Here is a 72,089-nt window from a genome sequence, read left to right on the forward strand (position 1 = left end):
CGGCCGAAATTTCTCCCCAATCATTCTATCCACTAACCCCACTGCATTCCATATCTTACCCCAGGACTTCCCATACAACCTCACCTCCACTATAAATAATATAATGATCATTAATGTTAAAGTATTAAAATAAAAAGAAATAACTTAAAATATAATAAGAACCTAACAGCCACATCCATGTCAATTAAGACAAATAATTTAATAACCATAAATATAAGGTATTGGAAGCTTGTATCCTGATCCTGAAGGGTAAGGGTCTGAGTCAGCTTCCTCAGGAAGAGGGCCCCGGGTTCTTTTGTGGTCCCGGGATTGGGTGCTCTCCTGGTAGTCCAGTAGTCTTGTTGTCCCCAAGTTCTTATTATTATTTGATATTCTTAACTTTAATAAATCAATGTAATATTAGTAGTTATTTTCATAAAACAAAACTTCCTTATATTATTACAAAGCTATAAATAATAAAATGATGATCATTAACGTTAAAGTATTTAAATCAAATAAAAAGAAATAATCATAAAATGTAAGAACCTGAGAGCCACATCCATGTCAATTAAGACAAATAATTCAATAATCATCAATATAAGGTATTGAAAGCTTGTATCCTGATCCTGAAGGGAATTCCCCGGGGGTACAGGCGGAGTTCTGGGCTGATCTCTCTAGGTTCCGAGTCAGCTTCCTCCGGAAGAGAGCCACGGGTTCTTTTGTGGTCCCCGGGTTCTTTTGTGGTGCCGGGATGGGGTGCTCTCCTGGAAGTCCAGTAGTCTCGTTGTCCCCAAGTTGTTTTTATTATTTGATATTCATAACTTTAATAAATCAATGTAATGTTAGTAGTTTTTAAAAAAAAATCCTTATATTATTACAAAGCTATCAATAATATAATGATGATTATTAATGTTAAAGTATTAAAATAAAATAAAAAGAAATAATTTAAAATATAATAAGAACCTGAGAGGCACATCTATGTAAATTAAGACAAATAATTTAATAACCATAAATATAAGGTATTGGAACCTTGTATCCTGATCATGAAGGGAATTCCCCGGGGGTACAGGCGTTTGGTTTGGTTTATTTTGTTTAACGCCTTGTTAACAGCTAAGGTCAATTAAGGACGGCCTCCTGTGCGTGCGACATGCATGCGTGAGGTGAGTGCGTATGTGTGTTTTGGGAGGCTGCGATATGTTCGTTTTAAGTCTTCTTGTGATAGGCCGGAACTTTTGCCGATTTATAGTGCAAATGCCATACAGTGAAGTGATTTTGCCATATTTCAGATCTCAAACTCCCATCCCAAAGACCCTGACAGAGGGGTGTCAGTAAGAATTCGAAAAAGCGAAAAACATTATCAGACATGGTTATAAGTTTTCCTAAGTTAAGAAAATTGACAAATTCTGCGCAAAAATGAAATCAAGCTAGAATAAATTTAGCCCCTTTCTAGGGGAAAATGCAAGACCCTGGAGCCATGAAATTCACAATTTTGGTAGAGCTATATTATGAAAATTCCAGTCATTAAAAGAGAACTTCTTTTGGTCAACCAATCGGACCATGAGGTCAGCAGGGACTTACATCAATCTGCCATTTGAACTTTTTCTACTATTGTTCCTATATAACACCATAGTAGACTTAACCCCTTCCCAGGTGTCATGTGATTGCCAGTTTCCATTAAGTATCTGAAAACCCTTCCTATTATGAACATTATTTGAATCTACCATATCTTGGTCTTGAAATTAAAGAAATCAATTTAACTTTTTTTTTTAATTAGTATGACCACTTTTAGCAACACCCTCAAGCCCCTGGGAATGCACAATGTCGGACAAAGCAATTAGAATAGGTCACTCAAAACAAAATATAGTGAACTTGAGGTTTTATGCTTTTCTCTACATTGAATTATTCATTTCGGTTAAAGACTAAACATGCATAATGTACCTGCAAATCAAAACAAATTCATGAACCCTCATGATTGATAACGTCAACATTCACTTTTATATGCACAAGGTCTGTTTTATTGAAAATGTGTTTTGAAAAACACAATGTCTTCTAATTGGAAGATTTCTTTTGCAATATTTTGAGCATATTCGCAACTTATTTTCCAGTGTTTCCAAGTGTCTGGTCTTGAGTGCTCCATTCCTTTCTCTCTTTTTTGCTGTCTGCTATTGCCTGTTGCCAATGTTCCCTGCTTGGACATGTTTGTTTTTTTTATATTTTTCCTTCAAGGTACACTGCGAAATGTTTCTTTATCTACTGTTCTTCTTCTTTGGTCCATCTCGCCCTCACAACTGAAATTAAGAAGACCATCAATTAATAATCCGTTTTCTATGTGGAGTTACCTGCTCAATTGAAACGGGAACATACTTAAATGAAAATATCTACTAAATTGCAACTCTCATGAAAAGGGTCAAAATTTTATGATGAATGAGGTAGAAAGCTATTCACAATGCATAACCTAGTATCTATACAAAACACTAGGCTTTCTGGTGAGACACCTTAATTTGGTTTGGTTTATTTTGTTTAACGTCCTATTAACAGCTAAGATCAGTTAAGGACGGCCTCCCGTGCGTGCGACATGCATGCTTGAGGTGAGCGCGTATGTGTGTTTTGGGAGGCTGCGGTATGTTCATGTTATGTCTCCTTGTGATAGACCGATAAGTGCGGAAACTTCCTGCAGTGTCCCTCACCTAATCGATATCACGGCCCGGAAAGTGACAAGATATGTGGGGTGGCATAGATCTAAGAACTGATGCAGAAATGTACTGGAATTCTATATATGTTTATGGGATCTGATCTGTTCTTTCTGAACAACTTTCTTCTTCCTAATGTCTCCCTTGACAATGCCTCACTTTTGGCCTTTATTCAGCGCTCGCCCCTGTGAGGAAGGCTTTGGGTTCTGTCCCCCGGCCGAGACTTACCAGAGTCTTTAAAAATGGTAGTTTCTACTCTTGCTTAGCGCTCAGCATATTAGGAGTGGGATGACTGTGACGTATATTGTGACCGGGTGGGGTGTGCTGCTGGGTGTCTTCGGCAGTATGCTTCAGTGAGGTAGCACGATAAATCGGCAAAAGTTCCGGCCTATCACAAGGAGACTTAACACGAACATACCGCAGCCTACCAAAACACACATTTGCACTCACCACACGCATGCATGTCGTACGCACGAGAGGCCGTCCTTAAATGACCTAAGCTGTTAATAGGACGTTAAACAAAATAAACCAAACCAAACAAAAACCTTCGTATTCTGTCCAGATGGAAATGGCTATCGAAGGCGCTCATCACAGGTTTGGATTATTCCATTCGCTCAGTCTCTGGTACCGATAGATCCTCCGATAAGTCTCTCCATCAGGATTCTGATGGTCCGACCACGGGTCCTCTGCCGATACCCGAAGTCCTGATGACGTCTTCATGGCCTCTTTTCTGCCCTGCAGGTGTAAGAATTGTACCTGCTGCCCCCATTGCATGATCGTAAGAGGCGACTAAACTTAGGATATTATTTTTTCTCTTTCTTAACAACTTTCTTCAGTGAGGTAGCACTACAAATCGGCAAAAGTTCCGGCCTATCACAAGGAGACTTAACACGAACATACCGCAGCCTCCCAAGACACACATACGCACTCACCACACGCATGCATGTCGCACGCACGGGAGGCCGTCCTTAAATAACTTTAGGTGTTAATAGGACGTTAAACAAAATAAACCAAACCAAACCAAAATGTACACAAACACTCTAACTTCAGTAGCGGCTATCTCCCCTTATGCATATAATGTCAAGAAACAACAAAGACCTGGTTAGTTTAAAGACAATTTATTACGTAGAATATTGATTATATAACAAGCAATTCGTGAAGTCGATGTATAAAAATAGTACGAAATAATTCTTAGACAAAAGTCTTCTTTAATTCTAAGCAAAGCCTACATGTAAATATAAACGTCTGTTAAATGTTAAAAAATCCAGTTGTTACATACACATATAATTTTTTACATACATTCTTAAAATTACTATGTATTTAATCGGTACATTTCAATAATTTCGAATATTTTTATGAACAATACAGTCGTATCCAATGTGACATCTCATAAGCATCTTGGTGTATACTTGTCCTCTAGTTTTGACTTGGTTGACCACATTGAAACTTTCATACGTTTAGGTACACTGAGGAAACTGAAATATGTTCTTGATAGAAACTCTCTACAGACTCTATATATATCTTTCATTAGAATATGCTGATATTGTTTTGGATGCACTACCACAATAGCTTATAGACAAAATAGAGCAAGTTCAAATTGAAGATGGCAGGATAGCGACAGGTGCTACAAAAATTGTTAACATAGAACTTTTATATAAAGACTTATGTTGGGAAAAATTATCAGATCGAAGAAAAAAGAAAAAAAAATCTCAAAATCGTTCACAATAAAACACCCTTGTACCTTCCTTACACTCAGATCTTCATGATTATAGAACCAGACAAACTGATCAGCTCATCAGTTCAGACAAAAGCAAACTATTATAAAGCATCTTTTTTGTTTGCCGTCAGCTGTAAAATTATGGAACTCGGTACCTCCAGAATTTAGAAGTATTGACAAACTTAAAAAAAGTCCTTAATAGAAATCTTACACGTCCTCATTCATACAAAAACTATGGAAAGCGTAAATTGTAAATTTCACACATGAGGCTTCGCTTACATTGCAGTGTATTAAAAAAAAGACTTATTCAAATTCAATCGAAACTTAATTGACAGCTGTATTGAGTGATATAAACTTTAAGCTTGTTTCCAGATCCTTTTGCAAATTATGTGTTATTTTGTATATTTGTCTCCGAGTTAATTAAAATACTGTTTAAACTAATTTCGAATATTGTTAAAATATGTCGAACAACAATATACGTATACAAAGTAAATCTCATAATCTATTCCACATCTATAAAAACCATGTTAGATACAAATACAATGTATATATATATAAAAAAAAAACATACACGCTCTAAAATGTGCAAATACAATACTGTCATTGACTAGTACAGTAGACATATTTCAGTTCTCACTTTACGCAAAGTGCACCTGACGAGATGACGAGTCTGAAATTGACTACTGTAACGAGGTGTATTTACCACTAAAATGAATAAATGCAAAATTTATAAATAATTAAAATGTGTATCAAATGTCAATGTCAAGTCAATATACTGAACTAGCCCATGAAGAAAACGGTCTGGTTTCAACAGTTTTTCTATGTCCTGGTTTTTGATGATTTCACGCGTTTGCGTTGACATGGCTTTTTGCCGCAAGATTGTTTTGGCCTCGGACACTCAAACTCAACATTTGAGGCCATAACCAAGCTGCTGATTTGGGAACCTTTCTTGTTTGCCAAAAATTTATGGAAATGAATTGACTTTTCTTCAGATGTTTTATCTTGCCAAATATGTGGGGCGACGTGAAAAGATTTTGTTTGATGTGTGAGTCTATGTTATATGTATAATTGTATTACGGAGAGGACATTGATAAGAAATATGTATTACGGAGAGGACATTGATAAGTTTGGTATATAATTGTATTACGGAGAGGACATTGATAAGTTATATGTATAGTTGTATTACGGAGAGGACATTGATAAGTTATATGTATAATTGTATTATGGAGAGGACATTGATAAGTTATATGTATAATTGTATTACGGAGAGGACATTGATAAGTTATATGTATAATTGTATTATGGAGAGGACATTGATAAGTTATATGTATGATTGTATTACGGAGAGGACATTGATAAGTTATATGTATAATTGTATTACGGAGAGGACATTAAAAAGTTGTGAATTTGAATTTGCGCCCAGTCCCTTTGGGTATTGTTAGCAAATAAAATTGTTTTAAATTCAATATTTATCTATTGTTTTAAATTCGAAATAAATCTATTCTCAATTGTTCTTTTCTTTATCAGAAACTAATATTATTTGACATAATAAACTTTACAAAATCAAAAAAATGCAATTGTACGTTCACGAATTACGGAATAATAAATAAAAATCTTTAAAAAACTGATAAACGTGGGCGGGACACCTACAAAATGTCTTGGGCTACGCAGACGCACCGCGATTGCCACGCCCATCTAATTAGAGGGCGGAGCTTCGTAAGATCATAGACCAGTATATATCAGAAGCCACTATTTACCGCTGTATCCATTGCTAGTTAATAATTCAACATGACATCACTTCTTTTCGGCAGCAGATACATCGAGCGATTGAGACGATACGGCAACAACGACATAGAGACACCAGGAGGTACACACTTTTTCGGGAAAGGAGGTCTACGAAGCGATAAAATGGACAGCGCATTACTCCAGAGAGCATTAGATTGCAATGTCGACACGGCATTCATCCACATCGGAGGAAATGAAATAGCGGCAGATTCATCCCCCAAAGAGATCTTCAACAACATAGCTCAATTAATTGACCAGTTCATCGCGTCTGGCATACGAAATGTATACATTGCAGAAATACTGACAGGGAGCCCAGTGCCAAGAAATGTCCAGGCCTCACAAAGATGTCATTTGACCGGCAACGAAAAAGAATAAACCAACTTTTACAGAAGAAATATGGTAACAACTTCGTCACATTCAAAGACATAAAATACCCACAAGATTACCACACAGATAAAGTCCATCTCGCCACAACAGATACACCAAACACCAATACGGGAATGAAGAAGTACGCATCTAGAATAAGAAGATTACTGGCCAGCTGCTAAAGATACCAAACGGCCCTTTTCAGGGCCATCCCAAACGGTCCTTTTCAGGACCAACACAAACGGCCCTTATTAGGGCCAACAACATTTTTAAAAAAAGTGCCAAGCACGCCTCGAATTTACGCAAAATCTAGTGATGTATATATTAACACAACACCTTTAACCAATTATTGAAAATTCCATTGAATGTCCTTTAGAAAAAATTATAAATTTATTTCCGAAAATGACTGCCATCACATCGAATCGACCCGCGATGCTTTTCTGTTAAACCTTTAAGTTATATTATTTATTTATTTATTCATTCATTCATTTACTTTTAGCATCTGTACACCACCAAAGATGTTTCCTTATTAATCATAATAGGCCCTCGGCGAATTAAGTATCGGCCGAGGGGGATCATTTTTACAACATTACGATATTTTTTGTTGTTTATACCTACTATATTTGTGTAATTGTTCCATGTTCTATGTCTATATGTGATCGTATGTAATTTACCTGTGTCTTGATAAAGGGGCAGATTGCCTCGAAAATTCGACAATTTACTTGTCTGTACTGTCGTTATTACTACTTGACATATATATATATATACTTGGTAAACATAAATGGTATGATTATTAGTTTAAGTTTGAAAATGAGCAAAATTATAGATTATTTTGAAGAACTAGATTTGAATATGATGATCATCGTACAGGTCAAGCATATACTTTATATGATATATTGTATTGAACTGTTCTAGTATATCTGTTTCCAATGGATAAGCCATAGGGCCTCCCAGTAAAATGTGAACTAATATATATTCTGACAATGAATGCAAATATGAAATAAATTCAATATCAGAAATAGATACGATTGCACATAAACATTTTTTTTCCAATATTCTTGGTTAGGAAATGTACCATCATCTAGTAACAGTTTTAAGAACACAAATAATTCATACTTTGTAAGTATTCTAACCATATTTGGTATATAACCATTTTGAACACATTCATTTGTTTCATACAAAAAACATCTTAAAATAAAAATGTTACTCGTTAAATTACTTCTTTTCATTCTACACCACCTACCTAGAAACATTAGTTTTTTTTAGCTCACCTGCCCGAAGGGCAAGTGAGCTTATGCCGTGGTGCGGCGTCCGTCGTCCGGCCGTCCGTCCGGCCGTCTGTCCGGCCGTCCGGCGTCAACTTTTTCATTCAAATAACTTCTTCTCAATAACCAAAAGGCCCAGGGACTTGATATTGGGCCTGTAGCATGCTGGGGTGAAGGGCTACATAGTTTGTTCAAATAAATGACCTTGGCCTTCATTCAAGGTCACATGGGTTAAATAGGCTATAATCTTCAAACGACTTCTTCTCAATAACAATCTTCAAACGACTTCTCAATAACCAAGAGGCCCAGTGACTTGATATTGGGCCTATAGCATGCTGGGGTGAAGGGCTACAAAGTTTGTTCAAATAAATGACCTTGGCCTTCATTCAAGGTCTTGCCCTGCAGGTAGGGCGTAAGAATTGTACCTGCTGCCCCATTGCATGATCGTAAGAGGCGACTAAATTTGGGATCTTATCTATTCTCTTCTTTCTGAACAACTTTCTTTTTCCTAATGTCTCCCTTGACAATGCCTCACTTTTGGCCTTTAGTTGAGCGTTCGCCCCTGTGAGGAAGGCTTTGGGTTCTGTCCCCTAGCCGAGACATACCAGAGTCTTTAACAAGAGATCCCAGAGGGATCTTGGCGCCCACCATTGAATGATCTTTATAGGTTCCATATCAGATTGATCTTTTCCCTACTTTTCCCTTCCTCTAAGTCTTACTTATCTGTGTAAATTCAGAAACAGCCCTCTAGTACTTTTCAAACAAGGGGAACCTATATACAGAATTTAAGATTTAGCTATAATGGCTGTCTGTCGGCCATGTTTTCGTATTGGTCCCAATATGCAAAACTAGGCACTGAGGGGAACCTACATATGAAATTTGAAAAAGATCCCTTCAGTACTTTCACAGAAATAGCGATAACAAACTTCAATTGTCAAAATCCGAAATGGCTGCCTGTCGGCCATGTTGTTTTCTGATTAGTCTCAAAATGCAATATGCATAACTAGGCACCGACGGGAACATGCATATGAAATTTTAGAAAGATCCCTTCATTACTTTCTGAGAAATAGCGATAACAAACTTCAATTGTCAAAATCCAAGATGGCTGCCTGTCAGCCATGTTGTTTTCTGATTGGTCTCAAAATGCAATATGCATAACTAGGCACTGAGGGGGAACCTGCATATGAAATTTGAAAAAGATCCCTTCAGTACTTTCACAGAAATAGCGATAACAAACTTCAATTGTCAAAATCCGAAATGGCTGCCTGTCGGCCATGTTGTTTTCTGATTAGTCTCAAAATGCAATATGCATAACTAGGCACCGACGGGAACATGCATATGAAATTTTAGAAAGATCCCTTCATTACTTTCTGAGAAATAGCGATAACAAACTTCAATTGTCAAAATCCAAGATGGCTGCCTGTCAGCCATGTTGTTTTCTGATTGGTCTCAAAATGCAATATGCATAACTAGGCACTGAGGGGGAACCTGCATATGAAATTTCAGAAAGATCCCTTCATTACTTTCTGAGAAATGGCGATAACAAATTTTAATTGTCAAAATCCAAGATGGCTGCCTGTCAGCAATGTTGTTTTCCAATTGGTCTCAAAATGCAATATGCATAACTAGGCACTGAGGGGAACCTGCATATGAAATTTCAGAAAGATCCCTTCATTACTTTCACAGAAATAGCGATAACAAACTTTAATTGTCAGAATCCAAGATGGCTGCCTGTCAGCCATGTTGTTTTCTGATTAGTCTCAAAATGCAATATGCATAACTAGGCACAAAGAGGAACCTGCATATGAAATTTGAGAAAGATCCCTTCAGTACTTTCACAGAAATAGGGATAACAAACTTCAATTGTCAAAATCCAAGATGGCTGCCTGTCGGCCATTTTGTTTTCCGATTGGTCCCAAAATGCAATATGCATAACTAGGCACCAAAGGGAACCTACATATGAAATTTGAGAAAGATCCCTTCAGTGCTTCCTCAGAAATAGCGTTAACAAACTCCAATTGTCAAAATCCAAGATGGCTGCCTATCGGCCATGTTGTTTTCCGATTGGTCCCAAAATAAAATATGCATAACTAGGCACCAAAGGGAACCTACATATGAAATTTGAGAAAGATCCCTTCAGTACTTCCTCAGAAATAGCGTTAACAAACTCCAATTGTCAAAATCCAAGATGGCTGCCTATCGGCCATGTTGTTTTCCGATTGGTCCCAAAATAAAATATGCATAACTAGGCACCAAAGGGAACCTACATATGAAATTTGAGAAAGATCCCTTCAGTACTTCCTCAGAAATAGCGATAACAAGAATTGTTTACGGACGGACGGACGGACGGAGGGACGACGGACCACGGACGCAGGGCGATTTGAATAGCCCACCATCTGATGATGGTGGGCTAAAAATGGTAGTTGCTACTCCTGCTTAGCGCTCAGCATATTTGGAGTGGGACGACTGGTTCGCCCGTTGTCAGTATAATGTGACCGGGTGGGGTGTGCTGCTGGGTGTCTTCGGCAGTATGCTTCAGTGAGGTAGCACTATAAATCGGCAAAAGTTCCGGCCTATCACAAGGAGACTTAACACGAACATACCGCAGCCTCCCAAAACACACATACGCACTCACCACACGCATACATGTCGCACGCACGGGAGGCCGTCCTTAAATGACCTTAGCTGTTAATAGGACGTTAAACAAAATAAACCAAACCAAACCAAACCAAACATTCAAGGTCACATGGGTCAAATAGGCTATAATCTTCAAACGACTTCTTCTCAATAACCAAGAGTCCCAGGGACTTGATATTGGGCCTGTAGCATGCTGGGGTGAAGGGCTACAAAGTTTGTTCAAATAAATGACCTTGACCTTCATTCAAGGTCACATCGGTCAAATAGGCTATAATCTTCAAACGACTTCTTCTCAATAACCAAGAGGCCCAGTGACTTGATATTTGGCCTGTAGCATGCTGGGGTGAAGGGCTACCATTTTTTTTTCAAATAAATGACCTTGACCTACATTCAAGGTCACAGGGGTGAAATCGACTTAAATCTGTAAGCAATAATTTTGCGATAACCAAGAGCCTGCAAGACCTGATAGGCCAATAGAATGCTGGAATGAAGGACTAGAACAATTTTAATATGAATAAAACTAGCTTAAAATGATATTTGAATAAAGAGGTAATCAACATAGTATCTTTAGAAATGACCTCAATCAACTTCAAAGTTGCTGTAGAGCCAGGTGAGCGATACAGGCCCATTGGGCCTCTTGTTTTATATCTATGTATGCTTCAATAGATGTCCATCCAAGTAAGGAGGTAAAGTTCTATAGGTTCAATAGTATTTAGTAAAGTTCTTAAAAGGGAGGTAACCCCTACTTAATTTTGAATCTTAAACCAATCGACAAAGACCATACGTAATAATTATTAAAAAATGTCAAAAACATCTTTTTGATACGTTATTGATGTAATATATATTGATTTGTGTGGAATATATTGGTAGATTTGGGTAGATTTGGGGTAGATTTGGGTAATTCGTCGTGCCGCCCGTATAGCATGGTGGACATGTACTGTTGTATTCTGGTTCCAACCGAGGCACTGTTGGAAAAGATTAAATATAAAAGAAATATTAAAAAATCACTTTCTAATTTCCTTTAACATTAGGCCTAGAACTGTTTAAAACTGCTTGAAAGAGTGTGTGTATGGGTGGGGTAAATGTACATAGAAATAAATTCGTTCATGTACAAAGAACTTAAGAAAAACGATTAAATGATTATTAGAAAAAATACTTACTTTCAGCATGTGATCTAGGGCGTGGCGGTAGTTGACCTTGGTGGTATAGATGACCCCTTGGTCCATTGTTTGCTAGTTGTGTTGGGCGGCAGGTCGGGAGGTTTTCAATTTTCGGATGTGCAGCACAATTGTCAACAAACATTAAAATGTGTCTATTTTGTGCCTTCATCTTTCGATCAATTGATTTGATCCCTTCAACGAATATAATCGATGTCATCCAAGCCTTCTTATTTGATTTATATATGGCCACATCTTGGAGATGGGAGAAGTATTGTCCAATTTGGAGGATTTGTTTCACAGAAGGAAAGACAACTGGAGCGGAAATATTAAAGAGGAAGCTCTATCAGTTTGAAGGAAACATGGATAGCGCAGAGGAGCTACTAAAAAGGAATTCAAGTCTGAACGATTTGACAGAGCAGATACAACAATGCAATGCATTTGCGAAACAACGCTTCTACAGCGACAGGCTGCTGATCACTTGGAAGAAGGTCAATAAGATGCGGCTCCTGCACACGTAGGGAAGGAGGCAACATCCTTTGCCGCAACAAATTGCTAGAGTTTTACTTTGGACAGCTTGATTATTTCATACGGCACCGCCCTTACGCGTCAGCCCTCTGTAACGAGGCGTTTGTCTTATGTTCTGATAACCGGGCAGTTCAGTGGTTGAGGTCCCTTGATGTGGAGAAGTTTGAAGGAAAGAAAAAGGAATCGGGGAAGGGTTTTAGGAACGAGTGAAGGAAAATCAGAAAAGAAAAGAGCGCGAACTGAAATAAAAGAAAGTGCGAGTATTCCAGAGAAATGAAAAGATCATAGAAGACATTATATATTTTGGATTTTGGTCACCACATGCGGATGTAACTGATCATCTTGAAGAAATTGGCACCAACACAAAAACTTACAGCTGACATTTAGAAAGCCAATCTTCCAAGATTTTCAGCAGGGAAAAAGATGAGATCACTGGATGAACTATATTCCAATCTCCTACAGTTAATTTGTGCGTCTAACGTGGTGTAAGGGAAGAAAGAAGTTACAAAATGGCGCCCATGTAGATTGGGGAGACCAGTTCCGACCTATCACAAGGAGACTTAACAAAAACACACCGCAGCCTTCCAAAACACATACACACTCGCCACACGCATGCATGCCGCACGCACGGGAGGCCGTCCTTAAATGACCTTAGCTGTTAATAGGACGTTAAACAAAATAAACCAAACCAAACCAAATTCAACCAGGTGAGTGATACAGGCCCCATGAGCCTCTTGTTTTTCGATTTCTAGTTGATGTATGAAAAAAACTAAACATTTAAAAATCTGTCAAATTCTTAATGTTGCAGTTACAGTAACAAATTGAATATATCTGTTCACATATCATAATGTGTAACTGCTACATTTAAAATTGAGAAACAGTATATAATGACATGAAAAAATGGCAGGGCGTTACTACAAGGAATATATTCGGACAATACCCTGTGGCACATACCAAGTATCACTTGCTCTGGCTTCATCCGTGAGCTCCTCAGTGATGGTGGTAACTACGAGATCTAGATCTATCGGCACTCACGGGACAGTGTGCGATGCTTGATCCCCTCGAGGCATAAAAGCGCTGTAAAGTACAATGTTTGGATCCAGCATAACAGCTCCGACACCATAAATCCCATAAAGGATTATTATTGCCAGTGTCTTACTGGACAGAGAGAACTATGGGGGAATGTGCCCCACGTAGATAATATCCTGTACAATTTAGGATACAACATGTATTTGGAAACAGAAAGCCAATGCATCTACAAGTCAAAAGGTTTAAGGCAAACCTCAAGTAATGTAGATTTCGCTTCCAAACGTCATCTTCCAGGTATAAGGTAATGGTCGACCTGGACAATTGATATGGTCAATCAGATTCTAGATTGCTAAAAAGAGTTTTATTAAAATTTCATTTGGTAATATTTTCATTATTTCATTATTCATTATTGCCTTTTATTTGATAAATTTAATTTATTTCTGAGTATTAATTTTTGTAACGTCATTTTGATGACAATTTGGTAAGTTGATAAATGATGACGTGCCAAGGGAAATTTGGTTTTGTTGTTACTTTTAATTTCTACCTGCACAGGAAGTATTTTGCATCGGAATTTTACATGAAAAAAGGCTAGATATTTCTTTTCAACACAGTGACATTCAATAAGATACAACAATAAATTAAGGCAGGGCTTGTAAATGAATAACAGTTGGAGCTACAAAGAAATTGAAGCAGAATAAAGATGTGCAGAAAGACTTTATATGTATATGAACCAGGAGGGATATGATGATCTGGAGCAGAGGTACACGGCAGTTACGCCCATTGCGTAAGAACAATCACTCTTTACATTTCTGAAAGACAAAAAAAGCAACCTCCTATATTGCAGTCCATTTTAGTAATTATGTGCTAAAAAAATCTTCAAACAATATAAAATGAGTTGCCCCAAAATAGTTATAAGGAGTTTTTGCAACGTAATTAAAATTGACAGTATTGCTATGTAGTTTTTAAAGCCGCATACTCCCAAACGACCTAAAATTCTAGTTATACACGTGTATTAATGGCGATCCAAGATTCTCAGTCATGCTCCTATAACAGTAAAATGACCTGGACGCTTGACCGGGGGAGTCCTTGAGACTGAGATCAGTGTATAACAAGAAATATTTTTAAGAAAGATAAACGGCATAGTTTTAATGCTGGTGGTTATAATGAAAAAACTCCTTGTGAAATAAATTAACGAACTAATGCGTTTCAGCACGGATAACAAAATTATATCAGTTTGAATAATTTTTGGTGATAATAAGACTGCATTTTAATCAAGAATACAATTTTATTACTGTGTCATTTGAAAAGATACACCCACTTATTCAGCTTGCATTCAATCTTAACTTTATTTCGTTTGTAACTGCATATCTGTATTTTGCATTTACCAATACATTGACCAATCACATACTTCATCTTGACCAGTAACGCCACATGTCGCATCATATCCGGGGCCAAAAGAATATTATACGGCTATGCCGAAAAATAAGGCGCCGCATTTATTTTATTGCGAGATTTGTCACAGAGCCGAGAACTAGACTATAACAACGTGCACTGCACATAAACTACATACATGGCCGTTGCTTACATATCGAGCATACGTGAACTTTGCCTAATAATGCTTTCATGTTAACATATAATATATTAACAGAATATTCGCGTAATAACTGAACAAAATAAACAAACATAGTTTACATTTAAACACTTAATTTCAAAATCGGAATTCGAGAGTCTATTCCCTTTTCTTTTCTCGCTAAGTTCCAACGAATCATGCCTTTCTTAAGGAATTACTCGGGTTTTGTCGATAAGACTCACTTTGGCGTCTTTTTATGGTCCACGCTTATGGCGTTCCGCCTTTTTGTAGGGACTGTAAAACCCGCCGTTGAATTGTGGGACTAATTTTCAGAAAAACTTGGTCCGGCAGCCAGTTATTATTTTTGGGAATTCCCCGTATACTTTCATAAATACACATTTTCTTTCAGTTTCTGATTCATGATAATCTGTTTGGCATGTATAAAGTCCGAAAGCTGTAAAAAGCCCAAAATGTAAACATTGATATTTGTTTGTTCGGAAGTATGTGGCTTTAAAAGAAAAATGAGCATATGGGAAAATCTGTTTTGCATTGAAATATTGTAAACAATCAATAAAATAGTTGGAGACAAGTTGTGTTTTGAAAACAAAAACATAGCTTGAATCGTCGACCTCTTAAATATGCTTCTGAGAACACTATGTTGTGCTCCAAAATGTATCATCCTGTAAGGTGTTCACGTCCAAGTAACAATTGAACAATACTTATGTCTAATGTTTAGTGTGGAATGAAATGTTCCACGATTTGACCGTCTTTACTCTACCCAGAACAACAGAAGTCTGCCTTGCCCTGCAGGTAGGGCGTAAGAATTGTACCTGCTGCCCCCATTGCATGATCGTAAGAGGCGACTAAACTTGGGATCTTATCTTTTCTCTTCTTTCTGAACAACTTTCTTCTTCCTAATGTCTCCCTTGACAATGCCTCACTTTTGGCCTCTAGTTGAGCCTTCGCCGCTGTGAGGAAGGCTTTGGGTTCTGTCCCCTAGCCGAGACATACAAGAGTCTTTAAAAATGGTAGTTGCTGCTCCTGCTTAGCGCTCAGCATATTAGGAGTGGAACGACTGGTTCGCCCGTTGTCGGTATAATGTGACCGGGTGGGGTGTGCTGCTGGGTGTCTTCGGCAGTATGCTTCAGTGAGGTAGCACTATAAATCGGCAAACGTTCCGGCCTATCACAAGGAGACATAACACGATAATACCGCAGCCTCATAAAACATACATACGCACTCACCACACGCATACATGTCGCACCCACGGGAGGCCGTCCTTAAATGACCTTAGCTGTTAATAGGACGTTAAACAAAATAAACCAAACCAAACAACAGTAGTGCATCCTCGTGGATTGGAGTGTAAATACCAGTGTCAATAGAGGAAGAACAATGGAAAAGAATTTCTAGAAACTGTCTAGTCATGTAATACATATCGTACTTAACGTCCTAATTACAATTAACACCAATGGACACCTAAAGACGTGTCCTATACATGTCAGCATTACTAATCAGAAAAGGCACATATGTTCACTAAGGTTTGGAGTGTAACAGGGTGATCTGTTATGCCCACTATCGTTCCACAAGTGATGTGGTGACGCACATGAAACCTAAAAATCAGCACTTGCACAAATGGTTAAATTGGATCTTTGGGCAGGATTAGGTCAATAAAACAACTCTATACGCTACATAATTTTGAATAGACTGAATATGGAAGACATTCAAAATGTCATGTGTGGGTTTTTTTTCCCCACAAAATGCTTAAAACATAAATACTATCGGTGGTATACTATTTTAGTATTTAGTTTATGGTTCAAACTTTCCTATTTTTTATTTTTTTAAGTAAATAATTATCTTTCATCTCGGACATCTGTTTTGTGACAATCTTTGTTCTTAGCTTAGTAATTTAGTTTCATAATTAGTGTATTAGGCAAGTGCATTATAGATTCATTTGAGTGAAATATATAGCCAAGGGAACCAACTTTGATGGCACAAAGCAATATACCAGTCAGTAGTCTTAGTGTCAAAAATTCTTTAAGCCGACCCCTGGGAAAATAACATTGCCGGAAAAAATGGCATAATCAAACTCTTCATAGATCAAACTGGCCTTGAGGTGCTTTACCAAAATTGTGACCAAACATTTTATGTCACCTGGGTGAAGCTCATTGGTCTTTTCCGATCCAGCTACATCAGTCGTTAGTTAACATTGTTACATTTTTGACTTGTCAACAACTTCTGAACTATTTTTGATGAGATTTTGCAGAAACCTTCCTGGGCTTGAGGTCTACCAAAACTGTAAATCAGATTACCCCTGTAACCTAGTAGTTCAAGGTCATTCATTTGAACAAACTTGATAGCCTCTCCTGTCAGTATGACACTGGCCCAATACCATGCACTTCGTCTTCATGTTTATTGAGAAATTATTTAAAGATTTTTACATATTTACTCCTGTTCTCTTGCAAGTAGGTCAAGATGATTGATTTGAACAAATTTTGTATCCCGATATGCTATACTTGCCCAACATCATGCCACTGTATTTCTTGTGTTTTTGCAACATATATATCACATGCGACATATACATCTCTGGTTATTGACAGGAAGTCGAATGCACAACGATGGACAAAGTACTTTGTGTGACCTTATGGTTTTTGTTTCACCTGAAAAACTATGTTGGCGGCTTTCGCATAATCGTTTCCGTGCGATAACTTGAGTTCCCTTTAGCCAATCAAACTCAAACTTCATTCAGTGCTTCCTTACCAAAAGTGCTTGCTTGGGATTGCTTTTCAGATTTGAAGGTCAAATATCAAGGTCACTGTTACTACTGATAGAAAATTGGTATACATGCAATAACTTGAGTTCCTGTGGGCCAATCAAATTCAAACTTTGTAAGTGCTTCCTAATTTGGATTGCTTTTCAGGTTTGAAGGTCAACAGTCAAGGTCATTGTTACTATAAATAGAAAATGTGTTTCCATGTAATAACTGAGTTTTCCTTAACCAATCAGGCTCAAACTTCAAACGATGCTTCCTTACCAAAAGTGCTTGCTTAGATTGCTTTTCAGGTTCAAAGGTCATTGTTACTCTAAATTGAAAATAGGTTTGCTTGAGTTAACTTGAGATCCCTTGGGCCAATTAAGCGCAAACTTGATGCATTGCTTTCTTACAGGAAGTGCTTGTGTGGGATTTCTTTCAGATGCGATGTTCAAAGTTCAAAGGTCACTGTTACTGTTGATAGAAAATTGGTTTCTATGTGATAACTCGAGTTCCCTTTGGCCAATCAAACTCAAACTTTGTATAGTGCTTCCTTATCAAAAGTGCTTGCTTGGGATTGCTTTGCAGACTCGAAGGTCAAGGTCACTGTAAATAAACAGAAAATCTGTCCAGTTTCCTTTGGGTCAATCAACCTACAATTTCATATAGTGCTTACTGGTTTCTGTATGAAAACCACCTAAATTTTGCATGAAATTTGTTTTGATTGGCAGAGCAGATCAGTTTGATTGCTGTACAGGTGACACATCCGCTTACCGTGGAATTCTTGTTTATTAGTAGTTCTTGATTAAAGACTTTTGCATCTCCCCAGATTTTGAGATTCTATTTAGAATGTTTTGGTGCCTCCTCTGATAAACACTTTAGGCACTTACTGATGAGAGAAAGGACATTAAATCTGTATGATGCTGTTCTTCATTTGTTTTTGCTCCACTTTATCTAAAAAAAACTCATTATTTTTTTTGTTAATGGTGGTAATTAATAGATCTTGTGTGTCCTGTTCTGTCTGTAAAGTTTGCATTAAGGCTACTGAGCCTTTTCTCAGAATAATGTTCACACCTGGGGTGTCCTTTGGCGTGATTGATACCTTGACACTAGAACAGCGAAAGAACACGTTCTAGGTAAATCTCACCCTGAACGAAGAGAGAGCAACTGAGAAAAACAAAATGGATTTCACTGTTTGGAAACTGTTCATCAGAACAAATCAGTTCATCTGTTTTGAAATGTAATTCTTAAGCCCGAGATTTTTTGTCAAACCAGTAATGTTAATACAGGCCTTGAAAGTCTTTTTTAGGATTGTCTGAAAATAACATATGATCAAAAGATTCATCCTTATTTCATGAACAATTAACTACCGTCCAACCGATTAAAGAAAACAAATGGCTACCATGTCAAAGTTTTTATGAAGCTGAAAATAACACAATGTTGGCTCCCCTTCCTTAACATCTTCACCAATTTTCATCTCAATGGCACAAGTGGAACTGGAGAAGAAGGTTAAAGTGTGTTTTTTCAAGATGATTACCATAGACGCCATCTTGGATTTCAAATCGACCCAAAAAAACAACAACACTTGGTTAGGAACATCTCGGGATCATTTCAGACATGTTTCAGCTCAATCCCACCAGTAGAACTTGAGAAGTTTGAAATGTGAAAAGTTTACGCTTGACAGATGGCGACGGACGGAGCACGATGACTAGGTCATCCTGGCCCTATGGGTCAGATGACCTAAAAACAAAATAAAACAAATACAGAAGTACTAGTTAATTAACTTTATTAGACACAGGACTTGCCAACCTGAACACGTACAAAATAACTGGCACATTACATTTAGTCTAACCCCTGTGTTATATAACGGTACAACGACCTTGTTGTCTAACCCCTGTGTTAGATTAGTAGAATCTGTAACCCCCTTGGGGGTGAGAAAGGTGGATCTCAAACCGAGGGAGAAGATTCCTAAGTTACGGCTTAAGAATCTTACCTTGACGGTTGAGATCCTTTTTCTCACACCAAAGGGGGTGAATGGTTAATTTTCTCTTACCATGTTTGTCATCTAATGTATCCGAGATTGACATAACACCAATGCAACAAAACGGTGTATTGTTGTTGTGATGTCATACAATTGTTATAAAAGGGAAGTCACTCTGTCTCAACCCTTGAATAAAATAAGGAAATGCCACAACATTAGAAATATGGATACACGTATTCAGGGTAAGATATATAAAGATTCCTTGACCATGTTATCAATGTAATTCAATGGACAAATGTCCAGTCAGTCATAATACTGTGTAGAACTGGGTATAGTTAGGTTTGTAATAAAAAGAAATCTAATATTTCTTATTAAAGAACTTAAGTTTTAAAATGGGCAAAATATTGTTGATATGAAACAACATTTCACAACTTCACATCTATACAAATAGTTTCCAGCAATCAATCAAAATACAGGCTAAAGATTGATCATACCTCCCATAAAGGATAAATAAAAAACACAAGGCACAAATTTACTGCTGAATGTGAAAAAGTCCAATAATGTTCAGTATACATAGACATTGGACGATTTCAACACGATACACCAGGGGGAACTAAAAGTTACACTTCAAACGGCACAAAGCAAATCAGCTAATGATATGAAATTCAACAAAAATGACCGGGATCATTAAAAATTTGTATCATGTATTGTGTTATTAGTATGTTATCATCCACATCTTGTGTTACAATTAATGCTTAGATATTTTATTTTAGGTTTCACAAACAAAGAATCATGCCAAGTTTAACTTTGCATATGGACAAATACATCGGATGAGATCAAATGATTTGGTGATACACTGTAGCCATGCTAATTATAGAAAAATACATTAACTTATCAAAATGGATTATTTGTTTGATAAAATGGAATTTGTGAAATGGAATGAGGCAAATTAAGTGGATATGTTATGTAGTTCAAGCATCGATATACTTAGAGTAATATCAAACTACCATGTACACAAACAACATTCATAAGAAAAAATCTCCTAAATGTTGTAATTTTTTTTATGTTATAACCCATTCTGATCATATTTAAAACCTATTATTTTATTCAAATGAATTAAATCAAGAATAAACTTTAAAGATTCTATTTCAGATGAAACACTAGATTCCATACAAAGTGTCACAGCTTGTGTGGAATGGTATTGTATACCAGAAACATTTAGACAAAATTTTTACTCTGATGCTCAAACTTACATTCTGGTTAATGAATGGTGATGTTTTCCATATATTCAAGAACAACAAGCATAAATGTCCCTACTGGCCCCTACTAAAAATAGTATCAGTGACCTTGACCTAAGAACCCTGAAACTTGAACTTGTCCGAGATATTATGGTCCTTTATCACTGTTAAATTTGATGAAAATACCTAAAGAATGAAGCAGCTAAATTGCTGACAAACTTTGTGTTATGTTTGTACGTACAAGATGGACTGAGTGGAAACCTATGGTAGAGGATTAAAATAGAATTAAAGGCAAAGTAAGGCAAGCTTAGTGTAAATGGAACTGAAGCAGAATAAATAAATCTATAAATTATAACTTAAAATCTACACTACGATAAAACAAAAACTGAAAATTCTGACATGTTCATAATAACTGAGGTTTTCATTCAATGTGGGTTTGTATACATTGTAATAAATTTAGAATTGAATTCATTTTTATTTAATGCAAAAATCAAAATCATACGGTCTACAATGTGAAAAGTATCTGTCCAGTTTTCATGAAAACAACTCTTAAGGCGAATATTTTAATTGAAACAATACCTTAAATAGTTTTATCAGCTTCATAATCACAATTAATGAGGTATTGAGGATTAATTTCTACCAACTCATTTTATTATACCGATAGTAATTACCTACCAATTTCCAACATACCAAAATCATATTTCTTGCATAATATTTGTAGTAAAAGAAACTTTGTACATTTCATCATTACACATTGTATAGTTTTATCAATTAAAACGAGACAATGTTTTTGTGGGAAACATTGTAGACCTTATGCGTTTTAATGAACTTACTGTTAAATCTTTATTTTAATTTATTGTGATTTCAGCTAGAAAATTTACTGTAATATTGGGGGTTCTGCTAAAAAAACTCGGTAGGTAAGTTATTTCTTGCCTTTAGGTATTTTATTTTTTAAACATAAAAATTTAAACCTCCTGACACTTTATTCACCTAATCTAATTAATTTTGAGTATGTGATTTTAGTATTGGAACATTTGATGTTTTCTTCAATGAAAATGCTTTCTGCTGTAAAATAAATAATTAAATAAAATGCACGATTTCATTATCTACAATAAATCTCAATACATTGTATCAATAATTTTTATAAATATTACAAACTGAATCAACAATTTTACTTTGGAAATAACTTACTGGTTTAAATTATGAAAGTGATTATATCAAAAAATAATAAATATGAGTTCAAAGTGAAGGGACGGATAAAGAATAATAGGAGGAAGGATAATGACAAAATTATATGTACAAAAAATAAAAGTGATAAAAATCATACGAAATTTCAACACAAAAATCATTAAAAAGCATGATAACTTTGCCTTTATATTACATTACATGATAAAAAGTGATGCAGCAAAATGTTATTTCAGACAATTCTCTGTTAAACTAATAAACAGTTTAGTGGCAAACCCATAAATGTCCGAAGGAAAAAGGTCGAATATCTCTGACATTTCATTATCCTTTTTGATTTCAGACAATTCTCTGTTAAACTAATAAATAGTTTAGTGGCAACCCCATAAATATCCGAAGGAAAAGGTTGAATATCTCTGACTTTTCATTATCATTTTTATATAAGTGCTACCAATAATTGACACTAGAACTTCAGCCCTCTAAATTGTGTGGGAAAGAAGCGATCCACATTTGGGTCGATATTCAAATGGTTATTTTATAAATAAATCATCCTTTTACTGAATATTACACACGGATTGACGCAAGACCAATATTAAAAGTTAATTTTGTTTAATAAGCAACAGACGTTAGTATTCCTAGTGTAAATGTACACCTACATATAAAATTTGAAAAAAAAATCAAACATCTACATTTTGACCAATCAGAAGCCATTAAAAATTAGCTATTTTGTTAAATTAACAAACGAAAGCCGTATTGGTGTCTGTTGTTTCATTTACAGCTAATGCACACCAAATTTGAAGGAATGGGAATTATCTCTTCTTTAATGTAATATCACAAAGTTCTGCTCAAGGTCTAAATGGTTAAATAATTGTTCTAAAATCTTTTTAACCATTTATATCAAATGTTTTATATTTAGTTTCACATTGATTATTTCAGGTCAAGATTTTTTGTATTTGACATGAAAATGTTGTCAGTATCAGGTTTTACTGCTACATAATACTTATATAATCAATATCTATATTACACACCTGGTATTTACAGTGTAAAAATATTCAATGTTATTCTATGATAACAAAATCTCAAACCATATATATATATATACCAATATTTCATTTTGTAGTTCTAATGACTTCTTGTCCTGTTTTAACACCAAATACAGGCTGTTTCCCCCGGCTACAAAGAATGTTATTTTCCCAAAATGAAGACATATCTTACAAGTAATGATATACAATCTTACCAATCATTAAGGAAACATTCCTAAATTTTCCACATTTAATCCAGCACAAGCTGTAAATTTCTGGTAGAAATAACACAAAGTGATACTCTAGAAGGAATACCTTCTTCATCACATGTTGTCCATCGATTTTAATTCTAAAATTTTCCTGTCAAACACAACAGGTACATATGTATGTACTGTAATGTCAAGTAAGTAAACAATAAAATTTCTAAGCTTAAAAAAAATCATCACACAGCCTTAGAACTCAGATGAAACTGAGATCACCATGTATATACAATTGTACAAAGTAACCCTCTCAAAGGTATGGAAATGGAATTGTCCTTTCAAAATCTAGACCGTCACTATTGTACAAAATCAAATACATCATGTACCGAAGTATTAGTACCTGTAGTGTAAAAATTCTTCGAACTAAAATTTAAATTCCTTGGCATTGCCTGGTATACATGTACATTCTCAAAATGTCATGAAATTTCTGAACACAAAGATAAAAACACTTACTTTTCACAACTGTTTATACAAAAAAACACATCTGATCTAGTTAGGATTTCTTTCTGGATCAAATGAAACCAATACAACAAGATTTCTTTTAAACATGAGAACATAAAGGATACTCTGGAAGATTTACCCTTACTGAGAGTAAGTGAGAATGTATGTACAAGTCACACACCATCCTCATTGTGTCGGACAATTCACTGTCAATGGATTAAACAATGTATATGTACAAAAAAATTTGCATATAAAATTCATACAATGTTATTCATATGGAATCCTTTTGAAGGAGACACCTTACATACAACAAAACCTGTAGTCATCCATTTGGATATGATAACTAGTAATTAAGCATTGTCACTTCGAAAACTTTAATGTTTAAATACTGTATATACTGTAAAACCTATCTAACTGACCTTCCAAGGGAGGTAATAAAAAGGTCACAAATGACAGGTAGTCTCTTAATCCAGGTTCAAAGGTCACAAATGACAGGTGTTCTCTTAATCCAGGTTCAAAGGTCACAAATGACAGGTGTTCTCTTATTCAATGTTCAGGAAACTAGTATATAAATAGCATTTGGAGGGAAAAATATTATAAAATTTGACAGGTGGTCTCTTAATCCAGGTTCAGTAAACTAGTATATAATTAACATTAGAAGTGAAAAACACGGTCACATATGAAAGGGAGTCGCTTCAGGCAGTCACTAAAGCAGGTTTGACTGTAGTTGGTAATATTTGCAGGGGAGTTGACTTTGCTAAGTTGTAGTCATTGAATTAACGAGAAAAGTACAAATAATTTTCATGTACTGGGAATTATAATCCATATGAATGTATGTTTTATACCTGTGTTCAAAGACACAAATTTCTGAACTCATTTTCCCGTTTATTTAATACCAAACAAGTTGTTAATGATTTATTTTAAAATTTAGACAATGTGGTGTTGTCTGAAATTTAATACCTCTGAAGTTGTTAATACAGGTGTTGTTGTATGCACAAGTAGTAATTTAGGACATTAAATAGCACTTATCATACAGGATACAGTTTATAAAAGCACTGCTTGAAACATCTACATACACTTCAACACATTTCTATTTTTACGAAAATACAATTTCTGTTGTAAATATACCCCAGATATATACAAATTCGCCATCAACTAGATACACAAGCTTCACTCTACCATTTTCATAACACAAAGAAGCTTTCCTACCGTAGTTTAAGGTGAAAAAATATTTCATCCCTCCACGAAAATCAAATTTGAAAGTCATGTATATGTAACTGTGGAGTTGTTCGATAACTCTGTCATAAGGAAATTAATCTAAGCTCCTTAACATAATAAAAATAAATTATTAATTTGTTTAACAATTTTGAGTACCTATTACTATTTAATTAAGATTGTTCTGTTGTGACATAAATTTTTCATTTTTTTTCCTCCTTAATGTAAGTTACAATATTAGATTGTAACTGAATGTCAATTTATATACACAAGGTATGGTATTGTTTACTGCATCAATTTTACACCTGACTGATTAAAATGTATATCTATAGAGTTAAATGCTACAGAGTACTTGATAATAATATAAGACAGTTATAGATATATACATATGTATATACAGAACATTTTAATCTAGGAAATCATTCAGAAGTCAGATGCAGAATCCGCTCAGAAAAAGAAATACTGGTCACATTGTTATTTACCTTATAACATTTTCTTTCAGACATAATTCTATTATTATTGTTTATCTTAGTCGAAACCACAGCAAAGGAGTGAAATCATAGAGATATTATAATCTTTTACAATATTCTATACCATTATTTTACTACAATGCTCATTTCTGTTTAGAAAGATGTATTTCATACAGTTTTTGTCAAGTTCCATCATTCAACAGTAATATTTCAAAGATTGAAATAAACTACTTTTTTAAAAAAAGTTTTAAACTTTCCTTCTAAAAAATATTTGAAGCAATGTCTTTGGTCATTACTGATGAAAAGAACACGAGTCTAACCAAAGAGTGATTCAAATTCACAACACCAGGTGGAGCAGTGGCGACACATTCCCCTTTCACCAAGGTGACTACGTTTCCATTCCTGTATCAGACATGACAAGGTATGGGTCACCTACACAACCACATTGCTTTCCCTGGGACTCTGGTTTCCTCAAACAGTAAGACCCCTCACACACTCACAACAATGATTGAAATAAATTGTTTTGTTAAATACCATAAGTTTATAAAACCATTTTAAATCTGAATTACTCTATGTTTGTTCTATCGAATGTGTCATGATACAGACATTAACCCAGGAAAATGGCGATATGTATTGTGAGCATTTATGTTTCAGAATTCTGGAAATGAAGTGAAGTTTTAATGAGCAAATGAATTAAAATGTATTATATAAATAAGTAAGCGAACAAATATATAAAATTTCTCATGGAATGCGATGTTCATGAGTCATGTTAAATAAATAATTAATGAGAAATTGTTCACATCATCCTCAGATTTATACATGGTACTCCATACTGGCTTAATTCGTTGATGTGAAAATTTCAAACAAGACACCATCTAATATATCTATCGAAGAAAAAGAGCAGATCAGGAAAAGTTGATATTACACATCTCAACACTTGTATCTAGAATCGTAGATATTAAAAAAAAAAAAATTGAAAAAAAAAAAATCAAATTTGAATGTTACAAGCAAGAAATAATTGAAATGATTTTCAGTACAGATAAAATGTCTAATATAATCAGTATATTAACCAATTCATCCTGTCAAATATATTTTTATTTTGCTCTGGTAAAAATGCTATTGGATTAGTATAGCAAGTTAGAACCATAGATTTCTTATTGAGGTCAGGAGTCACGATTGGGACTACAATCTAATTTAATCTCTGTACTCTAGGAACTTAACTGGGTGGTTGGTTGGCGCACTACCTTTAACCTTAACATCCCATGTATATTGGTGAAAGGATTTTTGGGTTATCCACCATATCACACAGGCTTTCTCTGTGTGCTCCGGTTTACTCCCACATTAAGATCCTGTCATTACACTTCCACCTTGGCCAACAAGTGTGATTACTAAGTATGGTAGAAAACTTGTCTGCAATTGTTGTAACAGTGAGTGAAATTAAATTTATATTTTTACATTGATGAACTTAAAGGATACGACTTACCTCTAGCTTAGTCAAAAAACATGCGACTAGACAGTTCAAAGATAAAATAGCATTAATATTGGTGACGAGAGATCTGAAATACATTTTAACTTAAATAATCCGTTACATGATGAAAAATACACAAATATATTCTTGTTGTTCAAAGCTGTTTAGGGGTGAATATTTTGAGTATTAAAAATGTTTAAATAGCATAAGGCAGCATTAAAATGTTTTAATAAATTATTTGTAAAAAAATGCCTTAAGTTGCAATGTTAAACATTGAAGCACCTATTTCATATATAGATTACAATGGCATTCACAAACATATAAATGTCGCAAGATGACCTTTTAGTACAAATACACTTGTGTTACACGTTTTTGTATTTCCTTCCATGCCTTTAATAAATAACTGTCCACATGATAATTAAACCTGGCAATCACAGCTTTATGTAAAATAAATACCACTACATGAATTATGGATACCTATGATTTGTCCGACTTGCATCTCACTCTATTACCATGAAAGATGAACTGAGTTTTGTGATAAATTTAGTTCTAATGATAATAAATGCCAAAAGCGGAAAAATGCTGTATATCAAAATGACCCATGTCTAATCACAGGTTCTAGCCAGGCCTGTCAATACATTCAATACAAATTAATGAGAATGCCGGTCATGTAGTCTCAGGTGAGAGGGCTGCGATAGCTCAGTCGGTTAGAACGCCGGTCACGCAGTCTAAGGTGAGGGGGCTGCGATAGCTCAGTCGGTTAGAACGCCGGTCACGTAGTCTCAGGTGAGGGGGCTGTGATAGCTCAGTCGGTTAGAACGCCGGTCACGCAGTCTCAGGTGAGGGGGCTGCGATAGCTCAGTCGGTTAGAACGGCGGTCACGTAACCTCAGGTGAGGGGGCTGTGATAGCTCAGTCGGTTAGAACGCCGGTCACGCAGTCTCAGGTGAGGGGGCTGCGATAGCTCAGTCGGTTAGAATGCCGGTCACGTAATCTAGGGTGAGGGGGCTGTGATAGCTCAGTCGGTTAGAACGCCAGTCACGCAGTCTCAGGTGAGGGGGCTGCGATAGCTCAGTCGGTTAGAACGCCGGTCACACAGTCTCAGGTGAGGGGGCTTAATAGCTCAGTCAGTTAGAACGTCGGTCACGCAGTCTCAGGTGAGGGGGCTGCGATAGCTCAGTCGGTTAGAACGCCGGTCACGTAATCTCAGGTAAAGATCTGAGGTGTGTGGTTTGACGTTCCATACCCGTGTCGGTTTGTGTTTCTCGGAAAGTCTGTGCTAGCGTTGTTGTGTCCTTGGGCAAGACATTTTACCCTAATTAGTCACCAACTACTACAACTGCCTCAAAATTACCCTGGCTATTGAAGGGTGATAAATGCAAAGAAATTAATACATAATCATTATAATATTGAGTGTATTGACAGAGAAGGCTAGTTCCTGTGGTGTAATATGTCAATCAACCCCCAGTGATTCCCACATAACAGGTTATATAATTAATATGTTGTTTATATTCAACACCAAACACAAAACACTTCGGCCACCAAATTTAGTTTGATCCAAACTGTAGGTGCCACATCCAGTCAGTAGATCAGGCACATTGTACACATTCTTTTTTACATATTATCTGTCCCTATAATGACATCCCTCCAATCATTTTGTATATATTTGCTTAAATAATAAGCATGCTGACTCTATAAATTGATGACAGCTCAGCAGCATGTTATAATACCATCTGGGTACAATGTTAGGGAATCTTAAGATCTTCATGGGAGAAATATTTCTCAATGACATTCCATGGCCATTATATCTTAAAAAAGATGTTTTTCAAACAAACTCTAAATCTGAAAATCAACCAGATAAAATATGCTTCGGTCAGCAATAAATACCTACATGATTATCATGACTCATAAATAAGTTAAAATCCCACCAATTTAAAACTATTATATTATAAAACAGATAAATTTTACATTATGCTAAAAATACAAAAAAAAATTACCAGCATATTTCTATGAATCTATCTATAAATTGTCACCATTGTCATAAAACGATAAAAAAACCCTCAAAACCTGCAATACTAAACATGTCACAGACAATGCTGTTTGTTCTTCTGTTATAAAGATTAAGATTGAAAATAACATTCTAAAATGTACACACAGAAAATACTACTGACACAATCTTAATCTATGGTACTGAATACCATGTAAAACCATTTGATCAGTAAAAACTGAAAAATTTGGGTCATTATAATTAAAAATACTTTTAAAATCATTTGATCAGCAAAATCTGAAAATTTGGGTCATTATAATGTAAAATACTTTTAAAATTATTTGATCAGCAAAAACTGAAAATCCAGGTCCTTATAATCACCTTAATTTTACACTTTATGATGACAAATTCATTCAATGACAAAAATCTGATGTAAAACCATCAGTGTCATATGTATATCTCTCACCAGTAACGTCTGTTGTTACTGTGTTGACTATTTATATATATATTAAGCCCCTTTGACACACCACCATATTAGTACACTGTATAAACCTTTTTTAGGTAACTGTCTTAACCCTCACAAAACAATACTAAAGCCTTTTTGAGTTGAAATCATCTTGGACGAAATATTTTTCATCAACAGATCTCAGATCTTCCAGGGTCGACATCAGTTCCTCTTCATTGATTTCTGTCGTGCTTGGTTCCTCCATAAGATCGGGCATCAAGTTCCGTCGCGCAGAGAACTCAACGTCGTCCATAACAGAGGTCATGACTTTGTCCATGACATACGGTCGCAGCTTCTCAGAAAGTCTAGTGTTCGTTAAGTTCACATTTGGAGCATTTCCCTTGTAGTTTGCATTAGGTAACACCGTCTGAACTTTCTTCACAATTCCTCCATGCTTACCCTTGTCTGCTTGTTTTCCATGCTGGTTGGGCTCCTTCAGGATGTTTAAAATGCTTTCTATGTCCTTTTCTTTAGAATTCTGTATCATCATGCCTCCAGTCATGAATTCTCTTCCGTGGATTTCAGGACTGAATACGTCACGACCAGAATGATCAGATTTTTGGGAACTGGGTCTTTTGTAAGCCTTTGAGGACATAACTTGAACGGAACTGGATTCTGACTGGCCCCTTCTGTGGCACTCTGTGTTAGATATTTGAGAAGGTGACTTTCCCAAAACCATTGCTTCCAGGTATTGACCGCCACTAACTGATCCATCTGAATGCGGTAGAGATGTCTGGCCCAGAATCATTTGCTCTGGTAAATGATCATTTCTTTGTTCCTCCATCATATGTAGTGGAGATTTTCCTAACACCATTGGTTCTGTAGCCTTGCCAGTTCTTCCTTGCCCATCCAATGGTTGAGAACTTAATGTCCGTGTTCCTGATGACAGAGATCCTTTTTGTCCAGACTTGTACCGTGACGACCCTGTCACAGCCTCTTTGCCATCTTCTCGTGATTTCTGTGACATGAGTGCTAGTTGGAATGAACAAGGGTATGTACTGGCAATATTTGTATCTGGCTGACCAGAATCATTCCCATGATTCAGCTGTATATTTAAATCTGATAGGACCTCATTATTCCTTCCCATCATGCCAATCACAGACTGATGCTTTGTCGTTGACACCATATTGGTCATAGGAAAGTCCATTGGTCCGCTGGGAGGACGGTTGAACGCCCCGGAATTCTCGGTAGTCTCACCTTGTAAATAGGTGAGTGACTGTACAGCCGCTTTGTAGGAAGGTGGGGGCCGAGTCTGATGAGAAATTTCTGGCTGAATACTTCCTATCCCGATCAAATCTTTAAGGATCTCCTTTCCCTCACCTCCATTTCCACTGGCAATAGTAACAGTCGGTTTTATCAATGTGACAGTGGTTTCTAACTTCTGTGTAGAGGAACTTTGAATGGGCATGAATGCGCGTGTGGGAGGGCCCATTCCCAGTGGGCTCTGTACAGGGTTGCTGCTTTGTGTGGAGCATGGTGAGCGAACTGACAGCGGTGTTGATGTGTGATTTCGTGGAGAGAAGGGAGGCACAGGGCTCTGCATTACAGTGTCACTAGCTAAGCTCTGTACGGAATCAGGCCGACTCATCAGCAGCCCAGCACTTGACGTGGAATTCAATGTTGTATCACAAATACCTCCAAGACCTGACACTGGAGTAGATGTCAGGATTGGACTGGCTCCAATACTACCGTAACCAGCATCAGAAAACGGTGTCTGGTTACTGAGGCGATCCACCGATACTTCTCGTTTCCTTTGCATTACCGGATGTACAGGGCTAGCAAAGCTTGTTGGTGTGGTAGCTTTACCTTGCTCAGTTAAATACTGATTTCCTCTCTCATTGTGAGAGGTCAAACCCCTATCCAGAGGAGATTGTAGTTGGACATGACGGTCTGAGGTGACCGTTGGCCCTAAAAGTCGTTCAATGGATGGTGTCCTCTGTCGACGGACCGGCCTTTGTGGGCTCACAAAATTAGTTATTGTAGAAGTCTTTGTAGAAGCCTCCTGTGCTTTTTCCTGACTTGTGTCTTGGACAGAATCCCTTTTTCTCTGTGTTTTGACCGACACAGCCGTCAAAGGTGAAGAAGCTGTAGGCTGTAGGAAATTCCGACTTGTAACGGTACTGGTGCCTCCATTTCCCTTCCGATCCTGACTCCGTACCCTGGAATGTTGAGTCTCCATTTCTACACTCCCCATTCTATTGGTGTCCTCATTAATGTTAGTATTAGCTATGCCAGTGAGAGCATCAGTTATAAAATCAGCAACGTCCTGAGGTAGTTCACTATGAACTTCCATGTTGACCACATCAGAATTGTTAAAATTGTTTACTTTACTCTCTTTGCTCCAAAACGACTTCATCCGTTCATCAAGCATCTCCTTCTGTTTCAGAAATTCTCGTTGTCGTAGCAGTAGTGTGTTAACACCTACAGCCGCCGATTGTGTCTGTGTTACAGATTTTGTGGTGTTTGAGTCGGACAAAAGTTGAAGCTGCTCAGAATCCAAACCACTATCTGACAAGGCATCAATTTCAAGAATTGAAATATCGGGACAATGTAGACTGTCAATCGTGTGGTTAAGGTTTTCTTTGTGGATCGGGGACATCATCTCATCTTTCTCTTGCTGCTCCAGTGAACAAGACTTGGCCCGTCTTGAATTACCAGAGTCTTTTTGCTCAATGATAACCACTTCATCATCCGTATCATCAGTAGAATTGATTCTTTTATGATAAGAAACATTTCCACATGTGTAGAATTTCCGTTTCCGTCCAAATGATGGTGTTTCTCTGTCAACAGAACAACGACTACCCGGCCGTGACGAAACACCTTGGTCACAGTCAATTTTCACCAATTTTGAAGGAGTTTCATCCATATTGAAATCAGTGAAACTTTCCTCTGCTGAATCGGATACAATGCTCACACTTTCTTTCCCCATGGGAAAGATACTTTCAATTTCAGACTCAGATGAAGAGTTTGTACGACTACGACTTGGATTTACTGACCTTTGACCTTTGCTAATTTCTGGTTTTCCTTTGGAGCTGGTTGTCATGGTACCAGAATTTGACATAAATGACTGTGTTACTGTAGAAACAGGACTAACCACAGACATCTTACTGACCGGGGTAGCTGGCAGGGTGGGATTCAATATGATGAAAAATTCTCCAGGTTTATTCAGCTCTAATGATTTTGGTAAAGTAGATGCGGTGATGTTCTGAATGTTTTGGATCTGAACGCCTGAACCTGATTGGTTGATTCCTCCTGGTGAGACAGTTGTCCCGCCAGTCAGCTGAGTCTGAGCCAACACCTCAGCTTCTCGGGCACGTTTCTCTTTGAGAAGCGTTGCTACCGGTTTGGACTTGTTGTATATTGAACTCTCGTTACTTTTTTCCTTGAGTATATTTGAGACAGTCTTAGAAGGAGAAGCCTTGGGACGGATTGGAGTAAATCGTGACTTGGTCTTTTTTGGTGTTGATGGCGATGTTTGTGGTAATGCTTGTGATGTTGGAATGTCAGACGTCGTAGACATAGCACCTAGAAGTCCGACTGTCGTACAAGTTGGATACGACACATTGACGCTCCCTGGAGAATTCAAGTTTAAGCTTAAACTTCCAGGAGGTTTCACAACGGCATCTACTGAGGCAAAGTTTTGAGATTTGTGGGAAGGAATGGACGGAATTTGTGTTATACTGGATGACTGTACAGTTCCTGATGAGAGGGAATGACTGACTGAGACACTTGTTTTAGGAGGAACATCAGATTCGGTCACAACTGAACTATGACTGGATGTGGAGGACGGAATTCGCATTGAGAGAATGTCATTTTCTTTACGGGTACCCATTTGTGAAAAAGGCACAAATGCACTTCTGGAAACTGATGAAGACACAGACGATGACGATGAAACAGAAGAGACAGACAAATGAAGACACTCGTCAGATTTCCTCATAATTTCCAAACTTTCCATGGCATCAAAGTTGGGCACCATTTCTTGTGAATTGTCTATCAGACTTTGTTCTGTGACTGTATCTTCTACGATGTCTGGTGACAGACTTATCTCCCTTGATTCCTCATCTCTGTCCACCACCTTCATCATCTGTACTTTACTTTCAGGCTGATGTGCTCGATGTTGAGACACAGCAGACGGTTTCATTATTGTGTGGAATGGCCGCCCAGAGGATTCAGGTCCAATGTGCCAGCTATCTCTTACTTGTTGAACTGATTCCATCACTCTCTCCATCAAAGTAACATTCCAATCATCCCTCCCAGTTTCACATTGATTTCCAGAATCATTTGGCAATGATTTCACTTTTGACTTCTTTTTGTCTGTTTGTTCTTTTTCTTTTACAAGATTTGGACCAGTTAGATGACTTTGAACATCTGCATCATTTCCTGTATCCATAGCTTCCATACCCAGTTGATTGTGACCTTGACATTTGGGTGGTGACCTTGACACATCGACCTCCATGTCCTGACAAGGCTTTGCTTGTTTCTGGTTAATTTTCTCCTTAAACAGAGATGACTTACTCCTCACAGATTCAGTTTGTTTGTTCTTTCCTGTGTTCCCACTCAAAACAGACTTAGAGCGTGCCAAACCCGGATCTTCGTCTTTCTTATCGAAGATTCTCCTGGCAGGAGAAGTAAGAGCACGTAACAATGTAGGGGAGGTAAGTGACGGTGTCATGCGATCCTGTGCTTCTTTTGCTTTCTGTTCATTTTCCTCTTTTTGTATCTGAAGTTTTTTCTTGTGTTCCCGAAGTTGTTCCCGTTCGTGAAGCTTTCTCTGGAGTTGTAACTGAGTCTCTCTATGTCTGTCCCCTCCCGTGGTGTTGGAAAACATGGACGACACTGAAATTAAAACCACACATAATTAATATGGTTAATAAAGTATTGGCAACTTAAACAACAGTTAATCCTTTCTTCCAACATCCAACATCATTACACTGAAACATATGATTTACAATACTTCCTCACAAAATACATTGTATAATGTATATGATGTGCAATGAGAAAACTTTCTTTTACCTTGAATAATATGTGAGAAATAGGAAAATCAGCAGTCAAATGATTTGTGAGTTGGTAGAAAACATTTGTTCCCTTGATTATGACATCAACCAAAACATTCTTAGACTGTTTTTTTTTTAATTTTTATTCACTTAATCAGCTTAATATTAGATGTCGTTTCGCTGAACAATGAAAATATAATCATCCCTTCATCAAATCATATTATTTTTTCAAGAACTTCAAACACTTCTTTCCCTAAATAAATGGAAGGCTGCAATTTCAACAGAATTTGAACTTTCACACAATGATGTCAATACAACACAAACTGCTGTCAATTCATAACATTTTTCTTTTAAATCAAAAATCTGTTACCAAATATTTTATGAAAAGCATCATGTTTGATATAATATAATTAATTTACTGGTGATAAGACATGTAGATTGAAAAAAAAAAAAATTCTTAACTATAAATAATTTCTATATTCCCGACTTTTTTTTGCTTTGCTGGTCCCCATTCCCAGAGTTGTGAAGAAAACTCTGAACTTTTTATATAATTATTATTATCATAATTTGTAGTTTTATATACTGCTATATCACAGCTGTCTCAAAGCTGTTCACAATTTTAATTTATTCACCTTTCATGTTCTGTATTCCCGAGTCCTGCATTCCAGCCACCACAGTAAAAGCGGACACAGACTTGCTGTTGACGTAAAGATGGCTGACCAGGTGCTCGGCCAGCTCGCGTACACTGGGAAAGTTCTGTTCCAGTAGTTTCTGGGCCCACTCACACACCAGCTGGCAGGACGCAGAGTACAGCTCGTCATCCTCCGATCCAGCATCCTACATCAAAGTAATTGGAATTAGTAAACAATTTGGTTTGGTTTTGTGTTGTGTAACATCCTATCAACAGCTATAGTAATTTAAGGACGACTTCCTCTTTGTGTAAGATGCATGTGTGTGGTGAATTCTGTGTGTTTCTGGAGGCTGTGGTATGTTCGTGTTTGTCTCCTTGTGATAGAGCAGAACTAATGCTGACTTTACAGTGCTACCTCACTGAAGCATACTGCCAAAGACACCCAGCAGGACATCCAAACCAGCAGGACACCCCACCCGGTCATGCTATACTGACAAAAGGCAAACCAGTGGTCAACTCCCGTAAGGTTGAGTGCTAATTAAAGCAGGGTAGCATGTCTCATCCAGGGTACAAATCACAATCTTCCTCAATGGGGCAAATGATCAACTAAAGGCCAAAATTGTAGTTTAGAGATTTTTATTCCAATGAAAATAAACATTCAATAATTTAATGGTTTATCCCAGGTAAAGTCTATTTAATAATGTATTTATAAAATTAATTGGTAATTATCTCTACAACAGTGAATTATCTGTATATGTAAAAGAAAGTACTTTACAATAACTTGCAGTTTTTTTGCGTAAAATTAAATTGCTACATAGCTACTGTATATGTTTCCTTACCTGAAAAAATGATAATATTATTATGCCTTTTAAATGCTTTTCTTGGTCATTTATAGAACAACAAGAGATCCCAGAGGGATCTTGGCGCCCACCATTGAATGATCTTCATAGGTTCCATGTCAGATTGATCTTTTCTCTACTTTTCCCTTCATTTTACTAATCTGTGCAAATTGAGACATCCCTCCAGTACTTTTCAAACAAGGGAATCCTAGCTATATAAGAAATTTGAGATTTAACGATAATGGCTGTTTGTTTGCCAGGTTGTTTTCAGGACAGACTGGTCCAAAAATGCAATACAAGGGACCAAGGGGAACCTACTTATGAAATTTGAGAAAGATCCATTCAGTACTTTGACAAATAGAGATAACAAACTTCAATTGTCAAAATCCAAGACGGCAGTCTGTCGGCCATATTGTTTTCCAATTGATCTCAAAATGCAATAAGCATAACGAGGCACCAAGGGGAACCTCCATATGAAATTTGAGAAATATCCATTCAGTACTTTCTCAGAAATAGCGATAACAAACTTCAATTGTCAAAATCCAAGATGGCTGCCTATCGGCCATGTTGTTTTCAGATTGGTCTCAAAACGCAATATGCATAACTAGGCACCAAGGGAAACTTACATATGAGATTTCAGAAAGATCCCTTAAATACTTTCTCAGAAATAGTGATAACAAACTTCAATTGTCAAAATCCAAGATGGCTGCCTGTTGGCCATGTTGTTTTCAGATTGGTCTCAAAACGCAATATGCATAACTAGGCACCAAGGGAAACCTACATATGAAATTTCAGAAAGATCCATTCAGTACTTTCTCAGAAATAGTGATAACAAACTTCAATTGTCAAAATCCAAGATGGCTGCCTGTCGGACATGTTGTTTTCAGATTGGTCTCAAAACGCAATATGCATAACTAGGCACCAAGGGAAACCTACATATGAAATTTCAGAAAGATCCCTTCAGTACTTTCTCAGAAATAGCGATAACAAACTTCAATCGTCAAAATCCAAGATGGCTGCCTGTCGGCCATGTTGTTTTCCGATTGGTCTCAAAACGCAATATGCATAACTAGGTACCAAGGGGAACCTACATATGAAATTTGAGAAAGATCCCTTCAGTACTTTCTGAGAAATAGCGATAACAAGAATTGTTTACGGACGGAGGGATGGAGGGACGGACGGACCACGGACCACGGACGCAGGGCGATTTGAATAGCCCACCATCTGATGATGGTGGGCTAAAAATCAGCAACATTTAAAAGTATGCGGAAATGGGAAATATAGAGTGCTTGATATCATATATCCTCTTAAAGATACAAGAATTAGAAGGCAGGAAAAAAAACTGGTTTAACTGTGTATAAATAAGTGTATATACCTATTGTTTGTGAAGACTAATTGTGTATACATAACTCATTAACTGTTTATGAGGATTCAAGTGTACTTACCTGTTTGTGAGGACTTATTTTATATATATGCAAGTGTACAAACCTGTTGTTTGTGAGGACTAATTGTGTATACAAGTGTACATTATTGTTGTTTATGAGGATTCAAGTGTACATACCTGTTGTTTGTGAGGACTGATCTCCAGGTCTGGAAGGTTTGGAGCCTCAATGTCCAACTTCTTCCTCAGGCCGCCATAACAGTATGTGAGTTGTGTTAAGGAGAAAAGCGTCTAAATTATATTTATATTGTAACTGTGCCATAAATTCATGGACAAGAAATAGTTATTAATAGAAATAACATCAAATTAATCAAAAGTTTGAGATACAAACATTGCATTTATCACCTAATTGGCCCGTTCTGTCATATCATACGGCTAATTCATAAATACCGTAAGACAGTAGTTTTGTGATGAAAGACTTGTAGCATATCAAATTACTGAACTAGTGTTAGAAAATTCCATATGACATAGCCAAGCCTGTAAGATCCTCTACAGATGTATAATACACAACATATGTCTTGTATGTGTCTGGTCTGCATATCATTTAGATTAAGTCAACATGTGGTATTTAATGTATTTATATATTGTTGCAACTACCCGAAATTTTAGAAAGGGATAAATTAAGCTCAACCCCCAGCTGATCAGAAAAGTATAACATTGCACAGTTAATTAACAAAGTCAAATTAGCTTTAAACTGTAGGTGAAACCCAAATTCTGAAATGTGTGTAGGGATGAGCATGCATAGATGAAAGTATAATCCAGGTTTGGTTGTGATAGCACAATTACTTTGTGAGAAATTAAAGTGAACCCCCAGCTTAGTTGAGAGAAATTTAGATCAATGTGGAGCTAAACTGTAAACTTTATCCTCACCCAGTTATAATTAATTAAGTCCAATTAACAGTAAAGTTTTGTTAAATTTCTGGATCTGCTTTGGGATGGTTATAATATAGATACAGGTATATTCCAGGTGCCCTTATGATAGCTTATGTACTTCATTATTATTGTTATTATTACTGTTATTTTTTAAAAGTTACAAAAGACACAAGCTTTAGCTAGCTCGTGTCTTTTGTAACTTTTAAAAAATAACTTACGAGTGTGAAATAAATTCAATATTCAACAATCACGAGTCGTGTGACATGTTTCTACCACAATAATATCGGCTGGAATCAAAGAGAAGTGTGGCCAAGTATAATTTCGCATATGCAAATATAGTGACGTCCGGGACCCGGTAATGTGATGTCATTCGATTATTGATGATGTCAATAACAATTGCAGCTTGGGTCAAAGTTGCAGCTTGGTCAAAGTTTGAATTCTTGACCAATCAAAAAACGGAAGGTCATATACCACTAGTGGTATATACATGTAACATATATTTATCCAACAGTCTGCACATTTATACAATGACTTGAGAGTGGAATAACACAGGGTATTATGGTAGAAATATAGATCTATACACGTATGTTACAGGTGCCATATGATAGCTTATGGATTTTGCTAGAAATTAATTATAAGTGTTTAACAGAAATATTGATGTCGGTGGCAACAGAAACGTAACACCTATGTCTCGCTTCACAACTCTGTCACACTTGGGACAAAAATGACCATGGTTATTTATATTTATAGACGACGGTGGGGAAAACTTCAACTTCGTCCAAAATTATGTACACATTAACCACTTTCAAGTTAAAGACTTGCTACACATTTATCTTAACTCCTTGTTGGTTTGGTTTATAACCCAATGAACAGCCATTTTGTGGTTTCCTGGTAGTGGCTGTTGATTAATTCACTGAACAACAAATGTGAGACCTGTTGAATGATATCCAGAGCAATAGCATAAAGTGATGTGCCCCAGGCAAGGACACAACCAAGACAAACCGGATATTTGATTGGTGTCATGATTCATAATAAGGTACATGTCTGAGATAAAAGGATATCTTGACTGTCCACGCTGGCCTAGACGTCTGGGTTTTACATTAGGGAACACACATTTCATCAACTTTCCAAAGTCAGCTGTACTCAACGGACGGATACCATGGTTCTCACAATACACTCTGAAATGAGAATGCAGAAGACTTTATATGTATATCACACGATAACAAGAAAATATATACATATATACTGAGCCTCTGATTAATCAACTTGTGGACAAATGGTTCGGTTTGACAGTACATTACATTTATTGTACTCTGATTAAATATCAATGTGGTTTAACTTTCAGTAAATTAATCAGTTATTTCAAACGTATCTGAATACTAGTTTCTATCACAGAAAAGTTTTTTCTATAATTATCTCAATTCACCATATAGTGACTCATAATATTCCCAAATTATATTCATAAGTCATGATCAGCTTATATAATGATTAAGTCAATATCACAAATTCTGTGTCTGAAGGGAGATAACTCAGGCATTTTTATTTCTGTAAGTAACCTTTGTCAAAGAAATGAATAATCTTTATAATAGCTGCTTGTAATCATTGTACACTTCCTGTTTAGGGAGACAGATCTCGACATCACAACACCTGTATGATTTACCTGTAATCATTGTACACTTCCTGTTTAGGGAGACAGATCTACGTCACAACACCTGTATAATTTACCTGTAATCGTGGTACACTTCCTGTTTAGGGAGACAGATCTCCACATCACAACACCTGTATAATTTACCTGTAATCATGGTACACTTCTTGTTTAGGGCGACAGATCTCTACATCACAACACCTGTATAATTTACCTGTAATCATGGTACACTTCCTGTTTAGGGAGATAGATCTCTACATCACATGTACAACACCTGTATAATTTACCAGTAATCATCATACAGCTGTAAAATTTACCTGTAATCATCGTACACTTCCTGTTTAGGGAGACAGATCTCTACATCACAACACCTGTATAATTTACCTGTAATCATGGTACACTTCCTGTTTAGGGAGACAGATCTCTACATCACAACACCTGTATGATTTACCTGTAATCATCGTACACTTCCTGTTTCGGAAGACAGATCTCTACGTCCTCCTCTAGATGTGACCTTATCCATGTGTACGCTTGTGCCTGTTCTGTTCTATTTGATGTCTGCAGACATGATGTTGGGGTCCTGGGTATGCAAAATATATGCAATGTAAATTCTTGTTTTATATTTAATTTGGATTAAAACGGTAAAATTCATAAAATCAACTGAGATTTCAAATTTTATAGTCTGTAACAGGACAGGAAAAATGCAATAACCAGACTGTCACTCAAACCTGGGTCCTCCGGACTCCGGACATGCACAGCTGCTAAAAGCTGAATTCCCTCTGATGTTTAATTTACTTCTGAAAATTTTCCTCCCAAATGAATTCATCAAATTTCTTTCCAAAATGATATAAAAAGCGGCCATCACAAATGAGAGAAAAAATCCCGGAATGAGAATTATTGTACATACTGTCTGAGATCTTTGCTGGTGTCCCCTGTTGGTAGTCGTAGATACAGTAGCAGTTTCTCCACATCTGACAGGCTTTTTACATCTCCCTACAATCACAATACATACATATATATATCCTGGATATAATTTCTCCATACATTCAACTTTTATTTTTAGCCTAGCGATAAAGAATCAAAATATATACAGGTCTCCAATCTGACTGTCCAGATGTCAGATTGTAGTACAAAATAGAGGACAAATATGTTTGATTTCACAATATACAAGCTGCCCAGAGGGCTGGAATCACTACATGATCACCAGGATGCATATGACAATGCATATGTTTTAAGCGAACTCTAACTTTTAATTATTAGTAATTTATAACAAATTACTAACATTATAAACTCAAACTTACCACAATCCTGTTAATTCTGTCTTTAGCTTCATTGCTAAAATAATGGAAACAAGAAATAAGTGTACAATTGACAGTAATACAAAGCACTTTCCTGACTATCTCAGAATATGCATGAAGAACAGATCTAGACCTAGACCTAAAACAGTGTTTTAACCCAGCTGGTTGTTTGGCTAAAAACCTAGTTGAAATTTTCAGAATATTAAAATATAGGGAAATCTTACATCTGCTTTTATCCAAACCATAAAATTCTCTTATTTTAATTAACTGGACAGAGAGGAATGTCCCTGCAGTTTCCCTAATTATATATATAATAGGGTATTAAACTCCATAACCACACATATATAACATATAATACTATATATATATAGCTACCACCGGACTATAATAGAATAAGGACTTCTCCCTGACTATGGCCAGCCAAACAAGATAATTATTAACAGTTATTAACTCTTTGTCTGCTCGGTTATTATATTATAATTATAATGTAGTTATTTCCCCTTTGAAATAATACAGGTCTCCCTCAACTAATATTAATTCAGCCAATCGGCATTCTGTTTCATGTGAACCTTATAATTAGTCCCTGAAGAAAATGTGATTCTAAGGTTTGTAGCTGTTTTCTTGAGTAAATAACATATGAATTGGGTACTTTAACAATAAAGAAAAGGGTAGTTAGATTTGGAAAATTAAAAATATACATTCCAAGTGAAAATAGAATGACGTACAATTCAAGGTGTAAAAAGGCTGGAATTCCCCAAGTGTTACTGTACACGTACATCTCCTCCATGTACTGGTGTGCTCTTATATATATATGCTAAACCTATAACATTATTTTTGATTTTCAGGTAAAAAAATCACCAAACTTTAAGTTAATATATATATATTTCACATCATTTGAACTTCAAAAGAGGGATTGCGGGGATGGAGTCACTGGTATTAAGATACACTGAAATAATTACTTGTGTGAGACCTACAGAAAACATATATGTATTCCTGTCCAGTGCCGAAAAAGAGAATTAAATCTTAGTCTCCATTGTGATAATTCCATGGCCATGGCTTTACCTCGAGCTCCTTGGTCCAAGGAAGCATGTGCATGTTCTAGATCTACCCACTAATCATGAATGATATTTAATTACCGGTATATAACACATGCCAGTATAAATGTGAAGCCAAGTGTTTTCTGTGCACATTTTAAAATTAAGGAAAATTCAATTCGACAATTTTGGAAAAAAGACATGCAAATTATAATTAAAGTGATTGGAATTTACATGTATTCAACTGCTTTTATGAGTTACATGATTAATTACCAATTCTGTCCCAGTCCCTTGTTTTTTTCCCTTAATATGAATTTCATTTTTGGTAATTCACAGTTAATTTGCGATCGCTTCATTGAAATTCTTATTCAACAGAGGCAAGTTTTATGGTGTTATATTTTTTGTTTTTCAAGGTATACGTACGTTTTAAACAATTGGGATTTATTTTAGTTCATTTAGGCAAAAAATAAGGCTATAAAACTCATTTGGAAAGGTCCCGGTCTTAATAACATTACACTCAGTTACCTATATATATACAATTATAGACAAGAAAATCACCTGAATCAGAAGCAACATTATAACACACAGACCTTTTCCTTTACAGTTTTGTATATGAATAGGTCCGGTCTATAAGCTTGATACAATAAACACTTTATATTTCCCATCTTTGAAAGGTGAACATATAGGCAAGTTTTCAAATTTAGTGCCAATATATAATAGAGTCTATTACATTTCACTTTGAAAATAAATGTCATGTTCATTATATATATATAGATGTGTTCTGTAGTTAAATATTCCATATAGTCAACTTGTGTCTGGTAATTTTATATATATAATTAACAACCAGAGTTGAAATTATCCTCGATTTTTATTTCTGTGAATAATACATACATACCGAGGATAATTTTAACTCTGATTGTTAATCACCAGATACAAGTGACTGAATATTCTTGTAAAAAAATAGAAGTACCATTTCTCTAAAACAATTTAAACATGTACAGATTCTTTAACAATTTAACAATAAGATAACTATTCTTTAAAATCTTATATGACTCACTGTATTGTGCTTTAATTGAAAAAAACACTGAATGACAGGTTTCTTATTAAACCTACTATACCTTGGGGCTATATGCATTACCTCATGGTGTGAGTCCAGATCATGACCCCATGACCCAGATTCTCCTATGAGGACATGGGGTCACGCCAATGTTTTGATAAATTATAACTGATCTAGGGATCAAAACACTTAAACATACACACGACAACAACCACAACTAAATAAATTGTAATATTAACGAGTAGAGCAATGTTTATTTTCTACCTAAATAATATTGTTTTATCAATTATGTGATGTAAATTTTGAGAATATTGAAATATCAATTTTATAAACAACACCTTTTCCTGCAATTTTGGATCAATGTTCATATTCCGACATACCTTACGGAAGACTCCAGTCCTTCCTCGATATTACTATATCGACCTTTGGGCTGAGTCTCCCTTCCACATCGAGTGTCTCCGTTTATCAGTTCCGATCTGTCATTTTCTGAGATGTAAACATTGGCACGAGTTTGATTGACATCGCTTGGCAGAACAGCCAGGTGCCCGATCCTGGCATTTTTAAGCGATTCTCCCTTATTGTTGTTCGCTAGATCAAATCTTACATTTTCTGAAACTATAAAATGTTGATTCATACTAGTTTCGAGAAAAAAATCCAGGTGATATAAACATTAACAAAGCACATGGCGCCATGTTCGTCAAAATATTTCTGAAAAATACACAAACATAATCCAATTACGCATGCGTCATTTGACGTATGTTTTGACTGTCGTAAAATTTCAAAACAAGCAGCTAACAAATATTTATTTCAGAATTATTCGCATTTAAGTTCGATGGATAGAGAGTATTTGAATTATTATAGGCATGCTGGTTTGATATAGATATTATACACACTGAGCAATACCATTTTACGACATACATTGTTTACGATCGCAACCACTGCATACTCATTTCATTTTTCTTCAAAGAAGATTTAGACTCAACACATCGATCATGGCCGATTCAGGCCGACATAGTTCCGTAAGTTTATATAATTAGATATTCTTACTTCTGATATAATCAGCGTGTCTCCATATTGACGATTTTTATTTGAAAAGCGTTTGAAATGCTTACCGGGTAACCCCCCCTTCCCTCATCAGGCACACATGTACGACTACTGTACCAGTACCACAACTTTCATCACTACTCCGTCGATTAGCCAGTTTGTCAGATTTTGTACTTGATGCACCGGCTAGAATAATGCCAATCCAGGGACCTTTTGACCAAAAACTATTCGTAAGATAGATGGTCGAATGTAGAAAAAGTCAAACAATTTGATGTGATAAATTAGGATTTTGCCCAGTTTTGTTACTCGCAGGGGGAGGGTTAATACAGTATCATGTCTGTAGCCGCTTGCTTTCCGTCAGTGTCTGTGTGCTCCTGTGAATCCTCTGTTGTGATTGGTCCTAAGTTTTGTATTGTCAGATGTGGGATCAAATCAGGGTACATGTATGCCTAGTATATTATATACTGGACTGTCTGATGGATTAGTTTCCTGTGTGCTGTCACATCTTTATCAAAAGTGCAAATTTAAAATTAAAAAAAATGGTTAGAAGGGCCGAAAGGCATAAGAATTTCTGTCATAAGTGCGCAGGATAGGAGTTGAAGGCCTTGATATTTCACAAAAATAATTCTTACCTGACACTATATATAAATGTAAATTAAGCATAATTTCAACTGTTGACTGGTCAGTATTTTTGACTGTAGACTTCATTTTTAAGTTCAGATGTATTGATGTATAATTTTTTTCTCTGCAGTCAAAGTCTGGACGGAGGTCTGGCAGTGGTGTGAAGAATACCAACTTAACATCTGGAGGAAACACTTCTAGTATACTGAGTAAGGAGGAGGAGTACAAGTAAGTCTATTACATGTAACAGAACTAGTATACTGAGTAAGGAGGAGGAGTACAAGTAAGTCTATTACATGTAACAGAACTAGTATACTGAGTAAGGAGGAGGAGTACAAGTAAGTCTATTACATGTAACAGAACTAGTATACTGAGTAAGGAGGAGGAGTACAAGTAAGTCTATTACATGTAACAGAACTATTATACTGAGTAAGGAGGAGGGAGTACAAGTAAGTCTATTACATGTACAGAACTAGTATACTGAGTAAGGAGGAGGAGTACAAGTAAGTCTATTACATGTAACAGAACTAGTATACTGAGTAAGGAGGAGGAGTACAAGTAAGTCTATTACATGTAACAGAACTAGTATACTGAGTAAGGAGGAGGAGTACAAGTAAGTCTATTGCATGTAACAGAACTAGTATACTGAGTAAGGAGGAGGAGTACAAGTAAGTCTATTACATGTAACAGAACTGGTATACTGAGTAAGGAGGAGGAGTACAAGTAAGTCTATTACATGTAACAGAACTAGTATACTGAGTAAGGAGGAGGAATACAAGTAAGTCTATTACATGTAACAGAACTAGTATACTGAGTAAGGAGGAGGAGTACAAGTAAGTCTATTACATGTAACAGAATCCATGGTTAATTAAATTTAAATCACTGCGTAGGGATCAAATGCTGGACCTCTGGTTTACTAGTCTTATGCTCAGCAGATTGAGCTAAAGGGAAGCTATCTGTAGCCAAGTGTTGTATTGCGGCTAGTATTTACCAGGGTTACATATAGGAAGTGTTGTTTGTTTGCTGTTTGGTTTATCACCCCATGAACAGCCAGGATCATCTCCCATTCAAAGCAATCTGAATAAAGTGTCTTCTCCAAAGACAAACCGTAATAGAACAGAATAGTGACATCTTCTTATGGACCTTTGAAGAGGTTCATATGGTGTTAAAATATTGACAGAGGGTGAAGCCTGCAGTTGATATTTTTCTACCAGTCAGTATATAACAGCATATTTCATGAAAGGTGTACGTACATGTATAATTTTTAAGTTTCATTTCTTCGTGCCAGTAATTTGATTATTGGAGTAGATTACCTGCACCAGACATCTCTTATTCAATTAGAAAAAGGAAAAAGCTTGACATGTAGCTTACTGAACAGCAGATAAGGATGTTAATAGGTTATTTATTTGTATTACTGCAGGATGCAGTGCGTTTTTCATTAGCTTTCCTGTAACTTGTGTCTGTATCAAGTGGGAAAACATTGATATTTTAAATTCCAATAGGGGAAATATTCCGAAAACTTTTTCTTCATCTTGAGAAAATAAGACGTGTTTTAGCTCAAGAAACTTTTTTTTTCCAGCTGTCATACAGAAAGATCTATCATATGTGAGGGTTTCCATTATGTGTATACATGTCTGTATAATGTTTTTATATTTTAGGAGACTGAATGCTGAGTTGGAGGCAAAAACTGCAAGTCTTGTCAGAGAAGCAGAGGAAGTATTGGTAAGGGAAGCAGAAGAGCAATAGAGGATTTAAGATGAATTATTGCTATGTGATATAACATCTAATTCAACAAGTTCAGTTAGTTAATATGCCTTGAGACTTAAGTCGAGTGGTATATCAAATTATTTAACATGTTCAGTTAATAGTTAATATGCCTTGAGACTTAAGTCGAGTGGTATATCAAATTATTTAACAAGTTCAGTTAGTTAATATTCCATGATACTTCAGTTGACTGGTATAACAAATTATTTAACAAGTTTGATAAATTCCATATAGCAAGTGTAAGATTCTGTTTATCACTTATACTTATGAAAAATGTCGGTGAAAACTTAAATTAATTTCCATATAAGACAGATGAACTCTGATGACATTTGTTTCTATACAGAGACTATTGTGTGATGTCATAATTAGTTAATGATAACTGTACTTCATGGTAGAACATGTCATTACATAAATCTCATACTTTGTAGTTTTTTTTAAAGTGTACGTGACTTCACTAGAGTTTAGAATCCTCCCACAATTTACATAACACAGTGTTAATACTTAGTATATCTTTTTGTCTAGCAGATCAGTCTTCAGTAACATTTTGTTTTTTTCCCTCCAGAAAGAGCAGGATGCTGTGTTTTCTCATCCCAGCTTACTAGACAACATCAACACGGAGGACTTCTTAGAGTAAGAAACCACAACAATATATCGTCTGTCTGATGTGATTAAGATTTGTGTCATGTATATTAACTGAACAAGTTATTTGTTATGTCGCGTACTGTGAGTTTGGTTTGGTTTATTTTGATTAACGTCCTATTAACAGCTAAGGTCAGTTAAGGACGGCCTCCCGTGCGTGCGATATGCATGCGTGTGGTGAATACGTATGTGTGTTTTGGGAGGCTGCGGTATGTTCGTGTTAAGTCACCTTGTGATAGGCCGGAACTTTTGCCGATTTATAGTGCTACCTCACTGAAGCATACTGCCGAAGACACCCAGCAGCACACCTCACCCGGTCACATTATACTGACAACAGGCGAACCTGTCGTCCCACTCCAAATATGCTGAGCGCTAAGCAGGAGTAGCAACTACCATTTTTAAAGACTCTGGTATGTCTCGACTAGGGGACAGAACCCAAAGCCTTCCTCACAGCGGCGAACGCTCAACTAAAGGCCAAAAGTGAGGCATTGTCAAGGGAGACATTAGGAAGAAGAAAGTTATTAAGAAAGAAGAGAAAAGATAAGATCCCAAATTTAGTCGCCTCTTACAATCATGCAATGGGGGCAGCAGGTACAATTCTTACGCCCTACCTGCAGGGCCCACGTACTGTGAGCTTTAGTGAAAATATTTTCAATTATATTGATATACTGCACATTTTGAATATTACCTGTCACACATCATAGCAGGGATTTATCACCCATCTCTTTATCAGACCCATTCCTAATAGAAAAAAAGTGTGATTTTTCCTACATTGCTAGGTAATATTCCCAATTAGGATGTTTTTAAAAAAAATCTAAGAAATGAAAGGTTCCTTCCCATTACTGTGTAGAGCGAGTTGATCAAATATAAAAATGATGACCTACTTCAGGACTGATGAAGTTTTATATGTCATGATGGAGTCAAGAAGGTCATTGTAACTAGTTGATCCTTATTATACAACCGTATTTTTCCTAAATTTCCCAAAATCACAGTTTTGTCAATCAATTTTTTCCCAATTTGATTCTAGGGATGGTTCCTAAAACCCCATGATTAAGTCCTGCATAGCTATGTTTTGTTACATATAAAATGATACAATGAGAACGTTATTAGATAAATTTCTCAGTCAAAATTGATTCCAACAAAAGTCTGTCTTAGATTTGATATCTATAATGATTCACTTTCCTCTCTTATTGTTTATAGTGACTATGATGAAGAAATTGATGACGGGCCATCACCGACGGTAAGAGATTTGATTGGTTGTCTCTGTCTCAGTTTGGATACAGATCTAGATGTCTGTAACATTCATTATGGATGAATATTTGTAAATATCTACATTGTTCAGCATCATCAGATTGTAATTTACTGAAGTATGTCAAGTCATCATTCTGCTAACCTGTTAAAGTTTGATATTTCATTGAAATTTCACTTCAACAAAATGAGTACATTAAGGTATCTGTCCCATGTTTCGTCAATATTTCTTAACTTTTCCACAGGAAAGCATTACAGAATTTAAAGAAGGTTCCTTCACTAGGGTTTTTTCCTTTAAATCCAAAAATGCTTTTCTATGGAAAATTTCGGAGTTTCCTTTAAGGAACATTGATGTAACATTGGCCTGGTGATAAAGATTCTATTAAAGGCACAGGATTGATGATGTTTCCTCACAAAAACATCACCCATTCTAATTGATAGAACTATATAATGTGTAATGAAATAAAACGTATCAAACTTTCTTGTTGAAAATTAGTAGTTTATTAATTAATATGATGTACATGTAATGAGTTGGCAAAAAACAATAATCAGTATCTCCTTAATTATGATTATTTCAGGGAAAGCAAAACATTTTAAAGTATTTTTTTTTTAAATAATTTATTCAGATTGAAAGTTGTTTCCCTAAAAAAACTTCACAAAATAGTTTTCACATGAATATCATAGATCCTGTGACTTTCATTATGTTTGTACAAACTACCCAGTGATTGGTTATACAACTCTGTTATTGTTTCTTGATCACATGGTCTTCAGCGAGAGATGTTTTAAATAGATAATGATCATCTTCTGTATTGTTTTAGCCACAGTCCAGACCCAGTTCCAAATTGATAAATCAGAATCGCTCATCAAGTACAGCAAACCAGAATAGACCAACTTCAGCCAATCAAAGCAGATCAGGTTCAGCCAATCAGAGCAGACCAAGTTCAGGCACACAAAGTAGACCACATTCAAAAACAAAGAAAACTGGTTCAGCAAGGTACGGCTCTTACTAGTCAAATTTGTAATTAACTTCATAAGTATTAAGTAATTATTTCCAGTTGTTTTCCTTTAAATATAATTAAATACAATTCATCAATACACATTAAGATCAGAATACAATGTACAACATCTGGTAATTTTCAGGAGATATGCAATTTTTCATTTACATTGTATGTGATAATTTGATTACATTGTATGAGACTTTCAAACATAAGAAAGGTTACACAGGTAGTAAGTTATATAGTCTGTTGTTCCGTCATATGGTCGATTCTTCTGAACACTATTTCTCGGAATCTTACTGAAGAGATGTTCTGGTAACATTAAGGAAATGTTCTGTGTGGGTCTTACTTGTATCAATAAAAGAGACCTTAGATTAAAGTCTACTGTATTCTTACACTGAGTTCAGAGGGCAAACTATCAAACACATGAGTTATCTCCCCTTACATAATGTAAAACAAAATCAGCTGACCGCAATTTACTTAAGGTTGTGTGATGTGTCGTCGACCACATTACATTGATTAGTTTAACAAATTCAAAGAAAACATGGTCCTTCTGCAGTTTTAATCCTTGTCCATCTATTTTTTCTGCGTTGAAAAATTGTTTTAGATATCAAACCTGAAATATTTATTATTGATGGGTCTAGATCTCGGGGTCGGAGCGCAAAGTCTAATGTATCGGATAATGTCGCAGTCCCTGATGAAGCATTCATCACAGAATGTAAAGAATTCTCCAAGCAGACGATCCTTAATACCATCACAAACATTGAGGATCGCCTTGACACAGACAGTGACAACGAAGATGACGATGATATTATACCACAGGCCGCCGCTGATATGGGCTCTGGTATGTCAAGTGAAATTATTTCATCAATTATAGAAAAAAGAAAGAAAATATTGGTAATTTGAAATAGTGGCATATATTTTAGCTGTACAAAGCACAAATTGATTCATGATGTGAAATATATAGAGGATATCTAACAGTGTCTTCAGTAATACCAAATATATTTCACGAGTGGGGCTAATATTTTGATATTTTTCACGAGTGAGCAGCACGAGTGAAAAATATCAAAATATTAGCCACACGAGTGAAATATATTTGGCATTACTGAAGACACTGTTAGATATTCTGTTTATTACATTTTTATCAACGAAAAACCTACCCCGTATGCTAACTAGGCCTACAGCGATAATTTGTAAACAAAAAAAAGTAGTTTCCCCTGTCCAGGTGCTGACATATATGTCGGGCTTTCTGATTGGTCAATTATTTTGATATTTTCTAATCATTAATTTGATTGGTCAAATCAGCAAAAGTGATATTTTTCATTAGTGAAAAATATCACTTTTATAGAATGAATAATTTTTGATATTTCACTGGTAAAAATGTAATAAAATATTGATATTATTTGCTCAAATATTTAAGGTCAAAGGTGAAGGTCACAAAGTTGAAAATGCATTAATAATTATGGTAAACAAACCTCTGGATGGTGTTAAATGATCAAAGGTCAAGGTGAAAACAGTTTATTTCAGTAATTGTAACAAAGTTTGATGAAGTATAATTTAATAAAATATCAGAATGTTTTATTCATATACTGTCCAATGATACAGACCAAGCTCGTGCTGGGCACTGGCCAGCCAAACTCTTACAGTCGGGTTGAGATATCCCTGTCCACGGAATAGTCCCATGTTATATTCTTTTAATCACTAACCAATGGTGTGATTCAATCCCATTCCTGGTGGTTTGTGTTTCTGAGGAAGCTGAGATTGCAGACCCTCCTAGCTGTGATTTTGGCTATTTTGTATAAGGTATCCTTGATATTTGTTTGGACAGAGGCCACCATTCGTTTCCTGAAGGCTAAGTTACGAGTGATGCAGGAGGAACTGGACAGACTGGCACAGGAATGTAATAAAAAGGTAATCACAGTGTTTGTTATAAATATCACATTATATAGAGCTGATCCAGTTAGGATGAATGAGGGATGGATCTTATAAAGGGGAGCTTATTGGCAGGTTGATCGTATAAAGGGGAGCTTATTGGCAGGTGGATTTTATAAAGGGGAGCTTATTGGCAGGTGGATTTTATAAAGGGGAGCTTATTGGCAGGTGGATCTTATGAGGAGGAGCTTATTTGCAGATTGATCTTAGAAAGGGGAGCTTATTTGAACAGGGGAGGAGCTCGATACAACAAATAGATATAACATGAAAGGGAAGGAGGATATCACTATGAACAAGAGGCCCAGAGGACCTGTATCACTCACCTGGATATTGCAGTGATAATTGGTCCCATTCACCCAAGTATGCTTCAGACCATCAGGACCAAATCCTTTCAATCCTACAGAAGAAGAAGGATTTTAAAGAATTTGGTTGTATTTCCCCTAATGGGCTTGACACCATTGGGCTCTTGGGGGTCAGACCCTCCATTTACACAACATTTATTCCCCTCCACCCCTGCCTGGATGCTTCAAACTATCATTCCTAGAGAAGAAGAAGTTTTTTAAAGAATTTGATATCTTCCCTGTAAGACCCAGTTACTAGACCCTTGGTTGTTTCTACTGTTTACACAAAATGGGTTCCCCTTCACTTAAAGATGTTTCAGACCAAGTTTGGTCAACATCCACTTTGTCACTTATGACAGATGCTGCACCAGGTGAGCTACAATGATATGAATGTAAAAACTGACATGCTGTATACCTCAGTTAACATACAATGGACTATAACTATTTTCACCAATGAATTCCCAGGAGCACACTTTATCCTGTATACTTTTAATATCCTATTTAATCCGACATACATTGCTACCAAAGCTAGGAGTTTATCTGTTACTAAAGACATAATGTCTGGTAATTTAGCACTTTTATATACAATATAAGTTAAAAGTTTGATTTCTTCTCCAACACAGGATGAACAAAACAACAGCATAGGTAGCAGGATTAAGGAACTTGAAGATGAACGTGGCAGACTTCACCGGACAAATGCCTCACAGCAGACTCAGATAGACAAATACAAGAAGATGGCAGAGGATGCTAAGACAAAATCTGACAGTTCTGAATCACAGCTTGTGTCTCTTAGGAAGGTAAGACTTCTTTTTGAAGAGAACATGCTAGGTTAGTATGGGAAAATCACAATCTGGATTATCTTTTTTGTGTTGTAGTCATGCTAGGTTATCTTGTCAATTTTCTTCCTTTCTTATTTCTTTCCAACATTCTTTCCTACATTCAAACATGTGAAGCATCTTTTTATTTTTGTCAGTCAGATGGCCATAAGCTGCCATATTGTAAAATACATTCATCAATTAAATTTGAAAAATATTTTTTCATTAATTATCATTATTAAATTCGTATTGACCTATAAACACTATAAAGGTCATTAGGGCCAACAAATGGAAAATACAAATAGGTATAAAATGAATAATATCAAATAAACGAAATATGTCAAACTGTATATGTACACTAACATTACAATATAGGTATACAAATGTAGTTTAAAGTTATAAATTTGGCAAGCTAATGTTATTAAGAAAAGTTAGGTTGAAAAAAAAAACAAGAAATTAACTAAGCAGTTGTCAAGGTCATCAGGTCAAAGGTCATGGTCCAAATCATCAGTCCAGTCGGATATTTATCTTAAGGTAAACCTGCTATTTTTACTTGACTTAATAACTTTTGACCAAAGGTCAAGTCATCTAGTCAAAATTGAAAATCAGATTTTGTGTCCCTTAAATGGTTTTGTGACATTTTGATGAAATTCTGATGAATCAAACAAAACAATGACCAAGCAGTCAGTATCATTGGGTCAAAAGTAAAAGGTCAGATTTTATCAGACATTTCCTCAGGATATGAATAGTTAAATTTGATTGTAATCAATAAAGAAATATTCTGATCAATAGTCGAGGTCACAGGGTCAAGCTCTTAACTGTCAAATAATGTGTTAAATCTTCAAGTAAAGCTGTAATCAAACAAGAAGTTCAAGGTCATCAAGTGAATGATGAATGTCTAATTTTATATGTCTTAACTGTCTAACATTTAATTAAATCTTCAAGTAAAGCTGTAATCAAACAAGAAGTTCAAGGTCATCAAGTGAAAGGTCAAGGTCAAATTTTATATCTGAACTTGTGAACATTTTCTTCCTCAGATAAGAAGAAAAGTTGTTGATGAATGAAAAGACAAGTCAAATGCAGAGAGCTATTTATGGATGAATAAAGATCCTCTTAAGGGTTGTTTATAAATACACATGCTAGGAAATGATACTAAAGATATTATTTCCCCTTGTCTAGACAACATATGCTATTGTCAATTGGGAATCAGGGTATTCAATTGATAGAGATTTAGGTCATAATTCTAATAATGAGTAAATCAAAATTGTTCATAGTTAAAGTTTACAGTTAACATTTTAATGTGCTATTTTGTGTTGATCTCCAGGAACTTGAGCAGATAAAGAGAACACAGAAACAACAGTCCTCATCTCAGTCTGCCACTGAAGTAAGACTCAATCGAGCTTTAGAAGAGATTGAGAAACAGAAGGAACAACTTTTACGCTCCAAATCATCATCAAAGGTAAAAATTAGGGACATATTGGTTTTGTTTGGGGAAATATTGATTATGTTTGGGAACATTTTAATTGTGTTTGGGGATATATTGGTTATGTTTTGGGACATATTGATTTTGTAGGGGGACATATTGGTTTTGGTTTGGTTGGGTTAGATATTAATTTTGTTCGGGGGGGGGGGGGGGGGGCATATTGATTATATCTGTGGACATTGGTTATGCTTGGGGACATCAAGACATATTGATTATGTTAGGGGGAATATTGATTATGTTAGGGGGAATATTGATTTTGTTTTGGGACATATTGATTTTGTTTGGGGACATATTGATTATGTTTTGGGCTATCAATACATATTGATTATGTTTGTTTTGGGGAATAATGATTATGTTTGGAGAAATATTGGTTTTGTTTATGGGAATAATGATTATGCTTCGTGAGATTTTGGTTTTGTTTTGGGACGTAATGATTTTGTTTTGGGACATTGGTTTTGTTTGAGGACATATTAGTTTTGTTTTGGGACATATCGATTTTGTTTTGGGACATATTGATTATGTTTTGGGCTATCAATACATATTGATTATGTTTGTTTTGGGGAATAATGATTATGTTTGGAGAAATATTGGTTTTGTTTATGGGTTGGTTTTGTTTTGGGACATAATGATTTTGTTTTGGGACATGTTCATTTGTTTTGGGACATTTGTTTTGTTTGAGGACATATTAGTTTTGTTTTGGGACATATCGATTTTGTTTTGGGACATATCGATTTTGTTTTGGGACATATTGATTTTGTTTTGGGGGACATGTTGATTTTGTTGGAGGACAGGTTGAGTTTGTTGGGGGACATATCGACTTTGTAGGGTGACATATTGTGTATTGTTTTTGTTTTGGGACATATCCATTTTGTTTTGGGACATATTGATTATGTCTTGGGACATATTGATTATGTTTGGGGACATATTGATTTTGTTTTGGGACATGCTGTGTTGTTTGGGGTCGTATTGATTTTGTTTGGGGACATATTAGTTTTGTTTTGGGACATATCGATTTTGTTTGGGGACATATTGTGTTGTTTTGGGACATATTGATTATGCTTTGGGACATATTGATTAGGTTTGGGGACATATTGGTTTTGTTTTGGGACATATTGATTTTGTAGGGGGACATATTGGTTTTGGTTTGGTTGGGTTAGATATTAATTTTGTTCGGGGGGGGGGGGGGGGGGCATATTGATTATATCTGTGGACATTGGTTATGCTTGGGGACATCAAGACATATTGATTATGTTAGGGGGAATATTGATTATGTTAGGGGGAATATTGATTTTGTTTTGGGACATATTGATTTTGTTTGGGGACATATTGATTATGTTTTGGGCTATCAATACATATTGATTATGTTTGTTTTGGGGAATAATGATTATGTTTGGAGAAATATTGGTTTTGTTTATGGGAATAATGATTATGCTTCGTGAGATTTTGGTTTTGTTTTGGGACATAATGATTTTGTTTTGGGACATATTGGTTTTGTTTTGGGACATGTTGTGTTGTTTGGGGTCATATTGATTTAGTTTTGGGACATATTGTGTTGTTTTGGGACATATTGATTAGGTTTGGGGACATATTGGTTTTGATTTGGGACATATTGATTTTGTTTTGGGATATGTTGATTTTGTTCGGGGACATTGATTAAGTTAGGGGACATATTGTGTTGTTTTGGGACATTGATTAGGTTAGGGGACATATTGTGTTGTTTTGGGACATTGATTAGGTTAGGGGACATATTGGTTTTGTTTTGATCTGTCTCTCTAATCCAGAACTGCAGGTCAATTTCCTATCAAACTTCACACAAGAATTTATGGCAGATGTTCATGTTTCATTTTTTAACATATACATTGTATATCCAAGATGGATACTGGAGTCTCTGATTTGGCTGAAATGTAGCTACTTTCTGATTTTCTTTAGAGTGGTATTGCCTACACTTACATGACTTCTGATTTTACTATTTGGTCTGAACAGACTCGACTTCTGATTTAACAACTTGGTGTGATCAAACGCTGCCTTTGCTGTTGTTACAGTCACATTTGTTTTTTATTTAAGAACTTGTTTCAAATATATCTAAGTAATTATCAAATCATCTTTGTGATATGCTATACTTATTTCATTTCGTCAGGAATCCACGGAGCAGGAGAAACACAGAGTCGACCAGCTGATAGCAGTCAACAAACGGCTGGAGAAACAGAAAAATGAACTCATGGCCGGGTTTAAAAAACAGCTGAAACTTATTGATATTCTTAAAAGACAAAAGGTTTGTTTGATCTGCAGAACCATACCACAAAGCAACACACTTTCTTACAGTTTTATCACAACCACCCACAAAAGTAACAATTCTGTTGAAAACTGTTGAAATCACTGGAATTTACCAGTTTTGGGTCCGAGGTCAATTTTCTGAAAATGCTAGTTAATTCCCTGATATATAGCCCACACATTTGGAGGTATAGTAAAATTGGTCAAAATCTGAAAAACTATACATATGGATACATATCTACATATCAGGATCACAAGGTCAAAGGTCAAGGTTAGATATTGTTTCCATTACCTAGTACATATATTGGCGATCTAGTGGCTCAGAGGTAGCTTTTGTCTGACGAGATGAGTGTTTCGCCGAGTACTGGGGTTTCCTCCCACAGTAAGACCACAGACATGTTTTCATCTAGGCCGACGAGAGTGATTAATATAAAATAACTTGTTTCGACCTTGTTGTAAAATAAAATGAAGTTCACATTATGTAATGGTATTTGGAAATGTCTTTTATGGATACAGGATATCCATTGGAATCAATTACAAATACCTTTGTTCAGTCATATGATAGTATATGACATTACATGTGTTACATCCTTAAGGTATGACATGGTGTAAATATAATATATTTTTTATATTTTTCAGATGCACATAGAAGCTGCGAAGATGTTGTCATTTTCAGAAGAAGAATTTGTCAAAGCTCTAGAATGGGGCAGTTAGTTTTGAAAATCATTCCTATTTTTAATTGTTGGAGGCTGTGGGTGGAATATTAGATGTTAATTTATGTAAGAAATACAAAACACAAATCAGCTATTTGTGATGAATTTTAAGTTAAATAAACTACAAAATGTTAAAGGTAAACTTTTATATTTTATCTTTTGACAAGAAAAATTGCTGAAGATACAGTTTTCACTAAAGTTTTAAAACAGATGACTTTAAGAATCCGAAGGTTGAATGAATACATTTCAACCTGTAACAAAATAACAATGGAGGCAATGAAAAAATGAAAATCTAAAATTATTTTTGTGTAATGTGTAATGTTAATAGTTCTATATTAGTGTCATATAAATTATTCAGTAAAGAAAGAAAAAATAAACTGTTCGTGTTCTGTTTTTAATCTCTTAACAAAGTTTCCTGGAACATAAAAATGGTTTGTCTATGATCAATCATAGGGAATTGGTACAAATTCCCAAACCCATAATACATATCATTGTATGGAGTGTGGGTTGATTTGTGAACTGTGGGTTGGGGATTCGTATCAAAGTCCTTGTGAAACTACAAAACATGTAATGATATGGATTGTGGGTTGACTTTGTGTCAAGTTCCTGTGATGGACTGTGGGTTGGGGATTTGTGCCAAGTCCCTGTGCTACTATAATAGATATAATTACATGGACTGTGGGTTTGAGATTGGTGTCAAGTGCCTGTGATACTATGATACATATAATTAGATAGACCGGGTTGGGGATTAGTATCAAGTCCCTTAGATACTACAAAACACATAATGATATGGATTACAGGTTGAATTTGTCTCAAGTCTCTGTGATACTAATATATGTAATTTCTCAATTTCTTTATTGACTGTAGGCCATACGGCCCATAAGTACATATTATAAACAAAACAATACATGATAATGGCATAGAACAGCAATGCTACAGTACAAATACAAAGTGGAGTACGGATTAAAGATATAACGATCGGATTTTGTTTGCTTCAAATATAAATTTGCCTAAGCGACTTAATTCTTTGATATTTTGTACACTTAATAACTGTATTAATTTGAACATTGAAGGCTTTTGCCAATAGTATTTCTTAATGAGGCGTCTTCTTAAATTGGTATACTTATAACATATTAATACAAAATGGTATTCATCTTCTATCTCGGTCGTTGATTTACAAATTAAACAGTGTCTCAAATTTCGATCAATATTGTTAAAGCGGCTAGTTTCGATTGCTAAGGAATGCGCAGACATGCGTAGTTTTGATAAACATATTCTAAATTTCATAGGTATATACTTAGTTAAATAAAACTGAATAGAAAAATTATCCACAATATGTTTATATAAAACACATTTCGAGGACTTTTCTAATGCATCTCTCAAATACTGTTGGGCTTGGTCAAAAATTCTTTGTCGTATACAAGGTAAAATAGTTTCAGAGTTATTTGGTGATTGACAGAACCATATTTCGCCGAAACCTAAAGAGCATAATAACTCCTTTACACCGTGTACCCAATTAAAACATAAACCAGTGTTTTTACTTAATAAAAAATCATATGCAGTATTCAAAATACAGTTTTTTGTGTCGAGTAGTTTGAACCAATATTTAATAATTCTATATCTGCGTGTATATTCTAAGGGCAAACGACCAAGTTCCCAGTAAACTGTTACATTATTTGTTGATTTTTTAACCTTAAGTAATTTCTTACAAAAAAGAACATGTACATTTTCAATATCTGGTCCTTTGGTCGAGCCCCACACTTCACATGCATAAAACAGAATACTACTTACATAAGTATCAAACAAACTCAACATGGTTTTACAATTTAAACTCATATTTGAACATTTAGAAAATAAAGCAAACATGGCTTTACGTCCTTGGTCCGCCAATTTTTTTTGTAAATTCGTGAATTTATTGTTGTATCTAAGGTTTACACCAAAGTAAGAAAATTCGTCAACACTATCAAGTTTTTTCCCGTGGTAAGTCCACGATTCATTATTTCGAATTTTACCGCCTTTACGGAAAACCACAACTTTTGTTTTTTCACTATTCACAGTTAATTTCCATTGTGAGCAATAATCGTCCAGGTTATCTAGTAGGTTCTGTAGACCTTCGACAGATTCCGAAAACAGGACTAAATCATCAGCATATAACATAAGAAATAAACTTAACTCTTCAAAATCATATTTGCTGTTGCATTTAGAGATGAAAAAAGACTCAAAATCATTAACGTACATAGAGAAAAGTATTGGAGACAAAATTTCGACTTGTAATAAACCGATATTGTTTAAAAAAAATTCAGATAAGTATCCTTTTACACAGGATTTAACATTACTATATATTGATTTAATAACATGTAAAAGCTTGCCTCGGACTCCTAATTTTGACAGTTTATACCACAGGTTTATTCTGTCTGCACTATCAAACGCTTTACGAAAATCAACAAAACAACAATACAAGCGTTTATTTTCACTAAAGTTTTTGTTATAATTGAATGTAGAGCAAAAATCGCATCTACCGTACTGAGACCACTGCGAAATCCAAACTGAGCATCCGTGATAACCTCATATGATTCAGACCACTTCAGAAGTCTCGAATTTAAAATAGACGTGAACAATTTACCAAGACAACTCAACAGGCTAATGCCTCTAAAATTATTAGGGTTTGTTTTTACACCTTTTTTATAAACCGGAGTTATAATAGCGACGGACCACGGGACCAGCCAGTAGGGAAGCATCCGGAGTCCAAAATTTTATCAAATAATGTACATAAGGCAGGCAGTAATAAATTTTTACCAACTAAAAAACATTCATTCAAAATTCCATCAACTCCATGAGATTTTCCCCGATTCAAATTACGAATAGCTTTATCAATTTCATCCATAGTAATAGGGCAGTCTAATTCTTCAAACAATGGCACAGAGCTTTCATTTGGATCGTTTACAAAAATATTCGCAGAACAAGTTTCATCTCTTGCCTCAGCAGCCAGATCTTTAAAATGATTATACAAATCACTCATACTCATTTCGGGACCGGATGCTTTAGAAGTTGAAAATTTCTTGAAGAACTGTTTCGGACTAAATTTCCTCATGTATTCCAACATGTCCCCTTCAAATCTAATATAGTTTTTCTTTTTAATGACTTCTGTCGATTTATACAACCTTTTTTTATCAATAAGATTTTTGTGATTTTCTGTAGATTTACATTTGTTAAATATATTCAAAGCGTTTTTGTAACTATAAAATAAACGTTTTAAGTCAGAGTCAAACCAAGGTTTGTCCTCGCTGATATGGCGCCTCTAGACATATTTGTCTTGTCACGCCTCATTGCACCCTCGGTATTTCGGTTCGAATTAACACGGGCGATAAAAGGATTCATAGCACAGTTTAACTCCTTAGTAAAGCGGTCAACACATGTATCGATATATTGCTGTGTTACCTCAACGGTCAGTGTAACGGACGCGTTAATGTTTTCGATATTATTTGCTAAAGTATTCAAAAAGAGTTCGCTATGGTCGTCATTCCAGTTAAAAGTTGTCATCTCGGTACACATGTGCGCGTCCGCGTGCGGAGTACTGTGCTCATCCAATGAGAATCGAGTAAACATTTGCAAATGCAAGGGGGCGTGGTCAGACAACACATTGCAATTACACACTATAAAGTGTTTAATAACATTAAAAAGAATCGGTTTTAATAACAAATAGTCAATTACACTCCATCCATTATGACCACAATATGTAAAATCATTAGAAAAACCATCCACATCCCTGCCGTTAAATATGCGTATACCTGTTGTTTTGCAAAAATCGATTAATCGATTCCCAAAATGGTTAACAGTGATGTCAGGATTAACTCGGGTACCATATTCATCGTCAGGGATGTAGTCAATAACATTTGAGAGTCTCCTCTCTAAACTTATATGAATCTTATCGTGTTGGACAAAGTCATGCTTAGTCCCAGTACGACTATTAAAGTCACCAATCAACCCAATTTCACCTTTATTTGTGTATCGGTTCACACTATCTTCAAGTTCATGGAACAGATCACAGTTATATTCGTTATAGTAAACAGAATTTTGAGGCGGTATATAAACACCGGCTAAGAAAACATCTCTATTTTCAACTAACAGACTCTTATCTATCTTTAACCAGACAACAGAGTCATGTATGATTTCACATATAGAAACAAATTGTTTTAAATTAGATTTTATCAAAATTACTATACCGCCACCCTGGGTAGCAGTAGTAAGCTTTCTATGTAATATATATGTATCAAATCCGTCAATATCAACATGGTAATCATTAGGGATCCAGCACTGTGTTAGGATAATTATATTATAAGTTTTAATGAAATTAGTTAGACTAGAAGATTTCAGTTTTCTATCGAAACCGCCATTAATATTCCAATATAGCAGGCTTATACATTCAGACCCTGGGTCGATACAAGACCCGTGCTCCACGTTTTCCTATTGGTGACGTTTGCGTGTGTGTGCACCTTTAGGGGCCCCCCTAGGGTTGCCAGGTGCCTGGACATTTGCGGACGGAACGGGCGGGTCGGGACACTTGTACAAAACACCGTCAATATAAAGTTTGTCTTTAACAAATACTGCCCTCTTTTTGTCGTCACGGGCCTTCTTCCATATCGGCCATAGCTCCCTCCTCACCTCCTGTACTTCCCTTGGGTATTGGTCAGAGATATAAATATTGGAACCTTTCAGTTTATTGGATTTTTTTTTCAATCGTTCCTTTTGCTGAAATTGGTTAAATTTGGCGACGATGGGTCTAACCTTCCCGGTTGTTTTTGGACCTATCCTATGGGCCCTGTCGATAAGCAGGTTCTCCGTAAAGTCCAGCTTCTGACTCGCTAGTGTTTTCAGTTTATCAATACAGTCCTCATTGGGCACACGTTCCGAAATTCCTGTCGTAGGATCAGATCTGTCGACAAAATCGGGTCCCCCCTCCTCCGGGATTCCAAACAATAATAAGTTCTCTCTCATAGAGCGACACTTTAGGTCAACATCATGTCGTGTAATTTACTGAGATCCGTATGGTAGACCCGGGTAATTACCCAAACTATGGGCTATAAACTTTGTGTCAAGTCCCAGTGATAGTAGGATATATACACATTATAATACTATGTGGGCTGTGGCATTGTGTCTCAAGTCCCCGTGATGTTATAATACTTGTAAGTATATGGATTGTGGGTAATGACTTCTAGCCAAATCCCTGTAATACTATGATATAATATGTTATGATACGGGTTGTGGATTGACTTTGTGGCAGGTTCCTGTGATACTATAATAACTGTAAGTATATGGATTGTGGGTAATGAGGAGTCTCTGTAATTAGCTCACTGGTTACGAGTAACCGAGAGCTAATGCTGTCACCCCGGCGTCGGCGTCCCACCCCAAAACTTTGAAGTTTTTGGAGTAAGTTTTTGGAAACCTTGTAAGTCCAAAAGCATACACCTCATGCCCTTTTAATTTGGTTTATACATATGGCAAAATCATGCAGAAAAAAGTGTTATTTTTTCGCATTTTACCATTTTGTGGACTTAACTTTTTTGGCATCAAAACCCACTTTAAAGATTTTGAGGTCAGTTTTTGGAAAGTTTGTGTAAGTCCAAAAGTATACACCTCACACCCTTCTAATTTGGTTTATACATTCATTAGAGATCCAGGAGTGATGCCGTGGCAAAATCATGCAGAAAAAAATTGTGATTTTATTTTGGCATTTTACCATTTAGTGGACTTACTTTTTTTTGGCACAAAAACCCACTTTAAAGATTTTTGGGGTTAGTTTTGGAAAGCTTGTAAGTCCACACCCTTCTTATTTGGTTTCTACATCCATTAGAGGTCTAGGAGTGATATTATGTGACATACAATTTCAAAATGACATGCTTATACATACATAAAAAATGAATGCAAAGTGTGATTGCTGCCGCCGGTGATCTTTCGCAATCATTGATTGCACTTGTTCAATGTCTCCTGTCATCTGTACTGGACTGTACTAGTGTACTTGTAAGTTGTAAACTTGTACTGATAAATGTATCTGAATCTGTTACTGATACATTGATAACACTTGAATCATTGATGTACCTATGCTTAGGATTGTAGCTGCAAAACTCATTTGCAGAGGGTATTAAATTGGGCTTTGTCCACCTGTCTGTATGTCCGACTCCAATTTCCAAATCATAACTACAAAACCTATTGCACTCATTGCTCTAGTAGTCTAGTGATCCTTTTTGGTATTGAATGGTTTTCCTTAACCATGGAAACAAACAGTTAAAACTGATCACACTTTATGCAAACAACCAAATTTCTTTACCTCAGGGGGGGGGGGGGGGGGGGGGGGGGGGGGGGGCCTCGGAGCTCAGTGGAGGGTGGGGGTGGGTATTTGACGACTGCGTCTTCTTGTTTTTTGTTTGTTGGAAGTTTACATTCTTGCAGAGATAAAGTCATAAATGTCACGTCTAAACACCATGAAATGACACGGTACCAGTTACACTATAATGACTCTACAGACAAGGACCTATAGTTCACACTTCACCGACTCCTGTCAATGTCAGATATGTATTGTCCTTTTAATTGGTAAATACTGAAATGGCACAGATGGAATATAAGCAATAATGGTTTCACATTTTATTACAGGTAGTATATTGCTGTTAATGGCCTCACGTTTGAACACCGGTTGACTAACGCTATTCAGTTTTGCTGATTTCCATGGCCCTTTTAGCCCTTAGGTGCATTACAGCATAATTACATAAATATCACAGCTTGTACAGATTAATACTGTAAATATCACAACTTATACAGAATAACACTAAATATCACAACTTATACAGAAAAATACCGTAAATATGACAACTTATAAAGAAAAATACCGTAAATATCACAACTAATACTTACAGAACAAGAGGCCCAGATGGCCTGCATCGCTTACCTGGATATTTCAGTAAGTATGGCAAAATACTGTGATTCAAGTTAAATTTTCCTGCTTTTAAAATAACTCTCCCAATAATGGTTCCAAACTGCAGGGTAGACTAAATCCTGTCAATCTTGAAAAATAAAAAAAAGTATTTAAAAGTTTTCTTTGGCTACATTTCCCTTCTCCCGCCCCAAGGGGATCTTTCATTTTTCAACATACAACATTGCCACAATTAATTCTCCAGACCAAATTTCATCGAAATCGGTTTAGTTTTTCAGGACCAGTAGCATTTTAAAAAGATTTACCCTTTGGGCCAGGTGAGCTAAATATAATACTATTATTACAATGTAACTATGCAAGAAATTGCCAGATATTTCCAATTTTCTAATTCCTTTGAAATCTTATAGATATGTGGCTGCATGCAAAGTTTCATAAAATTTGGCTGACATTTACTTCAGTTATCGTGTTCACAAGGTTCAATAATAATATCATTACAAAGGGCAATAACTGTGTAAGTTACGGTCGATTAATTTCCATTTTCGAAAGTTTCCAAGATCTTGTTGATATATGGCTGCATACAAAATTTCGTCAAACGTCGTTGATAGTTATTTAAGTTATCATATTCACAAGGTAATTGTTGATAGATGGACGGACGACAGATGCCGCGCCACAGCATAAGTTAACTCGCCTTTGGGCAGGTGAGCTAAAAACACCAAACACAGTAGAATTTAATTAGCTTACTGTAGTGAAAATAATTTCGCGCCATGCAGCCGCAAATTCACCATTCAGCGACTTGCTATGAACTTGTATTAATATTACGACATATGTGGTATAGTCATGTAGCCTTCAGTCCCTTGTTAGTAACACCAGAGGAATTACACATCTCAAAATTCATGCCTCTTTCATGATGATTTCTCATGATCAAACCGACATGTAAACGAATGACAACTTTGGTAATACTTTTGTTCGTTTGTGTTTTACGGCCCATCGACAACTAGGGTCATTTAGGGCCAAACAATATTCTATCGTTTTTATTTTCAACTTTAAAATCAGATAAAATTGGTCATTTTTAAAAGCATTCGTGTTGTATATTTAGATCATTGCGATAAAAAAAGTTGGTTAAACATGGTAATATATATATATACGAATAGATTATGTCAGAGACATATATATCTGTATATATGTCTCTGATTATGAGAACTTTGTGACATACTGTATACAGGACGTCAAAGTATGGAAGCCCTGGAGGGACATTTTGAGTTACTACTTTTAACTTACTTGTTATTACTTATCAGTTATTAAATACTAAATTATTGTATAATAGTACGTTACTTTATCATATCGTCAAGATAAATGCTGTTTTATATAAAGGATATTGTTCATATCGATCCTTTTTGTGTAATTTAGTAATAAATTGTCTGATAAAAATCCCGTTTTTAAACAAAACGTACTTAGTTATAATGTAGTGAATTAGGATATAGATCGGTTGTATCAGATATCATTAGGGATATATAAGTAGATACGTTTGATGAGTTCAATGTTACCTAGAGTAGTTAAAGCTATACGCTATAGTGAGCCAAGTCAGTTGCTTCCCTTAGATTAGTAGTTAATTAACCCGTTTCAGGTTAACGGCCTTCATTTGTTGTCTGTCAAATAACCAAACGGTAGCACCTGAAAGTCAGTCATGGATATGTTGCACACGGTCCGTGGGACCAGTGGTCACAGTGCCCGGATCTAAAGTTATAATTGGAAATGCCGTTAGTAGGGGTTTAGAGGCGCCCATATTTCAGGGTAAAGGTCAGGATTGGTCCACATCTTCAAATAATACATATTAATTAACTCTCAGGGGATATATAAAGACTTGCGCGTTTTGCATACGCAGTTTTACAGTAGTTTTTAGACTAAACGGACCTGAGCGCCGTTTGGATGTAAATATGTAGACTTAGTTTTGTTTAAATGTGTGTGAACTGTTAAGTATGATGGATGAAACTTCATTGGATTATATTGTACCTTCGGGATTTTCGTGTGGATTAATAAATATCAGTAAACTTTATATCCTGCGTTGAATTATGTTAATCGCACCACAACCATCCCAAAAAAGAACTTTCACGTCCCGTGTTCATGGAGAGCGGACGTTAAAATAATTCATTTAATTTGTTATTTCTTATTTCTTACTCGTTATTTCTTATTTGTAATTTCTTATTTGTTATTTGTTATTTCTTACTTGTTATATCTTATTTGTGACTATTTATTGTTATGTCAACAAAGAAATCGCGGGACTGGCTGGTAAAATGGCGGACTCCAGCTCAAGCGAAGAAGAGGTAAGATTTATTCATAAATTGATATTGATCTGCATTACGTATCGAAATGAGATTGGTTTATTAGAAGCATCCACAATTTTAACGGATTTGCGCACGGAGGTGTGTGCTTCCAGGCCTTTGGGGTAACAGAGGTTTCGGTACCCGATGGTTTCGGTACTTCAAGTTGTTTCGGCACTTTCTGGAGGTCGTTTCAGTAACAGTTACCTGAATTTCAGTAGTTTCTGTATTTCTAAGTTTTGTTTTAAATTACTGGTAAGGTGTTAACGTAAGCCTACCGAGACGACCGGGTACCGAATTGACTGTTAACAATACCACCCCCCGCACCCCCCGCCTCCAAAGGGTATTATGGCACAGATGGCAAGTTAGTCTAATAGACATAGCCTCTGTAGTTCACAACTGTAAACTTTCTTCAATATCTATTCATATAACTGTATTTCATTATAATTAACTAATGATAGCATTCCTATGCGGACACCCCGTCAGCATCCGTCTCCTTATTTACTTATAACTTCGTAGGGAGCGGTCATTATTTTACTAGAAAATAATAATGGCGGCAGAGATGTGAAGGGGAGGTTTAGCTGCAGATTGGTGGAGCCGTTAGACTTTATCACGAGTGTATTGGTAATTGTCAATGGTCATGAAATTATCATATATTATTTTATAGATCACTGATGCTCACTATATAGAAAGTATAAATGTTACTGAAGAGTGGGAGTACGTAATTTTGCACACTTTTGGTATGTATTTATATACATTTCCATCAAATCAATTTCAAATCAAGAAAGAATACCTCACATTGTTAGATGTACAAATGCTTCGTAGCATACAAGTGTGCAACCTGATATGCGCACACGTATCACTGCGCATGGGAGCTGTTGTTAACTTGTGTGTATTGCTGGGTTTGAAGACGATCGGGAACGTAATTTCGCACACCCATCTAACTTATTTAATTTTGTTGGTGAAAATAGTTTCCAGTCATCTTGTAGACAAACAACATCCTAAACTAAGATTAAGCCCAATGCCATGATTAAACAAATCTTTAAAAACAAAATAATGTGAAATTAGAAAGTGTTAATTTACCGCCATTTTAGCTTTAAATCATGACCGCTCCCTAGGGAGGTAATGTGAACAATGCATATTCCAGTATTTGGACAATGGTAGCATTGACTAACATTATACAAGTGCCAATACAGTCAAGATACCCGTTTGTTAACGGCGCCAAAGACTTTGCAGCGGTAAAGCTAAATACTACTTTAGAGCCCAACATTTGTAAGCCATCCAAACAGAATCCTTCCATCAGTACTCCCGTAGTCAAAGTTATGTGGACCAGTTTACAACCACCCGTAAAAGGGCGTCTTTGGGCCCCAAATCATTTTGTCCCATTAGTCCCCCAAACCATGATTTCGCCCCAAGCACAAGAACAGATTACGCACATTCGAAAACCTACAGAATCAGACAATTTGCCAACACCAACTCCAGAAAAAAAACTAGCGAAACCGACGAAACGTCAATCTGACAGTTTTCGAACATCAACCCCAGATCATTCTCCTGAAACCAAACTTAATGACACATTTGACCGTCCCAGAAAGAAAACTAAAATTCAAAGTCCAATAGCTATTAATTCAGACTCTTTTGAATCCACCAACATCTAATGTGTTAAGGGAAACAACAGATGTAGCTACAAAAATACCACTAGGGAATAAAAACAATACATATATTGTCATCGATAACTCAAATAATTCAGGGAAGGGTAGATCCGATTACCCGGATGACTGTGGAGCATGGTGTTCAAAAAGTGGAACAACAGCCAATTCATACTATTCTCTGGCAGCAGACAACAAACTGTACAATATTAAAAAAAGATGAAGTATTCAAAGTTAAAAAAAAACAAATCAAAGGAAAAACAGTTTACGAACCCTGTGCTCCACAGCCAGACCAATATCTATGCTTTCATAGATACTATACAACATTGAAAGACAATGCAAACTTTAGGAAAAGGGTTACAACAATAACTGCAGCCCCAACATCACTACATCATATTAAAGACCTGGCATTGATTGAATACTCGGGAGAAAGGGAATCGGGGGAATCCAAACCACATGGAAAGTCTAAGTCTAAAAGCAATTACATAAGAACTGACCCTCGTATTTTGGAAGATTGTGCTTCCCTAGCTCAAAACAAACCGGCCATAGAAGTGTGCTATCTTTTGGCAAAGGACAACAGTATCGACGGTCGTCCAAAATCAAGCAGATAAATTAGGGATAAAGTATACAGAGACAAAAAAAGAAAAAACGTTGAAAAAGTAACAACAAATAACATAGCAGATGAGGTTTTGGCTGTTATCTCACAAATTCATTCGAATCCGTCAATACAAAAGGTTGAGCTAGGAAAGAACAAACTTCCAAACATCATAGTTTATACGGAAGAACAATTAATAGACATGAAAGCAAATTGCATTGGGGATGGGGGGAGTGTCATGGGCGTTGATAGGACATTTAATTTAGGCAAATGTTTCGTCACTACCATTACATATAAAAACAAAGGGGTTGTGCACCGATCTTCAAACGAGTATCCAATCATGCTAGGTCCAATTTTTCTACATTGGGACGCAGATTACAAGACGTACCATTCATTCTTTTCACATGTACGCGCCCAGTTAGGAACCAGTAAGGTTACCATAGGTAGCGATGAGGAGCGTGCAATGACAAATGCACTTCATGATGCCTTCCAAAATGGGAATTTTTTGTTGTGTACCAGACACATTAAAGAAAACGTTAATATATTTTTAGAGAAAAAAGGTACATCCATTAAAGATAGACAGGCAATTTCCTCTTTGCTGAAGATGGCATTGTCTTCAGCAAAAATGACCTGGAATATGCAAACAGAAAGGACACTTTAGAGCCATATCTAAACATTCATTTTGAACAATATTGGTAAATTTTTCTGGAACCAAAATTGAAGTCATTTGCCATTGCACCCATTCAGAACAAAATCATATCAGAGTTATGGACCAACAACAACTCAGAATCTATCAACAACAGGCTAAAACAGGCGGCAGATTTCAAATAACACAAGCTGCCAGAACTTATAGACAAAATGTCTTTAGTGTCGAACATACAAATTTTAGACCTCCGAAGGGCCTTGCATGGAAGTGGCAACTTATCGAGTCGATACAGATGTATGGGCAGAAAAAAACAATCAGGAAAAAAACCCCACTCACTTTCGATCCTTTTTAGAGAAAAAGAAAACATCAAGAAAAATAGATCCAAAATTAATCAAATCTTCTTCTACCAACTTTTCTTGTCCACACCCAAAATCAACTAGTGGCAAGAAACCTGGTCAAAGAAGACGTTGCAAGTCCGAGAAAACCAGGAAATAAGCTACTTCCATGATGGGCCACAAAATCAGTTATCAAATCTACAGAATGAATGGTACGTTTTGCAGAAGCCTATCCAGAACGTTATATTAAACTATTTCATGCCACTTTGTAAATATTTTGTCCTTTTTTAATCATTACACCGTGCCTATTCCAGTCTCAGTTTCCGCGCGTCGGAGCCATATTTGTTATATGGTGATCTAGACTGTTATGTATACACGTTTTTTTTGTATCCCTTAAATGCCCTTTTATCAAAGTGTATATACTAATTAGTTTAATTTTAACTAGTATCTCATTAAATAAATGTATGCAGTAATTTATGTGTAAATATTGCTGTTTCCACAATTTGGGACCAAACTTGATGAACTTGAAAAAGTTTTTTAGTGTTTATACATAAATTTGAAGATATTTTTATTATCATTTTAACCTTGCATATAATTATGCTTACATATACTTGTATGTTGCATTTATTAACTAGTATCTTATTACATAAATGTATGCCGTTATTTATGTGTAAATATTGCTTTTTCCACAATTTGGAACCAAACTTATGTTTATCAAAGTTTTTAAGCGTATATACATAAATTTGAAGATATTTTTATTATCATTTTATCCTTGCGTATATTTATGCATACATACAAAATGTATACTTGTATGTTGCATTTATTTAAGGATTGAATCTTGATTTGGTCGATTTCATGGGGTCATGAATTGAGTTGCTCTTGAGACAAATTCAACATGAACTGCTGCTTCGCAGTTCATGTTGAATTTGTCTCGAGAGCAACTCAATTCATGACCCCATGAAATCGACCAAATCTAGATTCAATCGTTATATTTCAATTGTTTTTTTTTCGAATAAAAAAGTCGGTCTAGATATTAATATCTTGTAGCTTGTGCAAGTCTAAATGCGGAAAAGCCCGAGGAGTTCCGGATTGTGCATGTCTTGTCGGTCAATTAAAATAGTCCGCAATTTTAGGATTAAAAACAGCATTATTTTGTCAAAAAAAGGTATCTAGCATATCTGGTCTTTCATAAAATACAAGAATACATTATAAATTTGATAATTTTAATAATTAATCCATGTTTATAACAACAATGTAGAAAAAGTGAAATAGTTCCGCGGAAGGATTTTAACCATGTATTCATACGCACTGATCAGTGTTAATCTGGTCAAATTCATGAGCAAATGAAACAGATTAAGTTTGGTAGTTTCATCGAGTCCAACTTGAGTAGAAATTGAAATATTTGTACATATATCTATGGTCTGTTTCCATGACTACAACTTGATCGTATATATCCTTTTAACAAAATGTATATATAGTATAGAGATTTTTAATATCAATGTTTGTATACATTGAAGCTTATAAAATATATTTCATAACTAAAACTTGATTCAACAGATTCTTTTAACTAAGTATGTGTATATACGATATTGTATATTATTTTACCCTGGTGTTTACTATCATTTGTATATTTCAGTCTCAGTTTCCCCGTGTCAGTCATACTTTTGATATGGTGATCTAGACTGCCATGAAAACAATTTTGTAAGCATCAAATATTGTAATAATTTGTTTCGTGATAATTCATGTACATACATTTTTCGCATAAACTAAGTTAGCTACATATTATTGGTTTCCGCGTGTCTGAGCCATACGTCATGTTCGTTTGGTTTGGTTTGGTTTATTTTGTTTAACGTCCTATTAACAGCTAAGGTCATTTAAGGACGGCCTCCCGTGCGTGCGACATGTATGCGTGTGATGAGTGCGTATGTGTGTTTTGGGAGGCTGCGTTATGTTTGTGTTAAGTCTCCTTGTGATAGGCCGGATCTTTTGCCGATTTATAGTGCTACCTCACTGAAGCATACTGCCGAAGACACCCAGCAGCACACCCCACCCAGTCACATTATGCCATAGACCGATAGCTAGATAAGTAATATTTCAAACTTTTTGTTTGAATACCTTTATATAGGTAGCATTTTTATATCGAATATACTGCAGTATAAATGCATAATTTGATGTATAGTTCCAGTGTGAAAATGGTGATCTATGTTATTGGCAAGCATTATATTTCCAGTTTTAAATTCATATTATGATCATTGATAATAATTACTCTTTGTAATCACATTTATGTACGTGTATCGTTGTCATATTTCCGATACAGATATGTAATAATCTTGCATTATTTTAGCTATAAACAGTGTTCTCTTCATAAATTAAATGTATCGATCCATATAATTTCAATAAGTTCGAATGAAATTCAGACTTTGTTGACACATTTTTTATAGGTTGCATATATTATTGTGTAGTATATTTCGTTATTCAATTGTACTTAGTAAGAAATGTTAGTGTTAATAGTTTTAGTAGTTTTAGTAGTTCAGGTTTGTGTTGACCATGAGTAATTAGATGGAATGCCCTATTTGCCCGACTTAATTATGTACATGCCGACCGTGAGATTTTAGGTAGCGTAATACACCGGTCATTCACTGATAACGTTTTAATTACCTTGATCCGTGGCTACTGGTCTACGTTTGATACTGTTTGAGATTTATT

At 35.8% G+C, this 72,089-nt stretch overlaps 2 protein-coding genes across 2 annotated transcripts; one reads left to right on the forward strand and one right to left on the reverse strand.

Annotated features, from left to right (window-relative positions):
• Window positions 1-19,241: 19,241 nt before the first annotated feature.
• LOC117315059 lies at window positions 19,242-43,819 on the reverse strand. The gene is made up of 8 exons (XM_033869199.1): window positions 43,433-43,819; window positions 40,965-40,998; window positions 40,571-40,656; window positions 40,115-40,243; window positions 39,118-39,196; window positions 37,266-37,376; window positions 34,867-35,071; window positions 19,242-34,076 (listed from the first exon to the last, which is right to left on the reverse strand). Exons 1-8 carry the CDS (start codon window positions 43,684-43,686, stop codon window positions 29,326-29,328), a joined length of 5,649 nt encoding a protein of 1,882 aa, XP_033725090.1. The 5' UTR covers window positions 43,687-43,819; the 3' UTR covers window positions 19,242-29,325.
• Window positions 43,820-43,955: 136 nt separating this feature from the next.
• LOC117315058 (testis-expressed protein 9-like) lies at window positions 43,956-57,203 on the forward strand. Its single transcript, XM_033869198.1, has 12 exons — window positions 43,956-44,071; window positions 44,848-44,945; window positions 46,376-46,439; window positions 47,044-47,111; window positions 48,321-48,360; window positions 49,187-49,362; window positions 50,008-50,207; window positions 51,192-51,274; window positions 52,260-52,433; window positions 53,776-53,910; window positions 56,072-56,206; window positions 56,845-57,203. The coding sequence occupies exons 1-12, from the start codon at window positions 44,045-44,047 to the stop codon at window positions 56,917-56,919; spliced, it is 1,275 nt and encodes a 424-aa protein (XP_033725089.1). The 5' UTR covers window positions 43,956-44,044; the 3' UTR covers window positions 56,920-57,203.
• Window positions 57,204-72,089: the final 14,886 nt, after the last annotated feature.

Source organism: Pecten maximus, chromosome 17 (assembly GCF_902652985.1).
Source record: "Pecten maximus chromosome 17, xPecMax1.1, whole genome shotgun sequence".
NCBI classification, from domain to species: domain Eukaryota; kingdom Metazoa; phylum Mollusca; class Bivalvia; order Pectinida; family Pectinidae; genus Pecten; species Pecten maximus.

What these genes read in the sequence shown, in the direction of transcription:
- LOC117315059 (XM_033869199.1), bottom strand. Translation starts at nt 43,686, where the DNA reads ATGAATCAACATTTTATAGTTTCAGAAAATGTAAGATTTGATCTAGCG. An exon ending in GAAGTGTACGATGATTACAG is followed by an intron (nt 39,197 to 40,114) that starts GTAAATCATACA and finishes TTCTCATTTCAG; the next exon opens with AGTGTATTGTGAGAACCATG. An exon ending in TCAGTCCTCACAAACAACAG is followed by an intron (nt 35,072 to 37,265) that starts GTATGTACACTT and finishes ACTTTGATGTAG; the next exon opens with GATGCTGGATCGGAGGATGA.
- LOC117315058 (XM_033869198.1), top strand. Translation starts at nt 44,045, where the DNA reads ATGGCCGATTCAGGCCGACATAGTTCC. An exon ending in GAGAAGCAGAGGAAGTATTG is followed by an intron (nt 46,440 to 47,043) that starts GTAAGGGAAGCA and finishes TTTTCCCTCCAG; the next exon opens with AAAGAGCAGGATGCTGTGTT. An exon ending in ATATTCTTAAAAGACAAAAG is followed by an intron (nt 56,207 to 56,844) that starts GTTTGTTTGATC and finishes TATATTTTTCAG; the next exon opens with ATGCACATAGAAGCTGCGAA.